Genomic DNA, 51,539 nt, shown 5'->3' with positions numbered 1-51,539 from the left:
GAGAGAGAGAGAGAGAGAGAGAGAGAGGCAGGGGGGTGGAGAGGACAGGTGCATGTCTGTCGCTCTCATGAATGTATATAAAATGACTACAGAAGATGCACATGGCCAGACAGACACCAGAAGTGTGCTGGACTTTAAATAAAGTTGCATTATTTCATCAGGTCATAACGATGCATTTTTAAAAATCCAGTCAGAATGTTGGAACGTTATGAAGAAACAGAACTTGAGAAGTACAGATATAAATATAGGCCGTAAGGCAATACAGACAGGTACGCGTAAGGAGAGAGAAAGTTTGGAGACATGATGCAGGCCACGTTTCAAAGCCTTTTTTATATTGAGCGAAATAATACACCGGTCTCAGAGAAATGACTAATATTTGTTTTAATTAAGACGCTCATGTAATGCTTTTGATTCTTTTTTAAGTCTATTTCTCATCTTCGTTGCATGATGTTGAGAAGACAAATGGCCGCTTGTCAACACCTAAGTCAGTGTAAGTGACCGGCGTTTCTCTCATTTCATTTTATGATGTACGCTTCCCCTCGCTCGCCCCATCCCTACTTAATATGATGTAAAAGCTAATCGCATGCAAATGTCTGTTGTCCCGGTAACACGGCCGAAAAATCCCTTTGATGTTTCACCCAACTCATTCTCTCCACGTTCTCTTTGTTCACCCGAGTCTCGCTGCTTCGCCAACACCCCCCACCCACCCCTAATCCTCACACTATATCTCTCTCTCTCTCCCTCACTTTCTTTTTCTCCTTTAACCCCCCATTCTCTCTCCCTCTCTTCACATTTTTATCAAGACAAAAAACTTCTCTCCCCTCAGCCATACCTTCTCACACTCACTGACTCTCTCTCTCTCTCTCTGCCCCCTCACTCGTCCGTCTCATTCTTTCGCTCTTGTTCTCTGTATCCCCTCTCTGTGCCTCTCTGTCTGTCCCTCCTTCATTTCCCATCATACCATCTACTGTCTTTGGCCCCCTTCTCTCTCTCTCTCTCTCTCTCTCTCTCTCTCTCTCTTTCTGTCCTATGCACTCTTTTCATCTCCGGACGTTCTTTTTTCTATCAAAAATGCTTTCTGCCGGTCACTGTGGCTGCCATTTTCAGTGTGTCAGTAATGTTGTCAAGTGTGTATCCCATAATGCTCTCAAATGCACTAAATGTCATCAGGCTCTAAAATGGCTGCAGCAAGAGAGACAAACAGCTTCATTTTCATCACACTTATTATTCACACATAAACAAAATGACAGAAATACATCAATTACAAAGTTACAATTAAACGTAACATGCAATTTGTCCATTTAAATGTAAACATTAGGTGATTCTTCAATAAGGGAGTTTTTCTTTGCGTAATCTGTTTTGTGAAATTGACAGTAATCATATTTTACAGGAGATCTGGATGTGGATCTGTTTTTCTTTTTGAATTTATAAAAAAACAAATGTGGATTATTGCCTATAGCACTATTCAGATGGGATTCGTTTCCAAACGATGTTTCAGTTTTAATGTGTCCCCCACGACGTCTGTGATTTTATGTACCAATACAGACGGGAATAAAATTCATAGGCCATTCCAGAGATGGGAGTGTCTGTTTTGTGCATTTGGGCGTTGCAGAAGATCACATGATTAGGATATGCGTGTATGAAATTTTGCTTTAAATTTAATATTATTACAGAACATGTAATTTAATTTTAATTAATGAAAATATTTTCTACTTAAGTAGCCTACGTGTTTTATGTAACCGTCTGCCTATTAATAAATCCGTAGAAATGAAGAAAACTTAATAATAACAATTTATTTTTAAATAGATTTGGCGGCTCGTGACTTCTCTTCCGAGGGGCACAAATTCAAAATATGTGTTCGGCAGTGTTGAGGGAAGTTACTTTTAAAAGTAATGCATTACAATATTAAGTTACTCCCCAAAAAAGTAAATAATTGCATTACTTAGTTACTTTTCGTGGAAAGTAATGCTTACGTTACTTTTGCGTTACTTTTTCTTACTTGGCTTAGGCTTGATCTCTTTCAGGCCATGCAGGTGTTTTTTATGATCGAAAAAATATCAAGCTCTGGCCTGCCATCTCCGTTTCTGACTCAAACTGAGTGATTCAACGTTAATATGTTCAGTTTAATTCAGAACATTATTTAATTTTTAATTTGATTTAATTAAACTGAGAAGTAACTCACAAATATATCTCAAATATGAATGTGTACATTTATAAAGTAATGCGTTATGCGTGACTTCATAAAAGTAATATTATTACGTAATGTGCGTTACTTGTAATGCGTTACCCCCAACACTGGTGTTCGGAGTGTCATGTGTGTTGCCCGTGTTTTCAAAATATGTGTTTGTTGCGTCATGTGCATCACGTGTTTTGTCAAAATAAGTGCCTGCTGCACACGAGTCAAAACCGCTTATGATAAAAGAGACGCTCATGTTCACAAAATACACGCAAGACACTCACTTAACACTAAACTCTGATTACGAATGAGATTAAACAAGTATCTGGCAAACGCAAGCATCTCTTTTATCATAAACCCTTTAGACGCGTCTGCAGCACGCACTTATTTTGACAAAACACGTGATGCACATAGGTTCAATCGACACGTCGAACACATATTATTAAAATTACGAACCATACACACATGAAGGGCTACATACATGTTGTGACGAACTTTGGCTCGTCTTAATTAAAAAATTTTTAAGCCGAATGGAAAAAAACATCCCATCTGAATGAATGGGACACAGGAAGTACAAAATGCGCATGTTAGGGCCGGATCACGTCAGCCAGAACATGAAAATAAACACGTTTTTATTTTTCAAAAGATATAGATGATAAACAGACATGCGCATTCAGATGGGATTAAATTTCTGAGTTCGGCAAAAACCAGTATTCTTACGGAGGTCGTGAAAGAAAAGAACAGGCATGGCCGATTTGGAAAAGGATTAAAAACACAGAGGACCTCTGGGAAACACGAGGTCCCCCTGTAAAACTAATCCCGTCCGAATAGGGCTTTTGTAAACTACTGACTGATTTGAATGACAGCTAATGCACCTCTTAAATCATGATGTAAAAATGAATAGGCTACATGATATTTAATCCGTCCTGCTTGCTCAATTCAACGATCTTTGCTGAAAACAAATAAATGCTCACAAAAATGCTTGGTAGGATGATATTGATGGCAATACAGGGGATAGGAATTTTGTTATTATTTCAATTAAGTCTACTTTATAAATTCTATTTTGTTTTTTAGAGGCATTTAGTGGTGAGAAGGAGAATTGCAACCAACGGCTCAGTCCACCGCTCACCCCTCCCTTTTGAAACGCATAGAGAAGCTACGGTAGCTGTCTGTTTAGGGCTACTGTGGAATCATGACGCCGACTTTCATGTAAGGAGACCCTTGGTGTACGCAGATAAAAACGGCTCATACTAAGATAATAAAAACAATACAGTTGATTATGTAAGGTATTTATACATCACTGATAATATAATTATGTAGATTATATTGCATTTCTGTCAAGAGATCCTCCTAAAAGTTACACACTGCACCTTTAAGAAGAGAAAACCGAAAAATCTGAAGCCTAAATGTGCTGTACTGTCTTGACTTTTACAATTATTGAATAAATAAATAAAAGTGCTGAGACACAATGACAAAAGTTTAAAGCAATGACAGTGCATCTTTATCATTTAAAATCGTCATACCGTCTGTCCTGATTGAAGAATCACCCTGATACACGATGCATTATAACAGAGACTTATAAAGACAGCTTGTTTCTTTGGCACAAACTCCTGTTTACAATCACAACTGTGAATCGCGCCAAGGTATTTCTGGTTTAGGGATAGATTTGGATTGTACACACACCCGCTGTGTGTGGAGAGTATTTTTGGCCTGAATGTGGGTTTGTGATGTAGATACAGTACATTCCTCCCACAGTCATACAGGTTTTCAGTTTGTTTCACTCATTCGCAGCTGCTCGTCTTTCTCAAGAACTAAACGGACCAAATTAAAGAGGAAAACATAAAGCTACTAACGCATGCAAATTCCTGTTAGTAGCGACGTGGCAAACTTTTATTGCTCAGAGGTCTGCTCTGCTCTTTTATAGCTTGGGTGAATATCAACTTTCTTTCAGATGTTCTTTCAAACGCTCCTTAGGAGAAATTACAACAGACACTAACAAGTCAATTGTTGATATACTGTACGCGCTTAAGTTCACGATTATTTGTTCTCGAGAGAATTTCACGAGAAATGTTAAGACACACGTCAGAACAGTACTCAAGGATTTTTACTTCATCCAAGTACATTTTTCAAGTATCTGCACTACATTCTAAAGCATCATGCTTTTTTATTCCACTACATTCCATATTAAATATCATTTATAGCCACAATATGCTAAGTTTTCTTAGTAATTATATATATATAAAAAAACATATTTATTGCAACTGTGTATTTACATTATCCCAAAAGTGTTAAAGGATTTGTAAATGCAGAGAAACTCATGTTTTAAATAATGTCTCGTCCCTTGTCTCCCTTGTAATTGTTGCCCTTTTAGTGACTTAAAGGATTACTCCACTTTTATTAAAAAACATTCTGATCATTTCCTCACCCCCACGTCATCCAGAATGTTTATGTCAGTTTCAGTGCAGCTTCAAAGGTCTCTAAACGATCCCAACCGATGCATAAGGGTCTTATCTTCTAAAACCATCCTCATTTTTGCAAATAAATTACTTTTAAACCACAACTTCTTGTCTCTGCACTAGCCATGTGATGCACCAGCGCGACCTTACGAATTACGCAATCGTCAAAGGTCATGGACGTATGTGAAACTACTGCTCCAGTGTTGTGAAGAAAGAGGAGTGTTCAGAAGTTGTAGTATTTGTAATGATGTCAGTTTATTGTTTAAATATGTAAGGTCACGTTGGCGCATCACACAGCTAGTGCAAGACGAGAAGTTGTTGTTTAAAAGTACATGTGTTTTATTTTTTGGCAAAAATGAGGAGGGTTTCTCTAGATAAGACCCTTATGTCTCGGTTGGGATCATTTAAAGCCTTTGAAACGGTAGTGTTGAGTTCCAATAAAGTCTACTATATGGAGAAAAATCCTGGATTGTTTTCCTAAAAAAAAAAACTTAATTTCTTCTCGACTGAACAAAGAAGACATTAACATCTTAAATGACATGGAGGTGAGTAAATTATCAGGATTTTTTCATGATTTTTTAATATCCACGCTATTCTAGTTGTAGAAATTATGGCAAGACGAGTGTACAAATGCAGAAGTGGTGGTTGTACAGTATCTATCAGTGATGCGCGGGTCAATGTATAAACAACCTGCACCCGACTGATGTTTTCAACTAACCGCCCGCAACTCGGACCGCATTTTTTTTTTTTTTTAATAAATATTGTACCCGACCCGCTCAATGGCCTGCATTTTTAAAAGTAGTAATTGTTTAAAATAGTTAATTGACATCTTTATTTCAAATGACCCGACCGACCACAACCTGAATATCATTAAAAATATTTTTGGATGACTCGTAACCGTGGGTAACCACAGGATCAACCCGCGCATCACTGGTATCTATCACACAGATGTTGTGCCTTGCAGCTAATTCAACACCAAGCTTTGCCTGTGTGTAATAGCGACCTCTAGTGTTGAAAATATTACTTATTGTGTCTTTAACACTTAACTCTTTCTCTGCACTTGATGAGTTATCTCATAGAGAAAATGCTTCCCTACCAGAGTTTTTATGGCAATCCATATTTCTGATTTTATCCACTAGGTGTCGCTCTTACCCAACTTATAAAACACTGAAGCATCCACTGATCCAAAAACAGTAAAAACTCTGTGTATGTTTGGATCATCGATCTGAATCTGATCTCTAACTAAAATTCTTGCAATTATTTCAGCTTTTTGCTTAAAATTTTGTATTTTTAAAGAAACCTAACCATATTTGAGAGGTGATGAAAAAAACCCAAATGAAGACGAATGGGTCTGTTTAAATATTTATATATTTAAAGAAGACAATTTTCTGGAAGGCATTAAACTTTTGTGAAATTATATAAAATGCTAGGAGGTAAAGAGTTAATGAGATTAAAAATTTAGTACCTATGATAATGTATTTGAGTATTAAAGGTAAACTTGTTTTTATGAAATGTAGTGTAGTGATAAATTACAATGTACTTGAGTAAAGTAAAACGACTTGAGTACTTTACACCTCTGGAGAAACACAAGCAGACTGTTGTTTTATCAGTACATGAAACATTTGTCAACATCTGAAATATGTACCACAAGACAGATGACATGAGTGGAAAAAGATAAAGCTTATAATGGATGATTTTCCAGAGTCAGACCTCGCACTGGTGCTGGACGAGAAGACTTTCCCTTTCCATATATAAAGCACTCGGAGTGCTGCAGAGATAAACGTGTATGTAACATATTATTATTATAATAAAGTCAGAAATGTAGAGTTGCTAGAGCTCAAGCATGTAATCCTCTGTTTAAATCTGACTAATGAAAAAGCCAAAGGTGGGGTTAACCAATTACATAAGTCATAAATTATAAAACCCAGCATATATCTCACACATCTGAGAGACAGCAGCTTAGGGTTTGGCCGTGGCAATGAAACACAGCTGCTGCTTCTTTACAGAACTCAGTGACTCAAGGAAAAGAGCCGAAATTCTTCTTTCTTCAGAGCTCAGCCCAAATTCCAGATGCGTCCTCAGCCATAAACATACAACAGGCCAAGCTTCATACATAAATCTCTTGAAACCTTTAACTCAGATATCATATCAGAAAATGTGCCACTTTGAAATAAAGAGTTTTACTTGAAGAAAATGTGTACACTTTAAATATCTTGAAAGTTGCCATCAGCGTTTTTCTTATATTTGCAATACAAACAAGGAAAAGGTTTATGAAGTTCCTGCTGTATGTTGGCTTAGCTTACAATTGAAACCTTTTGTCATTCATGTCAAACTTCATTTTAACCATTTTACAAGATTGGCCAACCATTACAGAAACATGTTATAACAAGAAGACTTGATTTTATCCATAAGGAATTAAAACCCCTTAACTGGTGCTGTACCGTGAGCGGGACACCTAAGTTTACTTTAAAGGTGCAGTGTGTACATTTTAGAAGGATCTTTAAACAGCAATATAATATAGATAATTGTGTTTTGAGTGTTGTATAAAGGCCTTACAATATAAACTCTATTGTTTTTATTAACCTTAGAATGAGATGTTTTTATCTACACACACCGTGGTTCTCCTTACATGGAAGCCGCCATTTTGTGCCTTCATATTTCTACAGTAGCCCTAAACGGACAAACTGTCCTATAGAGCGCGTTTGTCACTTCGTTGTCTCAAACTATGACATGTTTGTCCTGTGACGGCTCCCATAGCTTCTCTATGTGCTTCAGGGGAGGGGTGCAATACGCAACCTCACCACTAGATGCCCCTAAAATCTACACACTGCACCTTTAATATTGTGCATGTAAATTTGTATCTATCATGACAAACTATATATTGTTGAAAAACCTTTTAGCAGTAATAATAATGCAGTGACAGTAATTTATTAAGTTGTGACAAGAGTATGCAGCAAACCCCTGACACCTAGTGGCCGTTGTTGGTAAAACCACTTAAAGTGTAACACAAACCTCACTTTTTGTGGTAATTTGATGTATAAAATACATACTTTATTGCATTATTTTTATTTATTGCAATAAATGTAAACTGCTTTTATTCAATATTTCCAGACACTTCTGTGAAAACTTTAAAGACCAAGATTAGGCTTTTAGACCAAAACAATGCAGAGTTATATTAATTTTAAGGTGTACATCACCTTTTCACCCCACACTCAAAAAGGGCTGCACCAGTTAAGGGATTAAAAACATAAATTTAAGTCTGTGGTCACCTGTGACAGTAACCTGAAGAGCTGCTAGGTTACTGGTTACTATTAACCAACAGCCTGCTAAACCAGCTGACATCAGCCAGAAAGAGAAGCAAGATAATGAAAGATTACAAAAACATACGTAAAGAGTTCAATATGAGACCATCAGTGGCATTAAGAAAGTTCATGGGGTCAGTTTTAACGTGACTCTATGTTTAGTCACTGATGTGTGTGAATCCACTTTAATTCTGTACCTGAAAATCAATAAACATGAGCTGCAACACACAACAGTTCATCTGCAGATCTTCCAGTCCTAAACTTCTCCAGGTTTTGTTTCTCTGAAGATTAAAGCAGCACCCGTTTTATCTGAAAAAAAGAAAGAAATTAAATTAATTATTGGTGCTACTGTGACTATAAATGTTCAAAATGCATTTAATTAAGAAGCTAGAAAATGAAACTTTTATGCTTATGGTGATAATTTACCAGCATATGCACGGTATGATGAGTCAAACTACTGAAAGTTTCTCAGTATTTGAGGTAAAACCTGTTACTGTAAATGATTCAGTCTGGTTTTTATGCTGGATTGTGTAAGTGATGACTGAGTTTGGTTTTATTTCTGCTGACTGATGCTTCACTTTACTGATGTCACTTCACAAATGATTTATTTCAGCACTGAAAGTGTTCAATAACACAGAGGAAAACTGTATTCAGCGGGTCATGTGATCTTAACACGGTGAACAGCATTACATACAGCTGTACTCATGTCAGAGGACACGGGTCATTTTACACAGATTTACCAAAAGAAGCATTTCTTAATATTTTGAGACTTTTTTAAGATGTCAAATAAATCGTTGGTATTCCCAGAGTACATATGTGAAATTTTAGCTCAAAATATTATATAGTTAATTTATTATAGGATGCAAAAATTGATACTTTGTAGGTGTGATCAAAAATGTGCTGTTTTTGTGTGTGTCCTTTAAAATGTAAATGAGTTGATCCCCGCTCTAAATGTCAGTGCTGTGGTTGGATAGTGCAGATTAAGGGGCGGTATTATTATAATAAGATCCCCTTCTGACATCACAAGAGAAGACAATTTATCAATTAGCTATTTTTTCAAATGCTTGCCTAGAATTTTTTACCAAAACTAAGTTACTGGGTTGATCTTTTTCAGATTTTCTAGGTTGATAGAAGCACTGGGGACCTAATTATAGATTTTCATGATATGACCCCTTTAAGGATTATTTACATGACTTACATGTTGAGATGAGATGATTCAAACAGAGGTGGAGGGTGAAGAGCTCTAGAAAAACACAGATCATGATGTTTATCTTCATTCAGTCTTCATCATCTCTACATTAGAGTATGTGTAAGACTCACCTGAGCGTGTCCCGTTTGCTCAGTGTTTCTCTTTAAATCTCGTACAGATGCGGGCGAGTCGCTCTCTTTCACACTCCCCACAGACGATGAGTCTGAACAACTGCTTTGAACTGACAGAGAATAAACATGATTGCGTTATTATTCACCCAAACATCAAAAATAAACTGTATGTTATATATTTGTACTACTAAGATTTATTTTCTCCGTGAAAATCACGCACATTTAGCTTTAAAATCTTAGTCTTCTCATTATTATTAGTGGTCTTAAAACATTTTATTTTTATTATTATGTAAAATAGCAGTTGTATATTTGTGAATCAGTTTAATATTTGTGTGTTTTATAATATGTGATTTGCATTTTGTAATGAAGGATAAAGTGACATCTGGTGGAGGACAGGAGAATTACAAACAAACTACAAACAGCAACTATATTTACACACACATATATGTACTAAAAACCTGACCAAACCTTGGGTCCGTGGCGTCATTTTTTAATGTTATAAGAACGTTTAGAATTATATAAAAATATGATTTTATTGCAAAAATGCAGAAACTTTTCATTAAGAGTGTGGGTTAGGTTATAAAGTTTAAAGATGAACAAATCTGCATAAATCTGCATGTGTGTGCTTGTGTGTGTGTGCTCGTGTGTGTGCTCGTGTGTGTGTGTGTGTGTGTGTGTGCATGTGTGTGTTTGTACCTCTGTCGTTCAGGCTGAAACTGGAGTCCAGTTCTGAGTTTTGAGCACCCGTCACATCCAGTAGCAGCTTACTGGAAACTCCCATACACAGAGACTCCTTCAGACACAACTCTACACACAAAAAACACACACATCTTACTTATTTAAAGTTGTTTAAAAATATCATCATTTAAATTTGAACTGAACATGAATTTGCACCTTGGATCTGACAAAAAATATCAAAAGCAAGTGTCATCGGGATGTTTTCTTCTGACTAATCTGCCAGTATGAGTTTAAAGTGACTTGTGTTGAGGTGATATCAAGATGATTTATGACAGGCGTCTAAACTCTGTCATGCTTTAAAACCTCAGGTCTGATGAATGATCTTGATGACTGTGGACCTCCAGGATTGAGTTTGAACAGTCCTGACTCTTATGAAGTTTATAAACTTGATCTACTATCAATGGCAAACCACGTGCCATTCAGAGCTGAAGAGTCTGAACCTTTATCATAATCCATTGATTTATCAAATCCCACTGACCACAGTTACACATACATTTAGTATGGGGGGACTTTATTTGGGCATTTAGCAGACACATTTAGAAGACTTGTCCAAAGCAACACAATAGAGCAAAACATATTTTAAAGTCATTCAATGAACAAATCAACTAAAAATTTTAAACTCTAAATATAATGAATTTTTATTTATATAAATTTTCCATAATAGTAAACTTCAGCATATAGAAAAAACACTATCAGAGAAATGTGTGATCTGATTTAAGATTGTATGTGTCTGTTATTGGTGACCATGCCTGTGAAAACCCTTTACAAATAAAAGCATTAAAACCCAGCTTAAGTAATTTTGATTTACAGTTTTCTACAAAAAACCCAATCCTACATAATATGAAGAAGATTCTGTGAAAATTAAAGCTTTATATCTTTAATATTGACTAAGATCATCTCAAAAATTAAAATCAATGCGACTTTAATGCTCCAAATCTCATCATTAGATTATGAGACTTCAGACAGGAACACATATATTGTTATCTTAAATGCTATTATATGTATTTATACCACAGGTCTGTTGATTGCTTTATTCTGATTGGCTGAGAAATGTTCCATGTGTGTTGATTATTTTTCAGTAAACACCTAACTTGTCAAATGTCTTAAAAATAACCACCAGAGCAATGTTTTTAGTAACTGTGGTATAAGTGGAATAATTGACTCTGGTCCTAATGCACACCCACACACCTTGGGGGTTACTTATTTCACACACTTTAAAATACTTGATTCTGATTGGCCAGTCACACCATTTGCAAGATTGTTATTCCCAGATAACTACCACTAAAAACTAATAATACACGGTACCCTGGATGCTTCGAATCATTTTGACAGGTACAGTTTAATATCACACAAAAATTAAATATAAATGTCTTTTAATAACAGATATGACCTAACCCTATTTACAAATTATTCAACCAACTAGTGTGTTCATGACATTTAAATGTCTTGTATTATCATAAAACCAAAATTATAAAATGGGCAGTTCTTGTTTTATTTTATGAAATCCTGCTATGCATATAAAGTAACCGTTTTATAAAAGCAATAAGCCCCGTGAAGCAGTGTGGTTACAGTGCATTTTATAACAGCTAAGGGGTTTTACTCCACTTCGCCTCGTGCCTAACAATGCCCATTAGCTGTTATAAAATGCACTGGTAACCCACTGCTCGCCGAAGGTCTGCATTCATTAAATATTTCAAAATCAATATTTAATGCTCCTAATATTCCTAATCTTACTTATGAGGTAAATAGCCATGTAATAAGCAGGATAACGTACAGACAGCAGGTGGTTATCGCAAAACAAACCCCTTCAGTGTGATACAAGATACCAAGAGACCTTATTTCTGCTATAACAATCGACTGACTGCCTGAACATTATCCCTTACTTATTAAACTGATAGTTCACCCAAAAATTAAAATTCTGTCATAATTTACTCAGAGTTTCTTTCTTCAGTTAAACACAAGTGAAGATATTTTGATAAATGAGAAGCAGACAGTTGATGACTTCAGAATAAAGAAACTGAGTAAATTATTACAGAATTTTCATTTTTGGGTGAAATATCTCTTTTGACATCCAGTAAATTAAACACAAACCAAGCACATCAGTGTCTTGACTGACAGTAATGAATCATTCCTGAAAAAACTTCCCCTAGACAACACAAACACACACAGTAGAGGTGTAATACAGAAGTCTTTTAGTGTTGTTTTAATGATAGATAAATAAGAGAGTAGTTAAGGGTTCACTCATTAAAGAGGATGGGCTCTTACTTAATTAAGTAGTTTAACTAATGGATTTGAATGAACAGACTTACGTTTAATAGTGATAAATGTTGTGTCAAAAACTACAAACAGCAGCTGTTTTAAACCCCAGATAACATCACATGTGTACTATACACTACACGACACCATAATACTGCCTCATCTTAACCCAGCAATCCCAGAATGCACTATGACAAGCTCAGCTTCATGTACATTATTGACTCAGCTTTCACATCTGTGTTTACAATCACACGACATTATGTTAAGATCAGACTGAAATCAGCTGTGTGTGTGTTTTTATTTATGAGATGCAATCAATAATGAGTTTCTATGAAAATAAATGTTGATGTATGATGTTTACAGCTGTCTCTTGCTTTTGATGACAATACAATTAAAGGGGTCATATTTTATTATTTTTAATTTATTATAATAATGATAATTTATTATAAAACGTCTTGTTCTGGTTCTTGATTCTGATCGGTTGAAACGTGTTCTAAGCCGTGATAAAATACCCATGTAACCATTTTATGTGCCCTTTTTGGGAGTTCCCTTTAAAATGCAAATGAGCTGATGAAATGCAAACACTGATCACCATAATGGTGGTTTGTTGAAATTGAAACACAATTGTGCTGTCAATTTTTTTCTCTCTCTTGCTGCACTTAATGGCAGTGCTGTGGTTGGATAGTGCAGATTAAGGGGCGGTGTTATTATAATAAGATCCCCTTCTGACATCACAAGGGGAGCCAAATTTCAATGAGCTATTTTTTTACATGCTTGCAAAGAATGATTTACCAAAACTAAGTTACTCGGTTGATCTTTTTCACATTTTCTAAGTTGATAGAAGCACTTAAATATGAAAAAATTCAGATTTTCATGATATGACCCCTTTAAAGATTGAGTTCTTTTAAGATTAATTTAGTAAAACACTGGATTACTGTATTACTCAGTATGGTATAAGGTGTCTATATCAGGTGTTACTTGTCTGTATAATGAGAGGTGAGAGCTGAAAGATAAAGTTCAGACCTGTGTTATGCATTGCATGAGTCCAGAGGAGTTGAGCGATGTCATGAGTCCAAGCCTGTTTCTCCTGTACATTGGAGGTCTGGAGAGTGAGACAGTCCTTGGTGCGAGACACATGTTTCACCCACACCTCAAACTTTAGTCCGTCTTCACCCACATTCTGAGTGAGACCCATCTCAGACGACTGTGAAGAGAGAGAGAGATGACCTAAGATCAGTTCAAATAAGACTAAACACGATGAAGATATTTTGTGGTTGGATATTTATTGTTTGTGTACCTTGATACTGTGTTTAAAGCTGAACTGACTGCATCCAGGGTTTGGTGTTTTGTGTTTGGTGAAGATGATGTAGTTCTGATAGAGGAAGACGTTTCTCACACCCGTCTTCTTCCTCCTGCCTCCACTGCATACACACAACTCACCCTGACGCAACAGATCGCCACGCTCAGATACTGCTACCTGAAACACACACAGTATAAAATACATATCATTTATTCAAACTGTGTCTCATTGGATTGCTTTGTTAAAATATCTTAAAAAAAAAGTTTCTCACTGGACACCCTGTGATGAGGTCACTGGCTCGCAGGTCCTCTCCGTGCCGCTGGGCGTGTCTTATAATAGAGAGGGCGGAGTCAGAGGTGGGGTTAAGACCGCCGAGCTCTTCCAGTGTCTGGCAGTATTGCTCCAATCTCTGAATGGGAGCAGAGAGACACTGAGGAAATGGAGGGACGGGAACAAGAGAGGAAGACAGCTTTGACTGGAAGAGAGAGAGAGAGAGATAGAAAGAAAGGGTTAGTTTATCAAAAACTATTAATTTACTCTCCATCCAAACCCATATGACTTTCTCTAGAATGCAAACAGACGAACTGATCATCTTCATTTAATAAACAAAATCCAACTGAATGTAACATTGAGTGTGTTTTCATGCACAGAATAAGCAGATAACTATCAAAAATCTACTTACACTACAAAAAAATGACTTTCTTACTTAGTATTTATGTATTGCTTTCAGTACAAACATCTAAAACTTCTTAAATTATGATGCACTTTCTTGATGAGCAAAATGACAAAACATTTTTTTAAAGGTGCCAAAGAATGCATGTTAATAATCTGTTAAATTCTCTGATGTCTACATGGAAGATTTATGTCTTTATTAAGTGCAAAAATCATCCAGATGTGGTTTTACATGTCCATTTACAACCTTAGGATTTGTCTTTAGAATGAAATGGTCTATTATTACCTTTTTTGAAAGGGTCATGAATAATAATGTTGAGCTCTGCTCTGATTGGCTGTTGCTCAGAGCAGCTCATTCAGTAGCTCTGTGTGAGTGTAAACTATAGACTGTAAAAAAAGATGGACGACGCCCATTTGCTTTGAAAAGTGAAGCCGGCAGTGTCCCGATACGGCACTGACATCTTGGGTCTTGAGTCTGGGCGGTAGCGACTTCAGGAGTCTCCCAGTAGTGAGCAGGAAGTAAAGCCGCAAAATCAAGGCCCCGCCCTCGCAGAATGCGCATTTCACAGCTGTCAATCATGACGTCTCACCAAGGTTTTTATAGCATTAAATAACTAACTAAAAACAAACTTGTTTTAAAAACAAACACTTGAATTTACATCAGCGTGATAAAAACTACAGTAAATGACCAGCTTCAGAAAAAAGATAATTGAAGTGTAATTTAATTGTTTAGATGGTCTCAAGTCCCAATGAATAACATGGGGGAGGCGGAGATTGTTAATGTACGTTTCTGAGTTGTAAGTTTGTTTTTCAGTATGAACCTGTAAAATTTAACTGTAAAGTCAATAGTAGAACTTCAGCCTAAACGTTAGCATATAGTAGGGCTGCACGATTAATCATTTTTAAACCGAAATCGCGATTTGGATGGATGCGATTTTCGAATCGCAAAAGCTGCGATTATTTCGATTCAGTACTATCAAATATAACAATCATCTAGTACGCCGTTTTTGACAGTTCTCTTCATGCGCATTTTACGTTTGATGCGTTTGAACCAATAGAGGGCATTAACACTGAGGTGCGAACGTCAGATAACGCCATTGCGCGAGCAGCAGTTAAACTCCCCAACAAAGTGTACGGCCATATGATTTCCGCGATGCGGAAAACACGGACAGAATCGCTAAATGCATACAAATGGAATTAACTGCACAACGGGGAATGTCATGGAAGTTGGCAGCTTTTGGATTCAGTCATTTTTAAAATCCATTATAACTCATTAACCGGCAAATGAGAGGACAGAAAATGCGCGAAAACATTTCCCTTTTGTGTAATGTTGGACTTAAAGAAAGGTGTATATACATCCGTTTCTCGTCATGCATCGCAAACAATGACAAGCGCCTCATCAGACTATAAGCAGGTTTCATTAAAGCCCGGAACACAGCAGACGAAAGAGGTACAGTATAGTTTCTTGCACGCGCACATCCGCACCGCTTTGAAAGTATATTTACAGGCACGAGGGTTCATGAAGCGCGCACACAGAGAGCAGTCAGCACACGCGTGATCACTAAACTTAAGTTTTCTTTCTTGTCTAATTGAACATAAACAGCTGGATGTTTATCAGTATATTGAAGCAAAGCAGTTTTAAAGCTGTCTTGTGTCTTAAAGTGACAGACAGTAACCTGGTGCTTTCTGTGTCAGAAATGTTTATTAAACACCAAAAATTAACTGAACAAGCTTCTGCAGCTCCACATTTAAAATCGTATAGTGAGGACTGTGCAGTGTTTTATTTGTATTTTTTGCTTATGTTAAATCATAGATTCTAATAACAAATATATTTACATTTATGACAGATGCCTGAAAAGTAAAACAAGATAAGTATAGTCTTATGATTAAAAGAAAAAACTAAACATTTGCTTGTCAGAAGCATTGTTGTAGTGACAGCCAAAATACGTTGGCCTATAGCCCTATATGTTATTTAAAAAAAGCTTTCAATAAATTTTTGTTAAACTGTATTTTGTTTAATGTTCTTAGATTAAAAAAAGTGTGTCTGCAGAAGAGCAAAGTCTTGCAGACACCTTGGTACAATGTTTAAGAGTTTAATGTTTAATGTTTAAATAAACAGTAGCACAGCATCTTTCTTTGGTGCTATTAAAACCACCACAACAAACCTGGATGTAGCTTTTTTATTATATACCAATGAATCGCACTTTAAATCGTGAATCGCAATTTTGATCAGAAAAATCGCAATTAGATTTTTTCTCCGAATCGTGCAGCCCTAGCATATAGCATTAACTAGCATACAGCATTAACTAGCATACAGCATTAACAAGCATATAGCTTTACCTAGCATACGGCATTAACTAGCATAAAGCGCTAACTCGGCAGTCACAACTTTGTTTTTAAGCGCAGACTCTGTCAAGGGCAGACTTTTATGCATTCCTAGCGCTTACTTATGCGTTTGACTAGGGGTGTAACGATTAACCGTGCAAATGCGCGTTTTCTCAATGAATTAATTTGAATGAATTACGGTGAAATCCAGGCACATCCGAATGCCAGGGGGCGCTCCCGTGCAGAAACTCCCTTTGAGCCACAGAAGAAGTAGCATTACGAATGCTATTAGAGGAAATGTCTACAGGAATATTTATATCACTGTTCTTACATTGTTTCAGGTATTTTCATGATAATAAAGAATATTTTAAATGATTTTATTAAACAAGTGTTGCTTTTTTAAATACACGTTGAAAACGACTCCGACTCGTTATGATTTTAGATTGATAAGGACTTCCTACTGAACAAATGCCGTAGTACATGCACAATCTGTGCATGAAACAAAGAATCGCAGCCTTGTGATTCAGAATCGATTTCAGACAGGCATTTTTAATGGGACACACGGTTGAATTGTTACATCCCTACGTGTGACGTTTATCTTTCACGCGCAGAGACATGCGCACATGAACAAAACTGCATGCAATGCAAAATCGGCGTAGCAAGCAAAAAAAAACTACCTACTTAAGAAAACCATATAGTTTAGCTTAACAACAGTAAAGACAGATTTCCCATCACTTTTTGAGAGACTACATTTACAATAGGTGGTGACGTCACAGCTTGAGAGAGACCTGACAAATCTCCAAATCCCAACAGTTTTCTGCATACACGGTTTATTGATTTGCATGTAAACGCATTTTTGTTAGTTATCTGCTTATTCTGTGCATGTAAACGCACTCATTAATCATCACTTTATTTCCTCTACATTTTGTGTTTCACAGTAGAACGAATGAATCCAGCAGAATTAATACGCTGTTGGTTTTCTCACCCTAAAGAAGTCGGCAGCCTGAGTGATCAGTAGAGCATCCGGCTCCGGTTTCATACGGATGTAGTGGGAATACAGCAGGAACTGATCCCTCTGTCAGGCAGAGAACAACTCTCATGAGTATATTAGATGACACCTCACTATAGGGGTCCTAGTGTTACTTACATATTTAGTGAAGCAGTCCGTCTGCTGTAGTGTCTGGGAGAGAGCGCCCTCCATGGCAGGGAAGAGTAACTGCGAGTGGAATGCAGAGAGGCTTTTCCAGTTAGAAAAAAGTGACTCAGTTTTGCCCCTCAGACCAGACGGGACATCTGAAGAGTCAAGGAGGGGCAGATAATTTTCCTCCACGCCTTTAAGTACAGCTACATACTGACGCTCGGTGCTGACCAGCCGACACCACTGTAAATACAGTTTACTGAGAGAGAGAGAGAGAGAGAGAGAGAGAGAGAGAGAGAGAGAGAGAGAGAGATTCACATACTGGCCCTTGTGTATTTACTTTTCAAAGATGTTTTCAATGTAAAGCATTTTAAGCTGGCCACAAGTGTGAAAACTATCGGTTATTAATTTCTGTACTGAAGTGAAAAGTCAAACAAGTTCTCAAGCAGACCTTTGAGCAGTGACCCCAGCTCTCTCCAGACCCGTTTCTCTTTCGGTTCGGTTGAGCAGCACGTGTTGACGTGTGAAGCCCGTGTGATCGGCCACCTCTTTACTGCTGACCTCCACTCCTCTGATGAGCACCCCCCCTCCTCCGGCCGAATCCTTCCATCCCGGTGCCGCTGCAGTCACTCCCGCCGTGAGGATGGAGTCCGTCAGCATCCGTTGGCTCAGCAAGGACAACGGAGAGGACTGACCCGAACCAGGCTCCGCAGGTTTGGACACGGCGGCTGAACGGCGCGGAGCCAGCAGAGCCTGAAGATCAAAACTGGGATGACGTCTGCGTGGTGGTTTTGGAGGGCGGGGGGCGTCCGTGGGCTACAAGATGAACATAAAAAATTTAAATAAAATATAGCGGTATAGACAAAGAAAGATAATGTGATTAACACAAACACTAAAAATAGCAGCAATGACATTTCCTTAATATAAACTTAGTGTTTGCATTACACTTGATAATCAAATACAAGGAAATGTAAGTAAAAACAAGTAAATAAAGTTTTATATATGGACTAGGGATGCATAACGATTAATCGCGATTAATCTATAGCAGAATAAAAGTTTTTGTTTAGATCTTATATGTGTGTGAACTTTGTATGATAACTTTGTATAGATAAATGCACACACATGCATATATATATTTAAGAAATGTTTACATGTGTATATATACATTTGTATATTTATGTATAATTTATATTATATGTAAATATTAATACTTAATATATACATATTTTTTTCTTTAAATTATAAATGCATGTGTGCATTTTTATATATACATAATTATTATACACAGTTGAGTTCACACACATATATGATGTTAAGAAAAACTTTTATTCTGCTAACGATTAATCGCGATTAATCATTATGCATCCCTAATATGGACCCATCACAAAAGGTTTAATTCATCTAAATGAATGAATAATATGTATTAAGTTAAAATAGTACAGAAATAAGTAAAGTATTGTGCACAATTATATAAATTTTTGTTCTAATGTAAAATCATTGTAATTTACATCATGTTAGCAGCACAAAAGGTTTTGGGTTCGAGCCCAAGGAACACACATACTCATGAAATGTATACCTTGTAATGTAATGCAAGTGGCTTTGGATAAAAGCATCTGCCAAACGCATAAATGTAAATCTGAAATGTGTCTCCAGTAATTACCCGTGTTTAGATTTGTTAGGGAGCTGTTTAGGAAATACATCACTCTTTATATTCACACACACACACATTTATGAAACCCACACACACAGACCTATGAGCAGTGTGTATTGGTGATGTCAGGACTGATCATAATTCAACTCAATATCTTGCTTTGCAAAATGATCCATTGAATCCGAGTTCCCTGCACATTGATGACACCTGCTGGTCAAACATTTGTAACTGCGGTCAAAAGCAGCTACAGTAGTGGGGTTTCCCTTTAAAGGTGAATTGGATCTTTTCAAAATTCGGTAAAAAAGAAAAACAAGTCAATGTGAGTGAGGTGCGTTTCCATCAAGAATGATGGGGAATTGGTAACCTAGTAACCAATAAAACAAGGCACGCATAAAAATGGAGACAGGACTGAATTTAGTTACGATTGGGCAAGTTCTTAATTGTTATCAGTGCAGTTTATAATTGCCAAACTGAATGCTGTGCACAGAAAAAGGAATGCAGATGTTTTAATGCATTTTTGATTGAAAATTTGCCGTTTCCATCACTTGTTTCTTCAAAATAAACTCAACTGTAACATTCATGTATTTTTATTTAAAAGCATTTTACACTTTTTATCCTGAAAAACACAGATCTGTCTAAACCTTCATGGATAAGTAAAGTAGAGTATACTGATCAAGTCTTTGTATTCTTTTCACACATGTATTTAATCTCAGTGAATCTGTAAAGTGTTTTACTGTCACCGGAAGTCTCTCAATGGCAATGATTACATGCACAACTTTTTGTCAATCCGACTGAATTAATCTGACTGCAAGTTACAACGGTACAGTACACATGTACTCTAAACATTGCAATCTAATTAAAATGTTTGTTTACATGTAATTAGGGATGCATAACGATTAATCACGATTAATTTATAGCAGAATAAAAGTTTTAGTTCATATTATATATGTGTGTAAACTGTGTATGATAATAACACATGCAATTATAGATAAATATACAAATATCTTAAATATATACATGCATGTGTGTTCATTTATCTATACAAAGTTATTATACACAGTTCACACACATATATGATGTAAACAGAAGCTTTTATTTTGCTATAGAATAATCATGATTAATCATTATGCATCCCTAATTTAATTCTATATAATCCCAACCAAACATCTGCGCAAGTGAACAGCCAGGGTTGCCAGATTCGTGTAACAAAACCATCCCAATGACTATTCACAGCCCAATTACCAATAACTAATGAAGGAAATCCTTTCATCTTTAACCGCAGAAAAAAATCTACTCCAAATCTGAACTCTGCCAAAAGGCAGAGGACTTGGCAACGCAGCGCACAGCATCTCTCGTCGAGTTCACACTTTATTCTCTGGATAAATGTACAAAGTAGGGCTGGGCATAGATTGATCTAGATTAATCTCATACAAAATAAAAGTCATTTTTTGCATAACATATGTGAGTTTGTGCTGTGTGTAATAATTATGTATATATATATAAATACACACACATTCATTTATGTATATAAGAAACATTAATATGTGCATATATATTTATTTATATTTTTATATATTCTAGATTTTATATAAATAAAAAATGATTTATAAATAAACCATTTCTTAAATGTATATATAATTATGTGTTTAAATATACATAATAATTACACACAGCACAAACTCATATATTATGCAAAAAATTACTTTTATTTTGTATGACATTAATCTAGATTAATCTATACCCAGCCCTAGTACAAACTCAAAGTCAAGTTAGAAAAAGTTGCTCTTAAGAAGTTTTCAGATTTAGGCAATGAAAACACACTTTTCTAAACTCACAATGCAATTTTTTTGCTTTATGTAGCCTAATGTTATGAAAGACATGAACGCTGTAGAATGTACATGCACGTGACCCCATCACCTAAATAATGTGTGTTGCCATTGCCTTGCTAGTGCATGAACAGATTATTTGATTACATACTAGGTAAACGTATCTATGATTCAGTATATCCACTGTACTGGAATGAGTCTGTGTGAGACGGATCCATGCATGTCACGCTTCATACTCGAGTAGCCACTTCACTTATGTGTGTGGTATTTCATAAGTGTGTGTATGCAAGTGAACTCTGATCTGTTTACTGTACAGATCCTTACAGGAAGTTAAAATGTTAATATAAATGAAGACTCTTGTCATCCTGTGATGAATGGGACTGTAAGTGTGGCATTAAATACAAACACACTAAACTAAATAGCATAATTCCCAAAGGTAGCGGCTGAACCTCTAAGATAAAAATGTAAACACACTTGATTTTTAAAATGTGCAATACTTGTGCATTTCAAAATGAATCTGACTAAACAAGCTTTACTTTAAATGGCATCTGTCATTCAGATCCTTTAAAAAGAAAGACATGCAGCGATATGAATCAGAGGCGCATGTTGAAGAGGACGGTCATAAAAACAGCACGTGTCCAGTCTGTGCATCTTACTTTCATCTCAAACAACATTTGGTTATTTTTCCATTTGTGGGTTTGCATGCACATTCATACTTTTACCCAAAAGTATACTTTCCCCAAAACAAACAATACTTACGTTCTTCTTGCCGGCGTGCAGCAGGTTCTGCAGGAATTTCCCTCCTCCTGCATTGACTCCTTCTTTCTTCTTCTCTTCCCCGATCTTCAGCGTCGAGCAGTTCTGTGGCCGGAAGAGAGACGCCAGCGAACCCCAGGACTGCAGGCCACCCTCTCCCCCCGCGCCAGGGCACCAGTCCGGCTCGATCTCCGTCTCTGATTCCCCCAGACTGGATGTGCTCGTAGCAGGAGTTCTCCCCCGTCCGCTGGAGTCGGGCTCCTGACCCTGGGCCGCTGTGGGGACCCTATCCGTCTGTAGGATTCTGCTCTTAAACTGAGCCAAAGTTTTCTGGTAGCGCTCCAGAGTCTGAGACCAGAGGTCCAGCAAAGCTCCGCCGCCCAGATCCATCGCCAGGGCACGAGCGTCCTGGAAACGTGATGGAGGGATGGGTGGGAGGGAGGAGAGAGGAGAGGAGGAGGGAGATGAAGATGACACCACATCACACCACTGTGAGGCCTGTGGAGGGGAAAGAAACGAGTAAGAAACAAGTGTAAGTCTGTTTGTGTGTGTGTTTACGACGTGTGTGTGTGTGTTGTACTTCAGTAAGTGTGGACAGAAGTCTCTGTGTGTTGTCCAGTTGCGTCCAGCAGTCTGACATACAGTGAGACACGTCTCGCACTTTTTCCCTAATGGGAGGGAGTCTGTCCAGCACTGTCTTGAAGCCGTCCCAGTCCAGATCAGACCAGCTCTCTACTTCTCCCAGTAACACCAGAGTCTCACTGTGAAGCTCCTATAAACACACACACACGTTTATCTACTTAACTATTGTAATAGTGGGCATATAAACTTCTTATACTTTTATATAAAGCTAATAATAAATACTGACTAACTATAAGTGTAACCCCTACGAAGTACACACTGTATATTTGCATTTTAAGAAAAAATTAAATAATCTGATTCACAGATTGGAATAATCTTCATATATGAATTGATTTTCCAATTCAGGATATCCATAAAGGAATGATTTCTGGAGCAAATTTGTCCCCAAATGAAAAGCGTACACACAGACTTTTAATATGTATACCTGTAAAGCTATCTAAGATATGACTAAATATTTAAGTTAATAGACATGGACACTGAACTCTACTTTTGACATCATGCCATTCAAACATTTAAAGGACACTCCACTTTTAAATAAAATATGCTCATTTTCCAGCTCCCCTAGAGTTAAACATTTGATTTTTACCGTTTGGAACCCATTCAGCTGATCTCCGGGTCTCTACCACTTTTAGCATAGCTTAGCACAATCCATTGAATCTGATTAGACCATTAGCATCACGTTAAAAAATAACCAAAGATTTTCAATATTTTTCCTATTTAAAACTTGACTCTTCTGTAGTTAAATCGTGTACGAAGACCAACGGAAAATTAAAGTTGTGATTTTCTAGGCCAATCGCTAGGAACTTTACTCTTATTCTGGCGTAATAATCAGCTGCAGCAGGCGTAGTGATATTACGCACTGCCCGAAAATAGTCCCCTGTGTTACTTTCAATAGCAGGGGACTATTTTCGGGCAGTGCGTAATATTGCGCCTGCTGCAGCCATTCTACAACAGTAAGTCACTGATTATTACACCGGAATGAGAGTATAGTTCATAACCATATCTGCCTAGAAAATCGTGTAACTACAGAAGAGTCAAGTTTTAAATAGGAAAAATTTAGCACAATGCTAATGGTCTAATCAGATTCAATAGATTATGCTAAGCTATGCTAAAAGTACTAGCGCCAGACCAGGAGATCAGCTGAATGGATTCCCAAACGGTAAGAATCAAATGTTTAACTCTAGGGGAGCTGGAAAAAGTGGCATGTCCCTTTAGGTGCAATGAATCGGCTGTTTTTATGTTTTTTACTGTTGTCTTGGGTTTACTTATGATGTTTGCATGGTTTTTACATTCAAAAAACATCAAAAGCAATAAGTAATAGGCTATTTTATACCATGGTTTTTGCGGCTGGCTTTTATTTTTACACCCATTTATCCTCTAAAAGCTCAGTGTGAGAAATGCTTGTAGATATGACATGGCAATGCCACTGGGTTTCTATCGAAATGTGAAGCAAATCTTGACATGAATTACGATCAGGTAAGTTATAAAGTTACCTGAACATTTTATTTTTGATGCAGGCACCAGCAGCAAGGGCATTGTGACAACATCAAGCTCCTTATATGTTAAAGACAATGACAGTGGAAACAGCTAGACGATCAAGTGCGTTCTTATTCACAACGTCAGAATTTATTCAGCAAATGCGTTTCCATCTCCCATTATTCACATTTACTCTTTATTGCATAAATCAAAAACCACCTAGTGAGCGTAAAAAAACTATTTTGCAAATTTTTTCCAGAAATTTGCCATTTCCATCAGTCGTTTCTTATGAGATACTTCAAAATGCACATACCATCAGTGTGGTAGAAACCCATAGTTTATATTAAACCTTGTTTCGAGTTACAGTGATGTTTATGTAGACTGCCGCCCATGTTTTGAGTCGTGCTTTCTTAATGCATTACACACAAAAATACAAACACTCACCATAGCAGATTCTCTGAAGCTCTTAAACTTGTGCTGTTTGAGAGACAGGCTGCTGAGAGACAGGGGAGGAAGTTTGTAGTCCTCTAACTGTTCCTGGACCTGCTGAATCTCTCGCTCACACTTGACCAAACACACACGCACAGAAAGAGAGAAACATGTGACGCAATATTACACAAAACTCAAAGCTGAAGATTATTTTCCTTGATATTATAATGATGGTGATTAAAGTCAGCTGATAGAATCTGCAAGTTTACAGTTTACTTCACTGTTAGTCCAGATTTAGTTTAGATCGTCAGTGAGAACAAAACAACAAGGCACTTTACTGTGACTTATTTGTGCAGTTTTAATCTTTGAAGTTATCCATCCATCCTACATCACACCTGAATACTGTCTGATGAACATAATCCCACACACTCACCTTATCCAGTTTATCTACAAGGGCAGCCAATCGTCCCAATGCGTCCAGATCACGGCCCCTCTGATTGGACAAACGCACCAGACGGTGAAGCGCATCATCCACACCATCATAGAGGTTAGAGGTCACTGCCAAAGCAGCCCTATACAAAGATTATTAGCACTTATCGTTTCTTCAATTTATCAAAGTGTGTTTGATAGGTGAGTATTATTGATTATTCATACTTGCAATCTGGTGATTTCTGTGCCAACCCTGACATCCCATTGGCCAGACTTGCGAGCCAAGCCCCGCCCCTCTGCTGCAGCTCCGTCAGCCGTTGATCAGTGAGGATGCTTGTCATTAACTGCGCGTGTTTGCCAACGCTAAGAGGAACGTTCTAGAGATGAACACAGAAATGTACTATTATTATTATTTGGTTTTGAGAGATAAATTAAATATTTTGATAAAATCTCTCATTTGTAAAGAGTCAAAGTCTGTTGTTGTACCTTGATGCAGTCAGGTAGTGGCTGTGTGTCCATGGACTGCAGTGCATCTCCCAGCAGGGTGAGGGCGCTCTCACAGCGTTCAGTCAACTCTTCCAGACTCTGAAGCATGAGCGTGTGAACATGTTAATGTGATGCAGCTGTAGGCTCGGGCTTGTGGTCATTTATAAAACGTTTATATTTTAAGTTTATTGCTGCTCTTTATGAGTGTAACTTATTTTAGAGTCTAAACGTTAAATATGTTTTGTTGTGGGAGATCTTCTTAATGTATTTAACCAAAGTGTTAAGTTTACACACACAACTCTCAGTTCTTTTCTTTTGTTTCCCTTTTTAACCACTGAACACTGAAGTTTAAACCACTCAGACTAGAGCATCTCTAAGTATTTATTATATTTACCATGATAAAACCCATCGCTATATGTTGATTTTGAATAGGATTTTTACTTTTGGAAACACTACTGTTGTCATTTATATGACATAGGTCATGTTTCCATTAAAGCACTATGCTTAAAACCCATAAGAGAGCTTCATTAATAAGTCAATGGCCACGTTTACATGCACCCTCATAATGCGCAATACTTTTTTGGCAATACTGCGATTATACTTTACCTCATGTAAACACAATACTTCAATAAAAAATAATGCCATTAAGCTCATACTCACAGTAAATATAATAGTATTAAAACAGGTGGCGTACAGCCTTTTTAATCGCAGTATGCGGACATGTAAACACTTTAATTACACTTATAACTACAGTGCGCTTGTGTTTTTGGCACGCAAATTTGTTTTAAACTTGACATTAGGAAGCAGCAGTCTGCCTTCATCCATAAACAGCTCAAATAACACGACAGAAGCGTATTAAACTGTTACAGGTTTGCCATTTAACATAAGTAAATTTAAACAGTGGACAGTATATGTGAGTTCATCATTTGTGGCTATGTGTAAATAATAAACACAATAATTAGCGAATAATCAGAAAATAAAAACTGCATGTAAACAGGAGTGAAGAGGTTATAGCTCCAGTCATGTAAACATTTACTGCAATTAAGTCCTTACTCTGATTATTGGAAATAATCACATTACTCGTCTACATGTAAACATAGTCACTGTTTGCACTAGACTGACTAACCAATATTTAAATTTTTCTATCTAACTAGTCAGCAGATAAACGGTGCAACAGCACCTATGATGGCGCATTGGCCATGGTTCAATCTTCGATAAATTGTCAATAATAATTAAATCGATAAAACTTGACGATGGTCCAAAAAAGCAAGGTCATGCACATGTCTGAAACGGTTTCAATGACACATTTTATTACGAAATAAGTTTGAATTGATTCTTTTATCAAAACACCAACTACACTGACTCATTTTACAATCCCACTAACATGTTATTTATACAAACAAATTTTAATTCGCATGGAGAAGTTGCCGTTTTGATTGCCATTGAAGCAAACTTTCATGTCATTGTCTGTATGTCACTGCATTAAAGGCTTATTGCACTAATACAGGTAACCATTATTCCTTTGATTAATTTTGAATTTTAACGATCATCGAATATGGAGAATTGACATCCCTACATGTTAATAAAAAGAGTTTGGTTCCAAATCGAGATAATTATGTTTTTACTGTGCTACTTTATTTATAAGCTGTTTTTTTTAGTTATGAAGGCTTAAATAAAAAAACAGCTGCAGTTTGATTAAAAATAATTGGAATACACAATCAAAAAAATCTCATTTTGAACTCAAACGCTTCATATGCTGCATTCCTTCAGTCATTGGTACACTAGTGAGATGTGTTACAAAAATGCATTTTTCAAAACAAATCTATACTCAAGTGGACTCAGACAAAACACAACCAAATAAACAAAAATATTTTTCCAGTCTTGGAATTTTCAGACAGCTGAAAATGAATTTTCATTGACAGTGGCAGGTGGAATCAGTCTCTCTTCCGTTCATTCTGTTCTGTTTCACCTCATTTCCATTGTGTCGTTTAACTTTTGTGTGCTTCCCTAATTTTATTGTCTTGTGCACCACGGTATATACAAAAAAAATTAAATGCCAATGGATGGCTGGAAAAATACTAGTAAATCTTTATCTAACACTGGACACAAAGTCATTACTTACCAGTCTGAACGTCAGCCAGTCAGCGTGTGAGTGGTTAAAATCTCCACCCATTTCTCTGGGGAGCTGCTGCTTGTCCACAAACTGCTGTAGGATGCCGGTACCTCGCACTGTGTGCACCTGACAGAGAAAGAGAGAGAGTTAAACATCTGTTAATGTAGCTAATGAGTGTGATCATCTAGTGAAATGCTTGAGCACCAGTCAGAGCATTCGTTTTCTCCCACAGGAACCGAAGACTGAAAACCCTCTGGGGAAAAGCCAGCAGAAAGACATTCATCTCTGCAGTGACTCCAGACTGTCTAAACCGTACAAATACAACTCATTCTCATATGCAAAGGCCTATTAGACTTCTGATGTCACAAACTTACACTTGAATATTTATACCATTGCAAATCTGGGTAAAGTAAGGCTGATGTGCTTTGAATGAAGTGTATTGACATGCACCTCTATTCCATCCAGACATGGTTGGATTGATTCATCTTGTTCCTCAGTTAGTATAAGAACTGAGTCGAGCCCCGCTGCCTCTTGTCCCTGTTACACACAAGCAGACCCATACACATACAGACAACTAAGTTAGAATCAACACAAAACACCATTTGCACCAAAAACACAATCACAGCACTGTGTTACCTTGAATGCCTTCAGTGCAGAGAAACAGAGTTCAGATGAAGAGGACTTTCTGCTGTCTATGATGATAGTAATGCCTTTCTCTTTGGCCATAGGTCTGTTTTTCCAGAATAAAAACAGCACAGAACACACATTAGCCAAGAACAGGAAAAGGTCATGAGATAGTGCCCTCCGGTTTGTAATTCAACAACACACTCAGGGGTTTACCCACAAGAATCCCCAGAAGACTACTAACTCTCAGTTAAAATCAATCTATTCTTTCAGAAAAACAAATGCATGTAATAGTACATGTTTAGGAATAGTGATGGTCTCTGTCATGTGGAATTACAGACCTGGTGATGTTGTAATAACACATCAACACTTTGATCATTTCCTCTACGTTCCAGCCGTCCTCTGGGATGTGACTTTCTGTGACAACCAATGCTCGCCCCAATCGGTCCATGGTACCTTAATTAGTCATAAACGAATGTTTAAGAAGAAAGTGAGCTTCTGTTTTGGTAACCATAAAGACATGCACATTTACCTGTTAACATGAGCTTTCCTGATTGCAGTAGATTGAAATCTAGTTCCCTAAGGCGGGGAGTGGGGGCTGATTTAAACTTTAACTGAGCAGCAGATTCAGTCAATCCTGTTCCCGTTTGAGAGTGATCTGGAAAGGATGTGGTAGACTGTCCCTCTGTATAACATGATAAATCTGAAACTAAATATAATTCAATATGAGGTAAGCATTGACTTCTTTACTTGATGGTGACTATTGATAAGCATCACTTTCATTGATCAGACCCTAACGGTAATAGGCTCCAGCCTACTGCTATCAGGGTAACTTACCTTCATCTTTGGCATCTGCCTTTGCTTGCGTCTCTGTGTTAGTGACTGGTGTACAGCCATTACAAACTTTTGAAAGCTGAGGAGTCTTCTCTGATTGTCCAGAAAAGCTCTTTGGTGATTTAGTTAAGACACTAGGGTGTGTTGCTTTGGTCTGGCTCTTAGACGCAGTATGATCACCTTTGGTTTTTTGTTGGACACGGCCATTCGATTTGACCTTGCCTTTTCCTCCTTTGCCCTTCCTTTTCCTCCTGTAGAAAGACAACATTACCTCATCTACTTAATTGTTTCAACAGACTCTTCAAACATCTGAAATGTATTCAATACTACAGTAAAACTTGGCACGACCATACCTTGGTGCTCTGAATCCTCCAGATTTTACTTCCTTTCCTCTGGGACATACAGAAATTTCTGACTTCCCATCATGTTTGTCTCTTGTGGCACTCACAGAAACTGATGGTGACAGAACCGTGTCTGTCTTCTGGTCTTTGATGTCATCTGAGTGTTGGGTACTTCTTTGAGCACAACTTGATGATTCTGGTTCATTTTTTAGAGGAGAATCCGAGACGGATGTTCTCCTAAATCCACTATCCAGTTGCTTGATTTTGTTTTCTGTTTCTCCATGCATAGTCAATGGGAGGGCTTCACCTTTGGAGGGATTTGCTAAAGGTGCAGTTTCATTTCCACTGTGAAAAGTGCTGGTCAATGTTGTATCATCACAAAGACTCTTTGATCTTTTAGTGTAGTCCCTCTGTCCCTCTCCAAGATTCTCTGCTTTGTTCCTCACGTCATCAACAGCATCTGTGGAAGATTTCCTTCTCTGGCTCTCCTCCCAGGGAAGTGTACACCCAGTCCCATCTCTCTCTTTTCCTACCCCTGGCCTCCTCTCTTTAGCTGGACAGTCTATACCAAGAATTCTATTTTCCAGACCTATGGGGTCTCTAGCATCTTCATTATAGTCCTTGAACAAACGGGGGCATAATCTCCTCTCACGACCCAAATCAATGACACGAGGCAGGGGCCGTGAGCTAGCTAGATCCCTGCAGGAAACTACCCCATCTCTGCCATTGTTGTTGCTGTCCCTTCGTACCAGACTTCCAGCCTTTCCACCTGGTTCGGTCCATGCATACCCTCTAGCCTTCCCCTTCCGAATCCGGAATGCTTTACCTCTCCGGCAAAGAGGCAAGGTTTTGGTCTTACAAATCCCATGCATCTCCAAATATTGCTGTTTAGGATCAGCTCCACCATCTGGGCCTCCTCGAGGTTCTAGCAGCTCCACATAATCTCCAGCACCATCACCTGCTAGGTGGGAACCACTGCTTCTTCGCAGCTGTTCTAACGCAGTCTCAATATCTGCCTCATCTCTATCTGGAGGCAAGTCATCTTCTTCATCCCAGGACCAGGAATCATGGTCTAGACCCCCTGAAGTGTGGGACAGGCCACTTGGGTCAGGATTGTCTTTGAGTGGGTCAGAGGGATTGTGCAGGAGTTTAGGATATACCACCTCTTCCCATGGAATACGAACCACTCCGTCAGATGTACTCACCAGACAGGTGTCCAAACATCCTCCACCTAAACAGCAAGAATGTTCGTGAAGAACTGAAGAGAGAGGATCTTCTCTGTGTAACACATCAATCAGCCATTTTGTTACAGGCTAAGGCAGTGGTTTACAAATTTGAAGAAACAGAACATTTTTCCAAAATATGCTTAACCGGAGTATTGTTAACCAGTAGCATTAAGCAGGGCCTATTGTCCACAATCCACTATACCAAATGGTCTCTTTACTTCTTATATATTTTTTGCCTTACCTTCTCTGTTGCAGCCACGCTCCTTGTTGATGCAATGTAGCCACTCAGCAGTGAACACAAGTGAGTGCTGAGACTCTGGCACTAAGACCTCCTGTACATTGCGCCCACCTGGTGCGAGGCACTTAAGAGCGAGGCGGGGGCAGCGTGTTGAGAAAGGCACCACCTGCAGGTAGAAGTCGGTACTACGCAGGAGTCTCCAATCCAAAGTAGATAGTTGTACTACTACCTTCTCTCCCAAACACAGAGGCCAACCGGAATGCAAGAAGAGACAGCCCAGATACTGAGACTAAGAGAAAAAGATGTCTCACAAAGTCTGTCTTGCACAAATACCCTGGCTTTTTAAAGAACATATATGTCTTACAGCAAATAACACGGTGCATCACACACTATTTAAAGCAAGTGTCCTAAAACTGGGCCGTGAGATGGTGCCAGGGGGCACCAGTTTAATGTCATTTTATGAAATACATTAATTTATCACAAATGTTGTGTAATTAAACATAAAAAATAAGGCTACTAAGCAACAGCACACTGTATAATTTAATGGTCTGGTTTCACAGACAAGGTTTGGCTAAAGCCAAAACTAGACCACAGTTAAAATAAGGCGTTTAAGCATCTTTTACAAACATGCTTTAGAAAAAGACATTACTGGTGTGTATCTTGAGACAAATCAGTGGCAATGGCAGTGCAAGTTATTGCCATTGCAAGTTATTTTCAGTTGAGACAGCTCCAACATGAGTCTCAGACTAGCCTTAAGCCTTGTCTGTGAAACCTGGGAAATATGTTTTTGATTTTACATTTTTGGAATGATTTATGTCAATTATTTTAGGGGGCCATGAAGGGATGCACCATACACAAGGGGGCTACAGGCTGAAAAAGTTTAAGAAACACTGGTTTAAAGAACACACCATATGATTTACAATCAATGGCGTGTTTCGAGCAAATTGAGCATTGCCGTGGGAAACACGCAAGTTGAAAAATCTGAACTGCGGCGGATTTCCGCACCGCGTTAACTAGGGATGTCCCGATCCGATCACGTGATCGGAAATCGGCCCCGATCACGTGGTTTCAGACTCGATCGGAATCGGACGTTACCTCCCGATCAGGACTCGGATACATATGCAGGGTTTAAAATCCATTAAGTTCTCGCTCTGCTCCGCGCCAGTGTACGCGCTGCGCTGGTGCGTGTGAACTGAAAAGAATAGGCTTGTTCGACTTCATCCGGCTGCTGGTTCTTGTGGTGCTGCATGACGTCAAAGTTCCGCGAGACGATTTAAAAGCAAACTCCTCCGTATGATTTCGCGGATCACTCTCGCGGTAGTTTGACGTCACCAGGCTGTCGATTGTTGCGGCGCCGCATGAAGTCGAACAAGCCTATTGGCGTGCTTTCATTCATAGGCTTCACACTCGTGCGTGCAAGGAACCCACGACAAAACCGCGTTTTTACCGCTCATTTAAACGACGCGTTGATCGTTATTGTCAACATGTGCTCAGACGCAGTTCCGCGTCTCACTCAGAACCTCAAGAACGCGCATTCGCGCAGGATCATTTGACATTACTGTAGAGATGAGCGAGAGAGAGAGAGAGAGAGAGAAAGAGAGGTAAGAATGGTGCCCATGTCGAAAAAACCTAATAGAAGTCTAGAAACAAAGTATTAAAGTATGTATAGCCATGTCACTCATCTCATTACAAAATGTTAACTAGATAACTGGATACAACTGATTGTATAGTTTAATAAAATAATGTATTTTGATTATACAAATGAATCACGACCTAACTATAGCTGACCAGCTTAGGGAATCTCTATGGCTAATTTATAAGATATATTGCTGAATCAGTATGTTGTTTTTCTTGTTAATTGAGTCTTTTTGGGTAGCCTATCTTATGCCTAGAATGAGTCAAGGAGGTTAAGTCTTATAACTTCATTCAAAGTTTGATCAATTGTGCATAATGACATGTGCACCAAATGCATATAGGGTGTCAGACTCATAGATTTGCATAATTTAAAGTTCAGGTTTTAAAGTTTGGGTCAACATGTGGCACAGCTTTAAAACTGAAACTCTCCTATCAGAGATACAAAATGTCATTGAAACACACCCAGTGCTTTGCTGTCATCAGGATTAAACATGTTACCCCTCAAACCCTCCCTCCCAACAGAGCCTCCCCACAAAACAAACCCCAATTTAACCCCTGAACATATATACTATATATTCATTATTTTTTAACACATCTGTAGTTATGCGCTGGCACAGAGTTAGACTCTTTTGACTCCACACAGAAACAGCAATGCGTGCGGCATGACATAAGGAACATCTGGTTCTGTTTTTTCGCTCTTCTTTATTCTTTTTTTTATGTATTATAGAAGTATCGGATCGGGACTCGGTATCGGCAGATACTCAAAATCAAATGACTCGGACTCAGACTCGAGGGCAAAAAAACCTGATCGGGACATCCCTAGCGTTAACCAATCAGGACCTTGCTGTAGTAGTGACGTGATTACAGGAAGCGAGCGGAGTGGCGGAGTCTCAGCGGAGTCGCAGAAGCCCCTCCCATGACGCGTATTTCCACGTGAATTTCTCGAATGACTAGAATTTAATGCGCGGCTTTCAAACGCGAATGAAGCAAGTGAACTCAAATGTTCAAGCGTCCAAATACGCGCGAATAGCTCGTTTTTGCCACCTCTACCACAGCTGGTGTAAACGCAGTATTACAGTGCACAAATCAAGTTTTTCAGAAAAAGAAATGAAAATTTTATCTTAAATTCCAGCAAAAGCAATTCAAATTATGTTTCTTAGCTTGTGCAACACTGTTCAGCAGTTTTATTGTGTCAGTGCCTTGACATATTGAATTCTAATACAAATTACACATGTAACTACCGCATTAAGTGCACAATCAGTTCCTCCATGGGAAAATGTTGACTTACCTCCCAACTGAAACTCTAAAAGTAGATTCAGATGCTCTCTTTCAATGTATAGGCCCAACTATCCCATGACATGTATCTCCCTTATCCATACCCACTCACAGGGCCAAGATCAAATTATGTTGAGGAATTCTTGCCCCTGTCCTATAGCATCACCTCCCCTTTCTCTAAAGCTCCACCCTTTAGTCATTTTTAAAGATACAGGAATATATTTAACTAAAAATGATTCCTTCTTCAAGTTACCACCCCTTAGTTTTCCAACTCCAACGTTTCCCTTTTACCTCTTTCTCAATGTGTTCCACTGTTCTGTCTGTTTGTTCCTCCCCCTTCTATAACCCAACTCTTCCCCCAACGTTTCTCAGGCTCTAGTCCCCCCTCCTCTCTCTCTCTCTGTCTCTCATACTCACACATATGGTATGAATTAAAATCATGACTCAGACTCTACTCCCTGGCAGCTTCTCATAGCGACAATGAAAACACAGTCGGCTGGGAATGTATGTGTGTGTTGTGTGTTTATATAAGTGTGAGAGGGTTAAGTCTCAGCGTGAATGAGAAACGGTTTACTTGTTTGTATGTGAGTGCATATTATTGTGTTTGTGTATTTAGGATACAGACTCTTAGTTGAAATTTCAAAGTGATGCACAGTATTGCATCCGTAATTACACTTTTACATTTTAAAGAAATATCAGTGGTGTTCGCTATGCAATAATCGCCACCATTATTCTAGGGTGTTTTGGATGCTTTGCAGGAAGTCACTTCATGAAGATATAAGAGTCTCTGTGTTGTTCTGGTCTCAAATATGGTTCAGGTTCCTCCTTCCAAAAAAGTCTAAGCAGGCTTTCACAAGTCTGATGAGCACACTTCTCAACAAACCACATCATTTGAGCCATCACTACTGTACACGTAACTCTCTAAAGGGTCATGAGTTACAGTTTAATGTTTAACATGAATAGTTAGTTTAGATGTAAAGGTGAATTGACTTAGCAAACACCACTAGTAAATCGTATATTAGAGAATTAATATCAGAATACAATCCATCACGTACACTGCGGATGCAAAATTCTGGTCTCTTTACTATCCTTAGAATATCAAAAGGTGGTAGATCCTTTTCCTACTTAGCCCCTAAGCTCTGGAATGCTTTGCCAACTGATGTCTGTGAATCAGACATGGTCGATCACTTTAAGTCTAAACTTAAGGCTTTTTTCTTTAACAAAGCATTCACATAATTTGTCTAGTAAATATACTTATCTTGCAATAGTTAGCTTATAAGGAACAAAGCATTCACATAACTCGTCTGGGTAATATACTAATGTTGCAATAGCTAGCCTATCTGGAACCGAGCATATATTAAAACACAACCCTGTGTGACACTTGCATTACATGCAGATGGCCCCTAGTAGGATTTTGTTTCTCTCTCCCTGTCTCGTCCTCTCGTCCTATTTATATAACATATATACATATACGATATATACATCTCCCAAGGGGTTTTTTCCCTCCTAGGACTTTTTGTTATATTGTCTGTCAATTTGTCTGTGTTTTTCCCTTCTTCTATTAATGTAAAGCTGCTTTGAAACAATTACCAATTGTGAAAAGCGCTATATAAATAAAATTAAATAGTATTTAATTAAATGAGCACTTACGCATGCATGCTGCTGTAATCTGTGCAGAAGATGTTTGGCAGGAATGAAGAAATCCAACAGATACCTCAAGCTGTCGTGCTGATACGTGGACTCGAGTACAGAGAACACCTACCATACAAAAAAGTACACATATACTTTAATTTTGGAATGAGACAGTTAAACCAGTGGTTCACAAACTTTATTGGTGTAAAGCCCCCCCTTGGATACGGTGCATCCCTTCGTGGCCCCCCCAAAGAATATTTATCACATAAAACATTCAAAAACTTAAAATTTTAATTAAACAAAATAGTGCTGTTGGTAAGTATTCTTATTTTTCTGAGGTTTAATTACACAGAATTTATGATAAATTAATAATAATTCATATTATAAAATGAGGCCCCCAGTTTGAGAACCACTGGTTTAAACTACTGTAGGTCTGATGTAGTTTTAATACTAGGGTATTTTAATAGATATATTTATCAGGTTTTAGGGTGATAGCTAAGGATTTGTCTTACCTTAGTTATGATGCAAACCCTTAACCCAAGTTTATATAACATTATTTGAAGATGTTAGCTATTGTAAAGTAGAAGATGAAGTGAGATAGTAGAGACTGATGGTTTTACCTGAGAGAGCAGAGGAGGAGCGGTGCTTTCAAACGGAGGGTAGAGGGATGAGAGCGCCCCCTGCACGCAGTCCTCTACTGCCTCTGTACCCTAAAATATACACAGATCACATTCAGAAAATGTGTTTTTATCTGAATAAGAACCTTCGTGCATGCAGCAGGGCTGATCATTTATACCCCAGTACCCATAAGTGACTGTAATGAATCAATAATGTAGCTCTCAGCAATAACTCCACAGAAATGTGTCAAAGTTAAACTGTGATTTTTGCTGATTCATCAGACAGTCTTGCTTTAACATTGCTCAACACATGGTTAAACTTGCTGAGATAGCTTGACGCAATGCGATGGCCAAAAACATCCATTTCAAAAATACTGTCAATATTAATATCCTCATATAGCTGAGTGAGCTGAGGCTGACATCCTTTCTCTCATATGCATTATTCAAAAGCATGATCATTATACTGAATAAGTTGAATGTACCAATTCTATGCACGTCACACGACACGTAATAATCTTGAGGTGTTGTGGGCTAGAAAAATGTTGTTTGCAAGCACATGATGTGAGTGCTTTTAGGAGCTTTACCATATTGAGCCCCAGAAGATGACACAACATTTTAAAGGTGCATTGTGGAACTATAAGAAGGATCTATTGAAAGGAGTACGCTTAATTTGCCAGTTTTAGTATTTATATCACTTTTTATACCTCTAATACAACATTATGTCCAAAGCAATACGCGTGATGTGCACGTGCATATTGCTTTGGGCATAGTGTTGTATTAGAGGTAAAAAATTATATAAATACCGTTCGGTTTCTCGCACAAACCAATCGTTTCGTGACTAAGGACATTAATGTGTCGTCACGAGCCGCAGGGTTTCATTTGGATTTGTCTGTGCATATTTTTTTACCTTCTCAGATTTTGTTACCATTCATATGCATTATACGACTGAAACGGTTGGAGTTAAAAATCTACATTTGCGTTCTACTGAAAAAACAAATTCACCTACATGTTGGATGTTCTGGATGTGATATACATAAAAATTTCATTTTAAGATGAACTATCGCTTTAACATGGCGAGAAAACCCGCCAAACTATTTATTTAATGCTCGAAATACTCAATTTGTGCCACCTGCGTGTTTGCATTGACTTGACATGTAAATCACGCTTAACGCTTCATTCGCATCTGGTGTGAACGCACCATTAGAATGAGTTGTTTTTATCTTCACACACATGGCAGCCGTCAACATTTCTCTACAGTAGCCCTAAACGGAAAAACTACTCTACAGAGCATGTTTTGTCACTATGATGTCTCAGAAGATGACGTGTTTATCCTGTGGTGGCTACCATAGCTTCTCTTTATGCCCTTCAAAAGGGTGGGGTATCGGTGAACGAGCTGCTGGTTGCAATTCACAACCTCACCTTTAGATGCTGCTAAAAATCTACAGAGTGGAGAATCTACACAGACCTTTAATATAAAATTCATTGTTTGTGTTCAGCTAAAGAAAAGTATTCATATGCATCTCAGATGACATGAGAGTGAGAAAAATTCTCTGTGAATTTTTATATTTGGGTGAACTACTCCTTACAGTCCTGCAGCTTTGTTGCTGTTTTACACTGCAGGGGTTGAGGGAACTATATTTCAATACTTTGTATGTCTGGCACATTCAATAGAATTGACAATAAAGTTGACTTTGAATGTAGCTTATTCAACAAAACTTGACAATTTTCTATACAACAAAAATCTATTTAAAAGCATATCAGTGAATTCAATTTGACAATTAATAAAAGTGGTTTGGTTTTATAAACTATTGTTTACACACAATAACGTTCTGCTTGCGTTATGTGATGCCCATTAAATTTAACACCGAAAAGGAAACTTCCTGAGAAACTCGACTTGACCAATAAACACACTGATGTTTATTTTACTGCTGTTTTGTCGTCATGGTAACCCAGAACATTTTCCTCCCGTCTAGGTTTTTTCACTCGTCGTTTCTCCATCTCTCTCTTTCCCCGGTTACACACCTCCTCTGAAGAACTACATCTAAATATCATCTGACAACAATTACGCCACAGCGTCTTCACAAAACACACATTATGCATTCAGAAGTTTCCCACCCATCGAGCAGCAGGAGAATAAACAGAAGATGAGGGAGAGAAGAGACAGAGGGTAGTCTAAGGAAAGTCAGCCAGGAAGGCCAGAAAGTTCGGCCGGGTGGGGAGGGTAAGGAAAGAAAAACAAACGCGGAAAGAAAATGGCAGGAAAGAAAGTCAAATGAAAAGAATGCAAGAGAAACAGACTGAAAGACAAAATGAGGAAGAAATTAATACAGATGATCATTAAAAACAAACAATACACTAAAACCGGTCTACAGTCTAAATGCATTTGTATATTCTGTCCATCTAAAAACTTTTAAAAAAAATAGTTTGGGAGCTGTGAAGGAGCAGAAGAATTAAACTTTTTTGCAGCATTGTGTTCCAATTTTAATAAGACAAAAAAAGTCAAGGACAATTCCCATATAAAAATCTAATGCATTACTCTAAAAAAACAAACGGTGCTATATAGCACCAAAACTGTTGATTTGAATCGTAACCATAGAAGAACCGTTTTTAGTGCCATATAGCACCGGTGAAGAACCGGTGAAGCACCTGTGTAGAACCATATAGGGGCCATATAGCACCACATTTGGTTCTACATAGCACTATATGGTTCTACACAGGTGCTTCACCGGTGCTATATGGCACTAAAAACGGTTCTTCTATGATTACGAGCAAAGAACCACTTTTGGTGCTATATAGCACCGTTTGTTTTTAGAGTGTATATTAACATGCGTTTTGCAAATATGCAAATGTTATAAATCTCTTTTGTAAGTTTTCGTGTCTTATGGAAACAACAGTGTTGAAATCTGACAAAGTAAAACCTTGGACTACAGCAAAACTAGACTTCATTACCATAAAGACATGCGAAGTGAATGATCACAATTCATTTAGTTTTTAATAGATCAAAAAGATCACAGTTTTGTTTTCAATATCCAGATGTTAAATGTTGTTAAAATGTTGTACATTTATGTTCACATGTTTTTAAATATTGAATATTGTTTGCACAGATTGTGGGAAAGTCATGAACAGTAACAGAAGAATAAAGTAAAGGTTATAACCCAACATTTCTGCAGATTTATGTCTGTCTGTGTGCGTCCAATACAATCAGCCAGCGGTATGTCATTCTTCAGCTTAACTTCCTCTATATCTCAATGAGAGAGAGAGAGAGAGAGACAGAGAGAGAGACAGAACGATAGAATCCAGATGCAGGCATGTGGGCAGATGAATAAGAGAGATAGAGAGAGAGAGGCCGGACTTCTTCCCTTTTTCATAAAGGAACTTGACAGAATAGAAACATCTGATCTATTTGTTTCCACACAGTCTAAATCATGATCTAAGTGGTGTCTGCAACAAGTTTCTATTTGTAGACATCAAGACCTTTACAGTTATAATTCTTTTACAGCTCTACAGTTACAACTTCTGTAATAAATTTTGGGGAGAAAGTAAACTGAAGCGTACTTTGTGCAAGTAATTCAAGTGCTTGACTGATGCTGAATGCTGTCAAACGTGTGAGACAGTTATCTAATGTTCATTGAGCTAAACGTGTTATTATATAATAGTAAGATAGTAAGATATAAACATTTGGGGGATTATATTTTCACAAAACATTCTTTACATGATGTAGAAAACAGTGAATCTTGAGCAGATTTTTTCACAGGCAGGGTTACATATGAAAGTTGCACTACTGAAGCCCACTGATGTGAAACTTACATGAGTTCAGTGAAAGCCACCTAGGGTTGCATACCATTAATCAAACTAATCGTAAAAACTTTTTATGTGTGTATATAATAATTATGCATATATAAACACACGCACATGTATATATTTAAGAAATACTTACATGTATATTTGTTTTTAATATTAATATATAATTTATTATATATAAATACTTAAATCTATTTAATATTTTTTTCTCAAAATTATACATGTATGTGTGTGTATTTATATATAGTTAATTATTCTACACACATATATGATGTAAACAAAAACTTTTATTCTGATTAGTTGCGATTAATCGTTATGCAGTCCTAGATTTATTCAAATGTATCATCATTCATCAGACTTTGCCATTAAAAATACAATTTGTAGAATCCGCCGCTAGAGGGTGCACAATCAATACAATAACAATGACGCAGATTAATGACGCTCTGAAGCAGCATAAAAAAATGGGATTTGTTGTCTTTAACTCAACCGGAAAATCATGTTAAAACATGAGGTAATCAAGTTTTATAAATGTTGCGATGACATCATTTTATTTTATTATGTAAGGTTTCATGTAATGTTCAAAACTAAATTGTTAGACATAGATGTTACAGTATTAGTCAAATTCGATGGTATGTTAACACAGCAGAGAATTAAGTGTTCAGATCAAAAAACGTAGTATAAACAAGAGTGGCCTGACAGACAATTACTTCTGCATTTTTCCACGACACTGTTGTCAGGTGGTTTCTACGTCAGTAAGGAGGTAACAAAGGGTAACATATTAACGTCATTGACAGGCGACTGCACTGCCTCGTGTCACTGTAGAGCCACCACTCTACCCAATAGTACATTTAACACTAGATTACCATACGAACATCTTGAGTCATTTAAAGCTACTACAATTGAAGAGCTCTCTAAATCAGTAACATCATCCAAATCATCGTCCTGTATATTAGACCCCGTTCCCACAAAATTACTTAAAGAGGTATTCCCTGTAGTGTCAGCCCCGGTACTAAATATCTTTAACTCATCGCTAGAATCAGGATACATTCTAACAGCTTTCAAACTAGCAGTTATCAGACTGCTTTAAAAAAAAAACACACCTTGACCAGGGAGATCTTAATAACTCGCAATCAATTTGTTTATGTAAATGAGGAAGTATCATATAACTCCCCAGTTAAATATGGCATACCGCAAGGATCAGTTTTAGGTCCTATCCTGTTCTTGTTATATATGTTGCCTCTAGGAGACATTATCAGAAAACATAACACAAGTTTTCACTGCTGTGCAGATGATACCCAGCTTTACATTTTAGGCATCACACAGACGGTGCCTGTGGACCCTCCTAGTGATGAAAATGACTTCATGCGGACATCCCTAGTGTCTGTGTATATATATGGGTCCGAAATTAACTTTTTGGCTCACCTGCCACGGGGACTGGTAGATGAAAAATCCACCAGCCAAGCATATTTTTTACCGGCCAGAATAATAAACAGCCTTTTTTGTCACATGTACATTAATTTCATTTGCTGTATTCATGGTCACAAATGTTCTCAAGTTTCATCGTTTTTTTTCTGATGACAAATTAGTGGTTTCTGTTTTTATCTTAAGCATGACACACCAAACAACTCATCACGACAGCGTCAGAATCATATTGTAGCCAGCCTCTTGAAACTTTATTATTTTCATCCCTCCATTTCTCACAAAACTTTTTTGTTTTATTTAACTCATCCCCCTTTTCATCTGTGAGTTTTCGTTTCAAAGGTTGGCTCCCGGTAAATGTCGCCACATATCAGCTAATATGCAGCAGATAGCTGCAAGTTACCTGCAGTACTAGCTAGCAACAGACCGTCTCTAGTGCGAGACTTGGAGCGTAGAGACTTTCTGTGGCTAGCTCACCTCATCCCCAGATTAGTTACTGGCAAACACATTATATTGCATTAATATTTTTGGTATGAAAATCACCCACCAGTGTGGCTGGTAGCCTTTTGAATTTAGTCGCCAAAGAGAAAATCTACCGGCATTTGGCGGCTGGCGGGTGTTAATTTCGGACCCTGTATATATATCTCCCAAGGGTTTTTTCCTCCTAGGACTTTTTTCCCTCCTGGCTAAAAAATGCAGTATGTTTTTCTCCTAGGGGGTTTTTTCAACTCTGGAGAGTCAGCCAACTTTGGATTAACTTAGCACCCTCTTCTAAAGTACATTATTAACACGCTCGCTTGTAAAGTTTATTCATAGCCGCTACTTATTTTGTCTGTCGATTTTTCAGTGTTTTCCCCTGCTTCTATTTATGTAAAGCTGTAAAACGTGCTATATAAATAAAATTGAATTGTTTAGAATGGCAATTTTCTCATCATTTACAGGTAGTTAAAAACATTAGAGATATTTTTATTAATCAGCAGGACAAAATATATAACACTGGACTCGTGGTTTTTGGATATTTTACTGCAAATCTTACAAATTGTCCCATTAAACCCTTTGACCCAAAACAAACAGTAAATTTAATATAGGGTCTGCATTCCCATACTGATGTAAAGTGTGTTTCACTCATAGAGATGCTCCCTGTTACATTTGTGTGTGTGTACACTTGAAATGCATGAATGTCATTGCATAAAATTAACAAAAAAAAATGGTATTTGCAAACAAATGATGCAAAAGTTTTAATCAGATTGAAATGAATGAATTATTTAAAAACTTTAAAACTTTTTGTTACTGCAAAGACCAATTTGTGAGGATATTTTAGGTGATCTTCAATAGGATAATCCACTGGTCACTATGGGGCGGTTTCCGGGACAGGGATTTGACTATTCCTAGATTAATATAAACGTAAGAGCTGTCCAAACTAATGCCTAGTTCTGTTTTAAGCCAATCCCTGTCCGGGAAACCACCCCTTTATGTTTTACTATTCTGAATATAATATCTGAAGGTTTGTGTCAGGATTAAAGAATAGAAACTTGCATTAGTTCAAATGAAATAAATGAATGTCTATGAGATATTCTGACTAATAAAGTGAAACAAACCTGTACGTTTGTGTTTTTCCATTCATACTCAGGTCTCCCAAAAGAAACTGAATCATCTCTCTCTCTCTCTCTCTCTCTCTCTCTATTTGAGGATCAATGTGGAAAATTCAACCTCACACAAACCACCATCACTTCTATTCATTTCTCTCAAATAAAAATCTCTCTCTCTCTTTGTCTCTCTCTCTCTCTCTGTACCTTTGCCAGACAGCTCCACCCTGATCTACAGATGAAATCTGTCTGCATCTTCACACACATCAACAATCCTGACATCACTGAAGAAATTGTGTCGAGGTCACATGGGTTGTATTTGTATACATTAAAAGTTAAAACACATTTATTAAGCGTCCAAGTGCAGTGTGTGTATGTGTGTGTCGCTGTATTAACATACATTTTTGTAATTTTTGTTCAGTGTTGATTTTACTTAAAGGAGTAGTCCACTTTAAAGATGGGGTCCATTGACTTTTTATAGTAGGAAAAAAAATACTATGGTAAGTCAATGGGCCCCATCTATAGAGTGGACTACTCCTTTAATTTATATTAGTTTATTAGTTTAAATTTATTTCTACTGCATTACAGAGATCCAGAAACACTATATTGACGCGTTTTGGCTTCACATCATCAGTGTCCAGCAGTTTTCCTCATGATTCCTGATGGGATGAGGGGAATTCCCACTTCTGGATTCCCTCACTCACATTTACCATAGTAACCCATGTGTTTGCCAAAACACTCAGCGCAGGTAACTACTTCTGTAAAACTATGAGAAGTTAATATGATGTCGCTTTTAAAGCATTATCATGTTTTTGCCAGTTTATTTAATTTTGTTTGACGTCATGCAGTGACGGATAAAAGCACGTACACAACATTTTTAAGTTGAATTAATCCAGATACATGTGGAGTTACTGTGATTTTTACCATACTAACGGTAAGTTCATACTGTACTTAAACGCTTACTGTGCAGCTTTATGACAACGCTTCAGTTATTTTCACCTGAACGTCGCTTTCCTCTCTTTTCTTCAAACGCGAGCTGTAGATAAATCAAATGTGTACATATGGAGAATAAAAACAGAACATGACTCACCATGACTTTACTACATCTCTCCTGATCGCGTCCAACATCCACAAGAACCCGAAACTAAAATATCACAATCGCCTCAAGTGTTTCACAAACTCAACTTTCATCAACGAGTGAAAGGCGTGATGGTGGGGAGAGAGAGAGACGCTGAGGGAGGAGTGTGTTCAACTTCATTGGAAGCTGCGCAGACAAGTCGCTCATGTGACGTCAATATACCGCGAGAGCAATTACAAATCTATGCATTTGAGTTGCTCTCGCGGTACTTCAGGCGTAACGCCGCGTGAACAGACGGGCTCAGACGTCATTCCTCCCCTCTCATGATCAAAAGCTACCGTGAGTCTCTTTCAGTTTTTCCAGTGTGTTTCTCTACCGTTGTGAGGAATTAATCATACGTTTGATACTGGAATAGTACCCATATACACATTAAGATCATGATTATTATTGTAACTATAAACTCAAAACAGTTTTCATTGGTTAAATCTTACAAGACATTGACTTAATGATGTTGTTTTATCTCCCTGCCTTTGTTATTTCCCAAAAAGACACTGTTCATGAGACCGTTACTTCATACAGATATGTGTTAAATGTCTCCATCTGCTGGTCCACATACGAAAGAAAGGAGATACATTTAAAGTGTCAGACAACTTATTATTTTATAGTTTACTTGACCTGAATTGTACACAAACAAAAAACTTGGTTAAAATACATTTACACCACTGGATAATCTTTCTAATGAACTAAAATAAGCAACAGGCATCCGTTAGAAATGTCTGCCCCCTTCGCCGTGGTAAATGCACAGTAAAGCATAGTGGTTTATTGTTTTAATAAAACAGTTGAAACAGCAATATGATCAATGACACTAATGCTAAAGATGTATTAATGATAATAATTATCTAAAAAAATCATAAAAGATTATTCCACCAAATAATATAGTTCATGAACTGAAAGCTGGTTATGTTTATCAGTTGTAAATATTTTTTTTACATTTTATTTTATTTTACTTTATTTTAGCTCTATGACATGCTGGAGAGGATCAAAGATGTAACTGTAGGGCAGAGGTCCAATCCAATTCATCATTGCTTTAGTCACAAACTTTAACATTTAAAATGAACAAGAAGAGAATTAAAGAAAAACTAATCATCACACCAATCAATTACTAATAACTAAAATAAACTAACAAATATCACTTTAACTAAACTAAGTCTTTTTCATTAAAGAGTGTTTGTTTATTCAGGACTATTCAGCTTCTTTAACACATGGACCTGTGAATAAAACAATAAGACAAAAATAAGTCATAAATACACTTTTCTTTCATGTACTGATGATAATGAAAGGTTTATTATTGTTGTGTTGTTTAAATATACTTCTCATCATCATCATCATCATCATCCAGTTTAATCTCCTGTTCGACTTTCTGAGGGAGTTTTGTCCAGGTCAGTGTGAAATTTGAGATTCCTTTAGATGTCAGAGCGGTATTTAGCTAAAATAAAAACATTGCTGTTCAAATATAGAGATGGTAAATGTGTCCAAAGATACTATTATGTATTTTTCAGTGCTTTTATGTAACTGTACATTTAAAAGCTCGTAATTGTTACGTTTATTGGGCAGTCTGAACCGGGTGGGGTGGAGGGTCTGGTGGAGTGGGGTTGAGGGAGATTGGTGTGCCAAGACAACAAGAGATCATATTAAAGATATTATAATTATATATTAGGTTTCTTTTAATATCTAACAGTTTATTTGTTTCTTACCTGATCAAGAACCATGTTATTGACAGCTGGATCAGTCATATTGACACTGGACAAAAATGCCATCTTCACAAAAGTTTTTTTCCAGCCTGAAAAAATTGCACAAACATCAAGTCAAACGAGCACAGACTCATAAAAAATACATGACCCCCCCCCCAAAAAAAAAATCAGAATGTCATTTCTAAAGGAGCTTTCCCACTGTTTGTTACAAAAAGCAAGAGACTCTGTGTTGAGTTGGACAGATGTATTGATAAACAATTAAAAGCTATGTGTTAGATTGTGTTTTATCATCTTTGTTTATTAGCAGAACTTAAAGGGACACTCCACTTTATTTGAAAATAGGCTCATTTTCCAGCTCCCCTAGGGTTAAAGTCGCCATGAAACGGAAGTAGCGATTGCCTTATTTTCCCCGTGGTGACGTATATCCGAATGAAACGGCTTTTGAGATTAAATAAGGCAGGGCTGGATTTGAATTTGTCCATCGAGATCTGATTGGATCGTTTGAAGTTGGGTCGTGTTGCTAATTGCTAATCACTGCGATCTTCTCCCAGACCCCGCCCACCTGCCATACTTTTGACCGGAAGTGAAGAGAGATCGTTTTGAGGAGGGGAGGAGATTTGCATTTTTGATTAAAGATTATGAGCACACACGAATTTTTAAAAAATAATGAAGCTCACAGATAAGTCATTTGTTAATAATACCACACTATTAAAAATACATATATAGTTTTTCATTTCAATTTCATTGCGACTTTAAACATTTGATTCTTACCATTTTTGAATCCATTCAGCTGATCTCTGGATCTGGCAGTACCATTTTTAGCAAAGCTTAGCATAATGTATTAAATCTGATTAGACCATTAGCATCACGCTCAAAAATGACCAAAGAGTTTAGACATTTTCCTATTTAAAAAATAAATTAAATAGAAATTTAAGACTTGACTCTTGTGTAGTTACATCGTGTACTAAGACCAATGGAAAATTAAAAGTTGTGATTTTCCAGGCCGAGATGACTAGGAACTATACCCTTATTCTGGTGTAATAATAAAGGACTTTGCTCCCGTAACATGGCTGCAGCAGGCGCAATGATATAACGCAGTTCCCGAAAATAGTTCCCTGCTGCTATTGAAAGTAACCAATCAGAGTCGAGTTTTAAATAGGAAAAATATCGAAACTCTTTGGTTATTTTTAAAGGGGGGGTTCAATGGTATTTCAAGCATTCTGACTTATTAACACAGTTATAGAGTTGTTTCCTCATGCTAAACGTAGGCCAAAAAAAGCAGTTGGGCGTGTTACAGAGTATTTCTGTGCCGAATGCACATCGCAAGGGTTCGTACAAGTTTCGGAAAGTTTTTTTCGATTACAGGTCCAACTGACGTTTCAGGGGTTTTCTATACGTATCACTTCTTTATATGGGCACTTCCCCTGGAAAACCCTTCCCACCCGTCAATCAGCGGGAGACACTAGAATTTACAAACATTCACATCACGCGACAGCTCTGTTTAATTTCAAAACTCAACAATGGCACGAATGAAGAAGTGTGTTTTTGGGTGTAAGGAGAAGAAATCCAGCCTTATGAAAACAATGGATATAGTTTATTATCCAGGGTAGCAGTGGAGATTTGCGTGTGTGTTTGATGCACTGGATTTTCCCAACTGGGTCATGACGAGTTGCATGCGGTAAGTAAGACTTCTGTCTTATGTTGTAAATATGCGTGTGCATATTATATAAATGACACGAACATGTAGTGAATCATAAGTTATAAGTGTTGTATAGTGTTGCATGACTTGTACTCGCTCCACCCGCGGTATAACTCCTCCTTCTTCATTTTTTCGTACGTTATCGGAAAGATTCTGTAAAGCTAATCTTTCTTTTATAAATCTGATTAAACTAAAGACTCTTCAGAGATATAAAGGATGTCATACTACTCTATAGATACTCCAGATTAACATCAGAAATGCAGAAACAGCGTGTGTTACGTGAGCTTTAAGTGATGCTAATGGTCTAATCAGATTCATTGGATTGTGCTAAGATATGCTAAAAGTGTTACCGCCAGACCCGGAGATCGGCTGAATGGATTCCAAAACGGTAAAAATCAAATGTTTAACTCTAGAGGAGCTGGAAAATTGGCATTTTTTTAAAGTGTCCCTTTAAGCCCTTTCTGTACATAAAGAGATTTCAAAACTAATTTGGAAATTGACCTTTTTCCTCTCGTCTAATTTAATAAGGTTTAAAGTTGACCAGACTTTTCATCAAGACTAAGAATGGCCGTACTTGGCAGATACACCTCCACTTCACAGAGAGTGAGAATTTTTGAACTTCCAGGTATGATGATGTTCACATATCTTCCCTTCATATTGTCACAGGACACAGACACAGACTGACCCGCTGACACACCATACAGCACAGCACACCTAAGAAGAAAATTATAATTCTGGTCAAAATGGACATTTTCTTCTCACGTGTTTCTTGGATGTACATAAACTTCAAATGATTTCACAGCATCAATCACTTAACCTGGAATTATTGTTGCCATTGTTTTCCAAAGAGTTTCCAATATAAATTTCTGCTCCGTTAAGTCGTTCTGGACAGCAGTCTCTTCTGTTAGTGATGACGACTCGAGAGATGGAGTAAGAATCCAGAAGATCCAGTCTCCACCACGGGTTGCTAGATGTGGTTGTGGAGGAGCAGGTTGAGGGTGAAGTGTCAATGGCCCTTCCTGCTACCCAATTAGAATATGAGGATGACTGTACAGCCTGTCCTCGTAATGCCAAATTATCTAAAAAAGATGAAATTAGAATTATATATTAGGCAAACACCTAACTGAACCTGTAACAGTTTTAAAAAAAGTTAAATTAAATATATTCCAACTTCAAAAATATACTTTATAAAATAAACTTTAAAATATGTTTGAGCAAAGAATAAAATTTTTCATATATTTTTTAAAATATATGTTAATATATTAAGGTTAAAACTAAATATATTTCCAAATTCAAAAATATATTCAAATTAAGCTTTATTTGCTACAAAATGTATTAAGCATATATTTTTGGCAAAAGAAATTTTTTTTTTTTTGCCATATAGGAAATCTAAAGACAAATGTGAAATAGTAAATGACCCCTTTACACTTGATTAATGTATGTAAACTAAAAATAGGAAAGTTAGTAGTTGTTACCTGAAGAGGACGGGTTTGTTTGGAAAGAAAAGTCCATTCCTATAGTAGACAAACCATAACCAAAGACCTTTTAATCTGATTCATCCACAGATGTATTTGAACAAATATCACTTATAGTATTATCTACACTGCTTTATAGTCACTAAGTTATGAATTATGAATTACTCCTAAAATACATTAATAGAAACACAATAAACATTTTCAACATTACTGTAAAAAATCCCATCATGTAATACTCATATTAACCTCTAGAGGCCGCCATTGTGTTTTCACGAGTCAATGACGTTTCATTCCTTTATTTTTTGATTAATAAATGTAAAACAAAAAACAAAGTAAATTTCATAATTTTTATAAACTCAAATATTTCCATTCCAGTCACAAGCCATGATGTCACATAGTTATAACACCAAAGCATTCTCTTAATGTTACAGCAAGGAAACATGGTAGCTGATGTCTCCTGTCCAGTTTGCAAAATAAGACAGATGAAAGATGTAATTCACATGAAATTATAGTTGACAGTATGTACTTTTCACATCAGCCTGCCATTGAAATATAAGAAGAACATCAACAGTTTTTTTATGTAAACATATACATTAAACTATACCAGCTTATAATAACAACATAAAACTTTTTACAATGTCATACTTTTAGACATGATAACAATAACCACTTTTGTATACTTCATAGACCACAATTACATACTTTATACATTATGATAATAATACAATGGATTACATTTCATAACAAGATAGCTAAATTTAGTTTGATATTCTTTATCTTTTATGTGTGAACGTGAGTATAGTTTCTGACCAAAGAAATGAATGAAAATACACCAAATAGAGTCTTTGAATTGTTATTACAGCCCCTTGTATTTACAGAAGAATTAATAGGGAAATTTCTGTATTAATAGCATTTTATATTTCAGTTCAGTTTACCTGTGAGTGAACCCACTGAACCTCTATACTGATTATATTGATTATATTATATAAATTGATTATATTGTAATTCTGGCCTTGACCTATCCACACATAAACACATGAAAATAAAATAATTTATAGGAATCACATCTGTGTTTAGTTATATTAATAAAGATTTAAGGTTAATTGTCATTAGTGATTCATTAGTTACTATAAAGTTTATTGTATTGTATATTCATAGACATCTCTTAAATTCAAAAAATAAATAAAATATATTCTTCTATTCATAAAACAAGAGCTGTAATTGGAGGATTGGTTTGTTTTTCACCCCTTTATATTCCTCATATCACTACATAAAATAATAAACAGATTTTGCCTGAAATGAACAGAATGAATACAGATCAGATTTTGACTTACTTACCTAACAGTACAAAGAGAATTCCAGACATCCACATCTTTACTGTAGAAGAGATGAACAGGTGATGTCCTATAACATATGAGATATAAATGAACAAAACATAGACACTTGTATGACTTTAATGCTTAAACCTAATTCACACAGCACAAAATTGTCAGAGAGGCTTCTGTGTGAACACAAACATATCACGTAAATGTTCTTGGATTGTTTCCATAAAGAGGACCTACAGTAGTAACATTGCCAAAACATTTACGGAAAGCAGCAGAGAAAAAACTACCAAGTGCAGGACTTTAAACACATCATGTGTCTTTAAAGAATCTTTACAGTGTAAATGCATGCACAGATTCCGGAAAATCATTGGCAGTGTGAATGAACCAAAAATCGAAAACAATCCCAGGACAAATCCAGACACATTTTCCGTTTATTTTCCGTAATGTCTGTGTGAAAAGTGCTTTAGATACTGTACTCTTGAGAACATTTAACTGCTTGATTTTATTACTTCATCAAACATAAATCTAACAAAAGTACTGAGATGATAATATTTGACAGAATAAATAAATACATTCAAGAAATATTCTCATTTACAGACGTCCAAAGTGAATTACAGACAGTTCATTTAAATGATAAAGTTTGTCTGTACTGTATGAGTATTATGACCCTTAACTTTATAATGGTAAAGTTAATTCTTGGGTTGCTGAAGTTATTGATGAAGCAGACTACAGACTGCAGGTATTAATATAAAAAAAAACAGAAGAACTCAATAGTGATGTGAACTGAATTTTTTTAATAAATCACATTACGACATTTTATTAAATTTGAAGCTTATACTTAAGAATCACACATACTGTACCTTGATTATTTGTATAGTTGCTGTTTTCTTCTTTACTCTTCTCAACCGTTTTGTGTTCTTCATCTGTGACCAGAGGTAAATATCTCCTCTTGTTATCCCATTATAATGTCATGTAAAGCAGAACTAATGATGCTCATTCTTAAAGCAAATGTGCCAGTAATCGCTCTCTCTCTCTCTGTATTGTATTAGCAGCACAAAGGTCATGACTTTAAGTTCCAGGAAAGTCCTGTACTGTAGGTATTACAACACAGAAGTGCAAATCAAAAATTGATCTTTCACCATACACAGTTTCAGTGTTTCATCTAAGAAACCCATAAAAGGATGAGATCCCGCACACTATATACTTTAGATTGTTCATTGACAGGAAAGTTGGGTTTCTTAAATGAACAAAAAAAAAAAAACTCTCGCACCTAAAGAAGTATTTATTTATAAACACAACGTTTCCACTGACCTTCATCAGACTTACACACACTTGTATAATTTCACATTACATTAAATAATGCTTCATCATTTAAACCCAAGGGTGATAAAATATTGCAAAGTCACAATCCAATCCAGAACTTTTTATCACCCATGGGTTTAAATGGTGATGCATTATTTTATGTAAAGTTAAATGGTCCCTTATTTGAATC

General features: G+C 37.0%; 2 protein-coding genes across 4 annotated transcripts; both read right to left on the bottom strand.

Annotated features, from left to right (window-relative positions):
- Window positions 1-6,979: 6,979 nt before the first annotated feature.
- On the bottom strand, window positions 6,980-43,930 carry arhgef40 (Rho guanine nucleotide exchange factor (GEF) 40). The gene is made up of 27 exons (XM_065294138.2): window positions 43,810-43,930; window positions 35,917-36,006; window positions 35,315-35,422; window positions 30,758-31,043; window positions 29,303-30,521; window positions 28,953-29,200; window positions 28,648-28,824; window positions 28,457-28,571; window positions 28,128-28,221; window positions 27,942-28,028; window positions 27,501-27,617; window positions 25,379-25,477; window positions 25,118-25,269; window positions 24,897-25,035; window positions 24,479-24,598; window positions 22,497-22,688; window positions 21,920-22,414; window positions 18,135-18,499; window positions 17,693-17,942; window positions 17,531-17,620; window positions 13,820-14,023; window positions 13,546-13,725; window positions 13,272-13,452; window positions 9,951-10,061; window positions 9,255-9,364; window positions 9,133-9,177; window positions 6,980-8,243 (listed from the first exon to the last, which is right to left on the bottom strand). The coding sequence occupies exons 1-26, from the start codon at window positions 43,810-43,812 to the stop codon at window positions 9,151-9,153; spliced, it is 5,259 nt and encodes a 1,752-aa protein (XP_065150210.1). The 5' UTR covers window positions 43,813-43,930; the 3' UTR covers window positions 6,980-8,243; window positions 9,133-9,150.
- A 532-nt stretch (window positions 43,931-44,462) lies between these two features.
- On the bottom strand, window positions 44,463-51,075 carry LOC135783423 (fucolectin-1-like). 3 transcript variants are annotated; one of them, XR_010526334.2, is made up of 9 exons: window positions 50,908-51,075; window positions 50,061-50,126; window positions 48,723-48,761; window positions 48,065-48,326; window positions 47,822-47,961; window positions 45,552-45,637; window positions 45,376-45,412; window positions 45,168-45,283; window positions 45,048-45,065 (listed from the first exon to the last, which is right to left on the bottom strand). XR_010526334.2 is itself a non-coding variant. In XM_065294134.2 (8 exons), exons 2-8 carry the CDS (start codon window positions 50,092-50,094, stop codon window positions 45,053-45,055), a joined length of 690 nt encoding a protein of 229 aa, XP_065150206.1. In that variant the 5' UTR covers window positions 50,095-50,126; window positions 50,908-51,075; the 3' UTR covers window positions 44,463-45,052. The 3 variants fall into 3 exon arrangements, 2 of the variants coding, with proteins under 2 accessions (XP_065150206.1, XP_065150208.1); XM_065294134.2 differs by lacking the exon at window positions 45,376-45,412 and having other exon boundaries at window positions 44,463-45,065; XM_065294136.2 differs by lacking the exon at window positions 45,048-45,065 and having other exon boundaries at window positions 45,399-45,412.
- Between the last annotated feature and the right edge of the window lie 464 nt (window positions 51,076-51,539).

Source organism: Paramisgurnus dabryanus, chromosome 2 (genome assembly GCF_030506205.2).
Source record: "Paramisgurnus dabryanus chromosome 2, PD_genome_1.1, whole genome shotgun sequence".
Lineage (NCBI taxonomy): Eukaryota > Metazoa > Chordata > Actinopteri > Cypriniformes > Cobitidae > Paramisgurnus > Paramisgurnus dabryanus.
The sequence above is the reverse complement of the archived record's forward strand: the minus strand, read 5'-3'. Positions and strand labels throughout refer to the sequence as shown.

What these genes read in the sequence shown, in the direction of transcription:
- arhgef40 (XM_065294138.2), bottom strand. An exon ending in CATGTCTGGATGGAATAGAG is followed by an intron (nt 27,618 to 27,941) that starts GTGCATGTCAAT and finishes TTTCTCTGTCAG; the next exon opens with GTGCACACAGTGCGAGGTAC. An exon ending in GCTTTAAACACAGTATCAAG is followed by an intron (nt 13,453 to 13,545) that starts GTACACAAACAA and finishes CTCTCTTCACAG; the next exon opens with TCGTCTGAGATGGGTCTCAC.
- LOC135783423 (XM_065294134.2), bottom strand. Translation starts at nt 50,094, where the DNA reads ATGTGGATGTCTGGAATTCTCTTTGTACTGTTAG. An exon ending in AATTCTCTTTGTACTGTTAG is followed by an intron (nt 48,762 to 50,060) that starts GTAAGTAAGTCA and finishes TGTCTACTATAG; the next exon opens with GAATGGACTTTTCTTTCCAA. An exon ending in AATGGCAACAATAATTCCAG is followed by an intron (nt 47,962 to 48,064) that starts GTTAAGTGATTG and finishes TTTTCTTCTTAG; the next exon opens with GTGTGCTGTGCTGTATGGTG.